Source organism: Calonectris borealis, chromosome 2, assembly GCF_964195595.1.
Source record: "Calonectris borealis chromosome 2, bCalBor7.hap1.2, whole genome shotgun sequence".
Classification (NCBI taxonomy): Eukaryota; Metazoa; Chordata; class Aves; order Procellariiformes; family Procellariidae; genus Calonectris; species Calonectris borealis.
This window is the reverse complement of record NC_134313.1, coordinates 15,533,750-15,605,838: the sequence shown is the minus strand read 5'-3', so window position 1 is coordinate 15,605,838 and position 72,089 is coordinate 15,533,750. Positions and strand designations below refer to the sequence as shown.

The window sequence follows — 72,089 nt, the reverse complement described above, 5'->3', positions numbered from 1 at the left end:
AATTTTAAAATATGCCCTTGTTTTTGTTAAGTGTTGCCTAGTCATTTAAGAAGCAGTCAGTGTTTCCATTACAAACTCCTCTTTCAGGGATTTATCATTGCAATAAAAACATATTCTTATGGCAGAAATATACTCTCTGCACAAATCCTCTGGTGAAGGAAGGTGAGTTTAAGTGTCAAGAATTGCTATACCAGAGCAGGACACAAGGAAAAGGACTAAGGACTTGATTATGAAAAGAATGTAAAATGCTTGGTTTTAAGCATCTGAGGAATTTCATTGTGTTCCAGAGCTTTGTTTACATTTTTAGTAAGCAAGCACAGTGACCAGAGTAATTAATAGTTGTTAAAAACAATTCATAAACAAAATAAATAAACAGACACTATACATATGCCTAGCATTCTTGCAAGTAAGAGCCACATCTGCCCATAGAAGAAAGGACGAAGATCACAATCCTAATACAGAAAATAGTGCCATCTCAGTTGTGTAATGAATTTCAGGTGTGCTTTGTACCCTCGGCTCTTGTTCAATTTAACTTTAAGAAACTTAAGCTGTTAAGAAAGAGGCTTGTCTCCTACCCTCTGAAGGAGATGGGTTTGATAATGCAATAAGTCTTATGCATCTTCCTTCTACCTGCTCACAATATTTATCTTACATAGATACAATAGGAAAAATTAATATATATTACAGTTATTGGAAGAAGATTGTTGTGTGACAGAGAGAAACTGAATGATGTTTCTGTAGATAACCAATTCTTCTGCTGAGGCTAGAACTCTAATCCAGCATTTCAGCAGTAGAAATTGTTCCTTCTCTCATTAACATGCTCACAAAATGGTATCTCTTTTGTCAGAAGTATTTCCCTACACAAATCTAACAGAACCGTATCTGCACGGTCCTGTGATGCAGGTAGAGGCAATCTTAAAATAAAGCCTGAAACTATTGTCTTCTGATACACAGAGCTACTTACTAGCACAAATTTTACTGTAGATATAATATGTTAAAGGAAGAGCTGAAATTCTTACTTATTAAGAGGATAATTGCAATCCTAATTATATCTCTAATGGATATAATAAAATATTGATTTTGTCTACTGTAGCTACAAAAATTGTATAAGACATACTACAAAAATTTAAGCAGAACAGATGCACAATATTACTTCAAGATGAAACTAAGAGATGGAAAACAGAACAGATGATAGTGAAAAAATATTTCCTGAATTTTAACATTATAACTATAGACCTTGCAAGAAGTAGAGATCAAGAGAAACTGATAGAAAAGCGAAGGGAAGCCAATGAAGAAAGAAAGCTCCATAGACATTTTGAACATATTTGTAGAGTTTATGCTTCTTAATTAAATTCTCTACTGCAGTTACCACAAACCCACATCAAAAATTCAATGAAACTGCCATACCCAACAGATTTAGTGAGCTGTAGGCCAAAAGCACATGCCTGTGGAAATCAAAGAAAAAGGTTTTTGACAAGCAAGTGTACCAACATTTTATCATCTCCTCTCCTATTGAATTGAGCTGTAAGTACTGATAAACAATAGCGATCATATCTAAAACAAAAATCACACTTTCAACAGCATCCATTAAACCACATTTTGACAATGATTTTTTTTTCTGTGCAGTCCATCTTATCTATAGAAATATCAGAATAAGAACACCCCTAGCATATTAAAATACTACATCACACTTTAATTACCCATTCAGGTGGTTTTAATATTTACTTCCTGAGTGAAATGAGGTGAAGTGACTGCAGACAGACCTGCTCCTTTCAGCCCTCCTCATAAAGCTGCATCTATCAGCTCTCATGCTTCAATCTCATTCCATGAATTATTTTTAAAATGCTCATTTTTAGTGTAAAATCACTATATAATGTGGCAAAACTGTTCCATAATATGGCATGCTGAAACTTACCTTTCTTTTCTTTTTTTTTTTCCAAGAGAGATGATCCAGTTCTTTATATACTGGAATGGCAGCCTTCTGGGAAAAGTACAGAGTTTTCTCCAACTCAGCTCCTGACCAAACTGCTCTACAATTCAATTTTAGCAGGCTTTGATCAAACTTACGGAGACCTTACTGAAACAATCTTTTTCATATGTTTGGCCTGCAAGGTTTGAATTACCACAAAAGTCAGTCGTAGTAGTTACTGGCAAATAATTTTGAATAAACTTACCAAAAAAAAAGAAAATAAAAGAATATGCTGCAAATAACAGAGGTAGCTCCACAGGTAAAACTGTTGGGGACAGAATATTGAAGAAGCTGGCCGGGCACACAGACTATGGTGCTGTGTTTTAACTGTATCAGGATTGATTCATATTTTTTGTTTAATACATAGGCTTGAGAGGCTGAAGAGTATAAAATTGAAAACAAATTTGTCTAAATCTGCTCTTGTTTCCTATCAGACTCCTAGTTCACTGGACAGTCTACTAGAGGTGTTCAGGGAAGTGAGAGTCACCTGAGAAATTTTTATAGGAGCTCTCCAAGATAGAAAGAGACACCTTAATAACTAATTAATTTTTTCATCTCATCTTCTTTTTAGCTAAGGGAAAACTGAAAGTAAGAGCAAAACAGAAAATACAGCTGACAAGGAAGGGTTGTTCAAGGCTGAACACATCAACCCATCCTTGACAGTCTGTGAAATCAGCCAGCTGTGATACCGGACTGACGATTAAAGGGGTTTATTTCCCTCAATTAGGTAGAATAAAAGTGTCGCAGGCTTTCCACTTGCACTTCCTACAGGGATTTCACTTCAGAGCCAACTTCACTTTAAATGCTGGCTTAGTAAAAGTCACGCAGAGGTTTTATGCATGTAGTACCTATTACATGCATTGGAAGCAGTGCTACCTCTCTTGCCGTGGTATATGTTTCTCCAAGTAAGGAAACTACCTACTTTCATCTTGTACCAAACATGCCTGCTGAAGGGACTAAAGACACAATTTGTAAGAGTTGCTTTGAAGCATACGGCAAGAATCTGGGTAAAGCCTCATCCCTTTTGCACAGCAAAAGTGCAATAGCCTGAGTGCTTTGTGCATGTTCTGCACCCAGACCCAGGAGTGGATGTATCCCCAAAATAACACAGGGGTGCACTGATTTTGCTGAAATAACAAATAAACCAGCTGCAGATACTCTGGTGAACAAAAATCTCCTAACAATTTTCCCTATGGAGATACTAAGCTGTTTCTTTAATACTCAAATATATCAAAATGTGCTTAGGCACATTTAGTCTGAAAACGTTGTCAAGGCCATGCTGCTTCAGACGAAGACATATTTTACAGTAGTATCTTCTCAAAACTCAAGTCACTTTTAACCAGTAGTTTATAGTTACAAACAACAGGAACTCACATTGGACACTTGTGTCAAAAAGCTTTTACTGAGAAGGGGTCAACACACTCAGACCCAGCAAAGCACTGCTGATGCAGAAAACTTTGTTATTTTAGTCAGCGTGTTACAATGAACAAGAGCCATTTGGGAAGGGCTTCTTCTTAACAATTCAACTACACCTCGGGGAAGGGCTCTGTCTTAACAGTTCAGCTGCATCTATTTGCCTCCACTGGCACCACAATACACAAAACATCAGAAAAAGATTCTTTGTGGAAAAGGAAAATAAATTAGGGCTGAAAACTGGTAATATATTGCTATTATTAGATTAATCTTAGGGGTAGACATCCACATGAAAGAAAATTCATAGGAAAGGGAAAATCTCCCATAAAAGCCTACTTGGTAAACAAGCAAAACACTGAATGTCTGGGTCTGCTTGTGTTATGCAGCAGGTCAGTGACAAAACCAAAAACAAGGTGTAGGTTTGCCAAGCCTCAGCTCAGCAGCCTGATGTAAGACACAAAATAAAAAAAGTGTCTATGATATTTCTTTTTGGCTGAAGTTGTTTTTTAAAACTTCTTCATAATTTGTTTTGGGGGCTGGAGAGGTTATATTCCTCTGATTTTAAAATATCTGCCAGTTCTCTTACAATTCTTCTCTACTGTTAAGTACAAAGGCTGAATTTCTGCTTACAGCCCACACATTATTTGTTTTTCTCTTTCCTGTGCCTTGGAGTTTATACTAGCCTTTGATTTAGGTACTTGAAAAGTGACAGATATATATGAATGGGTGAATTAATCCATTAAGTGCAGTAAAGCTGTATTGGTAGCTCACAGTCCATTCACATCACTGATCCTTTCAGGTTACTGGATTCAATGGGAGTTTTTCTACACTGTTTATTACTTACCAAAGAAAGAGCATTAAGAGATTGCAACATTGGCAAAATCAAACTTGTAGAAGTGAGGAAATAACACATTTGCCTTTGCCCAGATAGCCTTAATTTTGACACTTTGTGTTCAACCTAGGAATAAAATGGAGAAGGGCAGGCGTGCAAAGTTGCAGAATGAAGGATACTTGGGAAACCCCAGGTTTGGTACTTCCTAATTTCAAAGTGTTGATTTTGAAACCATGCTGAACTTCATATGAATCAGGGCCCTGGGGAAGAAAGAGTCCATGACGAAGGCAACTGATGATCGTAGCAGAACACACAAACACGAGGCTAAATTTGGGTTGGCCAGACAGAAAAATACCTGGCATTTCCCAACTTCAGAGGGCTTGATTTTCCACCTAAAAAAAGAAGTGTGAGTTTCAAGTGTGCATTGCTAGTTTATTTTTTAAAGAAAGCCTACTCTGTTCACATGCAGCCACCTCTTCATCATCAATGGGACATCAATGCTGACTGCTTATGATAGCTACGCAGAAGCCAGCTGCTGGAGAAACCAGATGAACACTCTCAGCTACCAGCCACAACACCTTATTGCCAGTGGACAGAACTAGTGGAAGAGGGGGTGGAGAGGGCTCCTGAGTGGGGCAAAGGAGGGAGCCTCTCCCAGCCCCCCTTTCCCCAGAGAGCAGCTCCAGCATCCCTGTAACCTCTCCTGCTGTGCTGGCTGCCGTGGAGCTACGGGCACAGTGTTGGCTTGTGGTGCTGGCAAGCTGCCACAACTTCCTGAGCTCTGGTAGGGAGAGGTGGGAAACATCTCTGGAAAAGCAATTTTGCAAGACAAAAGAAATGTATTTTTTTCTACACTAAAAGCTCCCTCCTTTTTGTCCTGCCACATATGTATGTGCACACTCCTCACGTAGTCATATTTCAAAGCCCTGTTGGAAGCACCAAAGATGTTAAAACTTCTGAGGATGAATTAACAAGGGCAATGAAGCTGGTGAAGGGCCTGGAGCACAAGTCTTATGAGGAGCGGCTGAGGGAACTGGGGTTGTTTAGTCTGGAGAAGAGGAGGCTGAGGGGAGACCTCATCGCGCTCTACAACTACCTGAAAGGAGGTTGTAGCGAGGTGGGTGTTGGTCTCTTCTCCCAGGTAGCAAGCGATAGGACGAGACGAAATGGCCTCAAGTTGCGCCAAGGGAGGTTTAGACTGGACATTAGGAGAAATTTCTTTACTGAAAGAGTGGTCAGGCCTTGGAACAGGCTGCCCAGGTAAGTGGTGGAGTCACCATCCCTGGAAGTATTTAAAAGAAGTGTAGATGAGGCACTTAGGGACATGGTGTAGTGGGCACGGTGGTGTTGGGTTGACAGTTGGACTCGATGATCTTAGAGGTCTTTTCCAACCTTAATGATTCTATGATTCTATGATTCTATGAACAAGAACCTTTTATGCTGAAATGGGTCAGGGCTCCCAGGCATGCAGCTAGGCCAGCTGCCACCCCGATGATTAAAGCAATATAAGATACAGCCTACCACAGTGCATCAGGTTGGAAAGAAATTTCCTCCTGCATTTCCTCCTTTCCTCCAGTGCATACCCACGTATGGGGTGCCCGTTGCTGGTGCAGATTATCCCAACAAAAGTGCTACCACTGACTTCAGGATGAGAGGAATCCTCAGCAGGTTTCTTATCTGGTCTCCCTGAATGAATCAGAATTTTAAATGTGCAAAGCAAATGCTGAGTGTCTGCCACAGCTGTTACAGGAAGAAAAAAAGAATAATGTCACGTAATAGCACATTTCTCTCTTAAGAAGCTTTGATGTCAGGAAACAAAATACCCAAGTACAACTATTTTTCTAGCTTGTTCATCTTTGGGAGTTGCCAGAGGAAGGTCTTTTTTGCTCCCAGACCACCACAAAGTTGAGACACAGAGAACAAGTGATCATCCACATGACTCTTCTGTGAAAGTTCTGGATTTTCCAAATGGCCGTTTACAGTTACATGTTTATTCATTTTTCCAGTCAGTGAGCATTACAAAAATAAAGGACAGAAAAACAGAGGTTATGCTAATAGTTCCCAAGTGACTATCAAGAGCATGCAGTTTCAGTCTCTGATGCAGATGACAGCAGATTTTCTCAGGAAGCTAAGGGAAGACATAGCCCGGCTTTATGAAATTGTGTAGAAGATAATAATTTGTAAAATTTGTATCTATAAAGCCATATCAACAATTGATTTTTAGGTGATTCTTTGAATTATTGGAAACATTCATCACATTCTCCGACAGACACCAACTGTACTAGTTGTGGTGAGGTAGTGAGGAATTTTCCATCAGAGCTGAAAAGCCCTTAGGTGAGCAAATACATCGATGACTTAAAAAAAATTTTCAGTTGAAAAAACAGTACCGAATTTCTGATCTTCTGACACTCAGACATATTCTGTAGTTAAGATCTGGCATTTAGACTGTTTTTCTTTTTTATTAGATTTTCTGTCTTAAGAAAAAATCAAGTCAAATTGGTAAAATTCTGTGTACTTGACTAAATACTGAGAATGATGGCCCATTTTACTGCTCTCCAGCATGATTCACTGAATAATCCAATATGTAGCCTTGCTCCAGGAGTGATGGAATAAATTATACCTTGCTTCCTCGTTGGGATGTTGGTAATAGATAAGCTGTTCATCAACATTAAATGTAACAACCCTTCTTTGTGATTTCTCCTTTTTGCAAACCTCAGAAACTTCTGAACCAAACTTAATACAGACTGATGAGCCATGTCAAAATGAAAGCACTCGTGGACACAAAATTGTATTGTTGGGCAAAAGCACAGAATTTCCTTCAATAGAAACCCTTCTGCATAAGTCTCACTATCTTTACCATATTATTTGTCATGTGAATTCACCCTGTGTTTTTTCTGCTTTCCAAAGTAAGTGAAAAACAATCACTTGGAATGGAAGGACCTTTGATATGTCCATTCTTATGTTCTTCTACATATACCTGTTCCCACTGTGAGTTTATGTCATTCTGTTGACGTGAACCTGGTGAAGAGGTGGACTGGGCTCTTGATATTTAAACACTTGATTTTCCATGCTATATAATTCACAAAGGATTTGGTACAAAACTCAGGGAAGTTAATGTGAGTTTTTCTATTTCTCCACCACAGATCTTTAACTCTTCATCATCTTTCTGAATGTTCATCAGCAAAACTGCTTCCTTGGAGTCATGCTTTTTCATTCATTTGCATTAAAGACCCACTGGAGAAGCTCAATCCAGTCCCGTAGCTTCCCTATATTTTTCTCGTTATCCTATTTCCTCCTTTCCACAGAAAGGTAGCTTGGGATATTCTCTGTTGCTCCCATCTCTTTCCCAATTGCATCATGCACCCTGCCAAACTCTTGCCACATGCCTCTCTGGTATTACAAGGTGGGACTCAAAGAGCTACCTGGCTTTCTTGTTCTCATTCATGGTGGAATTTGTTTCCTCCACATATAGTTACAAAGTCAAATGCTTTGCGGAAATCTATTAGAATCAACTCTCCAGAGTTATGAGATACCACAGCCAAGGGAAAAATACAGGCACAACTCCTTCTGGACTTGAACTGTTCTTAGGAACAACTGCATAAGCAATACTGTGGCATTGTGCCTGAACTCCTCAGTTTTGCCGGGCCCAAACTGACTCACACAGGATCACCTTAGCTCTCTCTGTAACCATGCACTGGTTGATCTGCAAACCATGCATGATGGAGAGATGACTCTTTGCTTTACCAAGCAAATTGGCTGTCTCATCTAAAAGGTTATTCAGGCAAAAAGTTGAGGTTTTGTTGCAAATATCTGAACTCAGTTTCTTCTCAAGAGGGACATTAAGGAGCATCAAATGACAACAATCAAGGTCACTAAGGACAGCCAGGCAACATCTCAGCCACCTCCCTACATGAAAGACAGTGGTGAGACTCAAGCCTCCAACTTACATAGCTGTGGAGTTTGTCAAGAACACTATATGCTGCAACAAGCTAAACACAGGGGACCTCAGGACTGTTATCTAATGGAAAGCAAACCAAGAAACATGTATTGCTGTGTGCCGAAAAATTTCACCGGTAAGAAATGTAACACTTCAGGATGAAAGACACTCTCTAACTGCAATACACTGTGTCATAAATCAGCTTTTAGGATATAGGATGTCCTAAACATCCTATATCCTAACATTTGGGCCCAAAAATAATAAAAAGTTATAAATACTTGACGAGGGTAACTAGCCACTGGAACGGGGTAGTTGTTGTGTTAAGTTGTTGAAGTAGTTAAATAGAGATGATACGTCTTCCCATCACTAGCAGCTATGAGCAGGAATTGTTCAGTGAAATTCTAAGGCTTATGTTACGTAGGAGGCCAACCGGGATCATTGTAATGATCCCTTCTGGTTTTAAAAGCTCTGAATACTATATGTAATCCCTGTAATTAATCTAGCTCCATAGGCTTCTGTTTACGAGACAGTTATTTTGGTTGTCTGTATCAGGAGAAATAACTAGTTGCAGCCAGTCAGGGTTTATTGAAAGTAGGGAATTACTATTTGGAGTGAAGTCTGTTTCTAAAAAGCCTGCTGTATAAGCCTATCCTCTTTGGAAACACCGAAGTTGATCTCTATGACACATCCTATTTGCCGAAAGTTTACGGTAGATTGACTCATGCAGTTTTATGTTGTGCCCTGTTTAAAATACTGTTTTTTTTTGGTTGAGTGGTAGCTGTTTCAGTGGTTACCTTTCGGTTTGATGGTTTGTTTTTATAGGGCAGAGAAAGTTTACCCAAATTACGAGCAGTTGCCAGTACTGCCTGAAGAAAAATGTCATCCTGACATTGATTTCTTTGGGGAATGAATCATGCAGCTATATAACTTTTAGCAGTGCTGTCTGTCTAGATTTGTGATCTTTTTTCTTTCTTTTAGTACAAAGTTTGTCACTTGAAACAATGTGTGATGTCTCGTCTTAAGCATATTTATAGTTTTCCCCCTGTTTACTAACAGTACTGTTCCGTGTGTCACTCGTGTCTGGCATATGCATCATCAGTAGTTCCACTTCAGTATAGAAACCCATAATTTTACTTTATATTTTGTCCATATGCATCATTTTTGTGGCTATGTTTTATCCATGATGGGGCATTACAAGGAGGCCTTCTTAATGATAGAAACCATAATGTGTCCCAAATATAGCACTGTATGGATAACTGTAGACAGGAGTTTAGGGGTATTTTTGGTTTTGACAATTAATGACTGCCTGCATGAAAGTTCTAATGCATTGCATCACATAAAAAACCACCAACAGAAAACCAATGGCACATTCCTTCAGAGAGTTCCCTTGAGCTCAGCTAATCCAAAGAAAATCAAAACGGTCAAATCTTTAAATCAGCACAAACAGAAAACCTAAGTAATGAATACACAGCTTTATGGATTTCTTCAGGCCAGATCCTGCTCACTTGAAACATTCCACTTAGGAGGAAAGGGCTGAGGGATCCCAGGAGCAGCAAAATCAAAGCAGCAGATGCTTCTCGTCTGGTTCTAATCCCATGTAATTAGAACAACAGATAAAACATAACTTCTCATTTTCACATCCCTGCTTTCTTTTTAAGATTGCTCAATTCCTTTGTTGCCTTGCTCTATTACTGTGTGTCCCTGTTACTCACTATTTATTAAGTGCTGGCTGATGCAAATCTTTGGAGGTATAAAGCCATCATGCCTTTGCCCCTTTGTTTAGGGGCTCTAATCAATAAATCAACAGCTCTTGCCTGTTGTCTCCTTGAAAAAGGGCAGCTCAGCATTCAGTTTGTGCCTCCATCACCCTCCCCACCACAGCACGGAGGGACACTCGCTGAACATGCGCCTGTCCATATAGCATAGCATGACGGTGGGTACGGTCATCACATCTGAGGGAGTCGGCACTAAGGACACACTGGCATCCACACACAGAGAAAGACTCGTAGTTATTGACTCATTCCCTGCCACAGATCCTCCTCAAAGGAAAACATGTGAATCTCTTCCTAGTGCTAACAGGCAGTAATTCATTTCCAGATCGATTAAGTCTAGAAATTAAAAAAAAAAAAGTTATCATTGAAAAGACGCCAGTTCCAGGGAGGGAACTGGCATAGGCAGCATCGAGCAGGATGCCAGTCTAAATCCACTTCCAGTGCTCATCTGTACCCTTTTGAAATTGGCTTCCCACGTCTGTGAGCAGGCACCGTGCCATCCTACTGCATGGGTACTAGGGTGGGCAGCCAAGCGATCATGCGCACGCACTGACTGCAGGCAAGAAGGGGACGAATCTAAGCCCAGGAATCCAAGCCCATCCAAGCTCCAGTATGGCTGGAACCTCTGCACAGATTCAACAGTTAATGGACCGTGTCAACAGCATGAAGCTGGAATCACCTCCGAGATCAGCCAAACAGCTTCCTCCACTGTGTGAAGTCATTTTTGTCACCAAGGGATCAGGACATAAATTGCACAAGAAAAGAAGAGAGAGGAGAGGAAGAAGAAGAGCAATTGGAGATTTCTTAATGATGGGTTGGGCATTCAAGTTCTGCCTGCCCTTTGCATAGTCCTTATTCTTTTGATTAAAGAAAACATCTGACCTGTGATGCAGCACTGTGGATGCTTTGCATGGCAAATCTCTTCTGTGCTATAAAGCCAAGGACCAGTTAATATTAGAGGTAATCTCTTACCATTAACCCAGCTCCTCACAAGTTCAGGTTTATTCTTAACTGCTTCTGGCTGGTTATGGCCCAAGGGGTAAGACCTCTCCACACAGTGAAGGACAAAAACCTGCCAGGATCTACAGTTTCCTCCCAGCACATGCTGCTCTGACCAAACTGCAAGCAACTATCAAATTGTGGCAATTTCCTGTCCCTTAGACTGAAAATGACTGTGAATCCCATAATAAAGTTGGAATCTCCAAAACCCTTGGAGAAATGACAATGCTACATAACATTTTACTGACAGTGTTGGACATAGTCCGACGCTGTCCTTGGAACTGATTTAATCTTACTTCTAAACTCATAAATTTTTTTGAACACTGTCATAAAAGCCTACACATTAAACAAAACCATGCACCAATTTTTGGTGATGAAAAATACTGTGCTGATTTACGAGTCTTTCGTCTATATCTATACTTATATTGCTGCAGCCAAAGAGCAGGTAGATTAAAAAGCAAAGCACCCAAGTAGGTGTCACTTCCTATGTGGGGACGAGACAAACAAAAGCTTGCAGTTTGGAGGAATCCTGTCTTGAGGAAAAATGCTGAAAACTCAGTGGTTCCCAACAATTCCCATCAATGGCGAAATAATTACTATTCAGAAATCTTTTTATAAGCCCAGTAGCTCAACTTTTTCCTTGCCAGGGGTGGCTCAGCAGTTCCAAGTGATGTGAATTACTCCAAATGGTAGAAGTCACAGCAGTCCTTTTATCCAGCCTGTGCTAGTGCTGTACTTTATATGTTAAACTACTGTTAATCTAAAACCCAGCCACAATGACACCACATTGTATACCTAAGCAAGTATCCACAATTCCGAGACATGCATATGAAGTGGGGACTGGAATCCAGCCTTCCAGTTTCCAAATCACAGGTCAAAGCTCCAGAGGTACTAGCAATAATCAGAATTGAGCAGAAAAATACCTTCATTTTTTTACTATCTTCATTACACAAAACTTGAAGTTGTAAAAAGTCTAATTCATTAGCAGGTTAAAAACCACCAAAACAAACAGCTTTCTGAGTATGGACTGAGTGAAGGGGTTTTTTTCCTCTGGTTTTGTTAGGCTGTCAAGCAGAAAATATGCCACCACCATCACCCTCCCTCTCCTTCACTAGCAAACAGTCTGGTAGACAGTAACTAGGAAGGTGGGAGAATGAGGTTCAAAGCTTTCTTTTTCTTGCCAGAAAGACACCCACACAGACATGAAACCAACATTACGATACACATTACACAACACTGCGTCCCCAAACACCAGGGAAGTAAATCAGGAGGTAAGAGAGAGTTCACTGAGCAGATATCTTGAGACACATTTGGTAGCAGGGTTCAGGCAATGACCAAGGCCAGGAGCTCTGAGAGTGGCCAGACAGCCCCTTCGAAGCAGTGAGCAGCCACTGTCACCACTGATGGTGTTCAACAACACAGCAAAAAAAAAAAAAAAGTCTGGAATGCCTGTTTTAGACCATGCACATATTATCACATACTTATGGGCTGGGAGGGAGGCCTTCAAGCTTCCTCTGGTTTCCTGTGGACCCTTCCTTGTTCATTGTGTTTCCTTCTCTCTCATCTTCCTTGCACCCTTGCCTTCCCTTTTTACTGGATGAGCTCATAAATCTTCCAGAGTAGGTAGCTGCCTCCTGGTTTTCTGGGGTTTCTTTTGCAAAGTGCTGAAGAAAGCGCTAAAAGCTGTTTGGCTCCATCTCTGTTTGGAAAGTGTGCAGCAGAGTTTGAACTGAAAAAGAAGAAAAAAAGAGAAACTAAATAGTTATAACTCTATATAATCTATAAATACGCGTGTTCAACAAGAAGGTCAAATGGGTAATGCAAGGCACCGCAGCTGAATGCTAGGACCAGGAGACTAAGATCTGACAGAGACTAAGGACTGACAAAGCTTGTGCTTTGAAGTTTTGTGATTGCTCTGCACAAGAAACAGGTTTCGTATAAAATCCACAGGTCAGCACATCACCTAGGTACCCCTTACTCATTTGCATGTTTTATCCTGGGCACAAGCTTAGCATCTGCCATCTCTTGTGACTATGTCTTCCACCCATCACACTGTGTGGGAGCACCCCACACAGTTCACCACTTCATGGAAGGGTTGTGAGCGTGTTGGCAAGCAAAGCTCAGCTTTGCATTAATTCAAGGCTTCGTACAAGGCTCTGTCAGTCTGTACTTCAAGGTTAGTGACTTTTCTGTTCTCCTAAAAAATGTTAAAGAGAACAGGATCAACCTTTTTTGGTTTGTTGTGGTGGGGAGTATACCTGTTCTCTTGGGGCAACTTGTGCACAACTTTGCTGCTAATCCCTACTATAAACTTAGAAAGCAAACTCAAAAGACTGCACGCCAGTTCTATTTCAGTTCACAGCAGCGTGTTTAGGTCTGTTTCTAAATATAAATACTTTCATTAGCCATGCAATCCTCTCTTTAATTGCTTACATGATTTTTTTTTTTTTTTTTTTAAAAGAGAAGCCTTAAACCAGAATGGAAAGGGCATAACTGGGCAGGAGAGAAGTGTGATTCCAGGCAGAGCATTACCTTTGGTCCCTATTTCTGCAGCCCAGAATAACAACTCTCCAAAAAGCATCGGGGATGTTCAAATTCCAGAGCCAGAACTAAGCTCCGTGGCTCAAGACATGATGCGATCTCTAGGAGAAGAGTGAAGGAGAACTCTAAAAGACAGAAATGCCTGAGATAAGAATGTAAAATCCGAGGTTGGGTACATGCCCATAATCTCTCATGTGTAAACAAACAGTTAAATTTGTGTCAGGGAGCAGCATGTTCAGTTTTCTGAAGAAGACATGTTTCCCAGAAGGAATTACATAAATATTTATGAAAATGAAGCAGGAAATATTTTCCCAGGGTAGGACACTGTTCAGCACGGCATCAGGTCAGCAGAAGCCGGGGTTTGTTTTGTCAGTCTTCCCCTGGAACTGAATCATTGCCTTCTTGTTTGCAAAAATCTGTTCTGACACAGGAAGAGGCTGCACTTAGATAAACACAGTTACAAACCACACTGAGTATTTCACTTTCTATCACATCTATGAATGCATATGTCAATGCCTTACTTTTTTGCACAGCTTCTCCAACTCCTTGCATGGAACACAATAGCCACAAGTGTCTGTCTCAGGCCTCTCAGGAAGGCTGATGCCATATGAGTAAAGTCAAAGGCATCTTCAGTAGAATTGAAAGCCTGCAGGCTAACTGTCAGAGAAGTATTCTCCATGTGTGCTCACAATAAAAGTGCTTGTAACACATTCACTGTGAGCCAGTAAATTCTTGCAAAGTGCAAAAGTTAGAAATGCAAAGTTGTAATGCAGTGCTACCTGAGTGAGCAGAAGTTACGCACAATTGAGGTCTGTTTAAAAAACAAGGTACGGGGTTCAGTACTGCACCTCATAAAGTGTCTGAATCTGTGGTCTGCAACGCAAGCTCCTTCTGAGATTTCGGTGCTGACCAGCCATTCTGCTCCCTGAGTACCAGCTGTCTCCAAATCCCTCCTGCCTCGCAGCAGACACTTCCAGCTGGACTCTGGGTCACCTTTCTGTTTAAGGGCTAAAAGTTGAGGGGGATAGAAGTGGGAAAGGAGAGGTAGGAGTATCCCAAGAAGGGGTTGTAAGCTCTAAAGCAGACCTAAGGCTCTCCTAGAGCTCCATCCCTCTGTCAGACCAGGGAACGCTCACACCCATTCCTCAAGGTATCCAACTCAACAAGAGAGTCAAACTCACTAGCAGGAAACCAAGGAGATCATAGTTGATAGGGGAACATATATTTCTACACTGCTGAGGTTGATTAAACCACTCAAATATCCAACAAGAATTACCTAAAATCATTAGAGTCCTACAAGCTCTGTTTACTGAACATAGAAGCAAGGACATTTTGGAGAATTTTGTCCTTAGTTTGGTTCTTTTTGACAGTTATTGGCAGGCATATCAAGGTCTAATCATTGTTTGTTATCTTACTGGTGAAGGCTGTTTTTACAGGCTCCAGCAGTCACTGAGTGGTGTCAAAACCAAAAATGATGTTTTACAAAATAGCCCTAGGATTACTTTCCTCCCTACACTTGGCAAACCACGTTACTGCTTCTCCTCTTCCATTCTCTCTAAGTTTTGCCACCATAATTGATGTATCCAGTACGACAGGCTGAAACACTCCAAACCATCATGACCTCTGACACCAGGAGAACTGAAACCACCTAGGATCCCAAAGCAGAGAAATATTGTACTTTTTTTTTTCTTTTACTTCAGATGCCCCCAGGTTTATTCAGTATAGTAAGGAACAGAACAGGGAAGTTCTCCTTAATACTAAATTTGGGTTAGAAAAGATGTCAGTGGACTCTCAGCACTTGTGGCTGAATCTGGGACTCTACAAATTATTAAAATTGGCTGTAGATCTGGCCACCTTTTGATGAGCACTATTTCAGGATGTTGTCTGTACTCCTTATAGTCTATTGACATTTAACTACTAACAGCTGAAGAATAAGCAAGTGAAGGTAATACAAATTACCAAGCAACTATTTGGACTCCAAGGAGGCAATGCACTACACAAAGGTTACCTGAGTACTGCTCAACTCAAAGCAACAGAATCTTTCAGGATTTTCTTTTGTGTCCTCTCAGGGTTTCCTTGTAATGCCCTAGGAAATGTTTGCTTTATGTCTTTTATGTCTGGACAACACTGCTTAGTTTGTTTTTCTCTCTTGCTTACAGATATTTCTCTAAGCCTGATTTAAAAAGAATTAATATGCACAATAGGCAATGTGCCTCATTAAATCTCCATTACCAATGAAGCTGTTTCAATGATTTTTCAATGAAACTGGTTTGATAAATACCAATTTGCCAAACCCCAAGCTTTTTGTACTAGTATATCAGTTTTGATGGATTGCCTGTTAAGGCATGTTTCCTAGCTCCAGGACAGGATTTCTGGTCCAACATACAGGAACACATAACTGATTAGCAAACAGCCTTGTAATAAGGCAATATAACCTTAAGGCTCTAGTGCAAACACTGGTTTGAATTAGGCAGAGAAGAATTTAAATCTGGATCTCCTACATTTTAAGTTAAGTGCCTTCATTACCAAGCTCTTGGATATATTAAGCTTCATTTCTTACAGTGTGTTTAGGGGGTTTGTGCCTTTCATGGAGGAAAAGAAAAAGTAGGGTCTTGATTCCTTTTCTAATGTGGAACGAGAACATTTGAAAATTATCAAAGCAATTGTAGTATCAGAAAAATGTTCCCTGCTTAGTCCTGGCCAGTGACTGAACTGGTTAAACAAATGGTTTCCTCTCTCACTTACACTTACCCCTCTTTATCCCTGATAAATAACAAAGAAGTCACTGTAAGTCTCTCAGTTCTGTGGAACAGATAGCATCATTCAGTTTGGCAACATTTCCCAAAATGCCTCCTCCAAAGCTAAGTACGCTAGCTTCCCACTCCTACGCTCTCTATTCTTGCTCTTACATTGACCTTCTGCTCACAAAATGGAAAGTGAAGAGAAGAAAAAGATAAATAAAACAGATTTACAGTGTACAAGTCAGAGGCACAGTGCCCAACGCAAATCACAGAGGAACAAGTTTATTCCTGGTACAACTCTATCCATCTATAATCCCGGCTTTCTCTTTCCTCCCCCTCTAGCTGTGGTGTATCTGTTATTAAGGCCACATTTGAGGGTGTTAGTTAGATGACATTCTTTAGGACAGAGACCACTATTTATTTCTGAAAAGTACTGCACACAGTTTAACAAAAAAGAAAAGTGTTTTGAAAACTGGGACAGTCTGTGACCAGGATAGAAAGACAGAGGGAGAGGAGTGTCTTGACCCCTCTTGGGACTTTGGCCAACATTTCATCCTACATGAAAGCTTGACATTAAAGCCTTCCTTCAGCCTTTAAGAAAAGGTATTCACTTTTACATCAGTGTTGCTACTTTTTCTGTCTACCAAAAGCCTAAAATGTTGTAGGGCTAAGGAACTAATACTCTCTTAAATAACGAGGAAAGCATCTCAAAAGCTATTATCATAGGAAGTACATTTTTTGCCTAGAATGGAAAGCAAACATGCGCTCTCACACACTAGGCAGTTTAAAAGCATAGTTCAGCTTTTTGAGTAGCTGTCGTCTTCGTTGTGTAAGAAACCAGAAGTTAACGAAATTCCTGGAAAGATTACAAACACTCATCTCCCCTTTCTTTGCCTCCAGGCTACCTCGAACAGTCTGCTGTCCCTGGCTACAGTGTTCTCCCTAAAAGAAAGCTAGTTTTTTTTCTAGGAAGGGATTGCACATGGACAGATATCTGTCACAGCTCCATCCAAGAGGATATATAGCGGTTTTGCTATCTGTTCCCCCATTCAGGAGGCCTCCTACACCTGGTTTCAAAGTCCCAACACCCAACTGAAAATCTGACAGCTACCTCATGTGGATTTGAACCAGCAGCAGCTTCCTGGACAACCCAAAGATGTCGTTCTGCTGGGACCTATGCTGTAGTACTGTCCTGCTGTATGGTCTCTCCCAGTTAACAAGTAGAGGAGAAAGGTGGTATGGAAGGAGGTACTGGAGTCATTCAAGCTCATCCTACTCTGTAGCTTCAATCCTGAAGTCTGTCCTTCTCTACTGTCTACCAAAATAACCTGGGCTTGGAGCAACCATTGTGGAGCAATCTGTAAGCATAAAACCATCATTTGTGGGTTTCTGGCTCAAACACCCATTGGTAACATCAATTTTTCATTTGCTACTCTGTGGGCTATGGGTACATGGCACCCAAAAGGTGTGAAATAGCACAAGTGACTTCCACCCACAGCAGACTGGCAGCTTGTCCATTGTCACTAACGGTCTCCTTGGAGGAAAGCTTTTGTGGAAAAGTCTCTCCATATGTTACATGGAGTCTGCATTACTCTTCCAGCACAAAACCAGCCACAAGTATCATATAACCAATTAGTACTCACTTGCATACAATACCAAAGCCTTTTGTGTCTTGAGTAAGTGAAAAGTTGGGCATGAAGAGTCAGTGCCAAAAGGGAAAAAAAATGACAAAAGAGATATCCCCGTATATTGAAGAAATTTTCCATGGCAAAAGCAGCTAAACATCTCACAGATAAGAGATAAATTGAAATAAACAGCTGTCAGTGTTAAATAAATATCCTGGATAATGTGCAGGACAGAAATAACTACAGCATCGTCAAACTCCTTTCTTCACTTTATTTAGCTGTTCTTGCATGTAGCTCCCAATCTTTGCACTGCTTCAGTTAGTGGAGCATTTATTTTTGAATCAGCTGCATTTGTTAAGACTGTAACAACGAAAGGCATTTCCTGAGAAGCTCTAAGGATGAGCAGCAAGAAAGAACAACAGCTAAGGAAATACGGGACCCTAGTAGTGCTTTTTATCTTCCAAGTTCAGATTTTTGGTTTTGATGTTGACAATCGACCTACAACAGATGTCTGCTCGACACACACAATTTTACCTGGACCAAAAGGTGAGGAATATCAGGTTGCTAATGCTGAGACCAGTACTGATAAAGGCTGATTTTTAAAAATAGAGACATGGAGGGCTTGTGGCATGGGCTGGGGATGAAAGATGTGAATTATTGCGGACTGTACAAGCATCTAGAAAAGTGGAACTGTGATGGGGGAAAGTGATGAAGCAAGGAGATTTGAATTTGCTTTTTAGTTTCAGGAACAGTGCCACATAGTCTCATATAAGTTAGAGGTGTCCTTTTGCATCTTTCTCCAGCCACATAAATCTTCTTTTACTTCTTGTATTCATCACACAACCAGTACAGCTAGCAGCCATAAATTGAGTGACTTTGTCTAAAAGTAGGCACCTATTGTGAACTGTTAATGGTTCACTTTGCACCTATAAGTAGGGAGAGAGATGCAATATTTAAAATGACTGAACTGTCATTATTTCCAAATGCTTACTTGTAAACACAGCTCTGCTGCATTCATCAGATCTGATTCAGCAGCTCCTGTTGAATTAAACAGGACTTTCGCTACAGATTTCAACAAGAACTAGATCAGCTCTGGCATGTGCAGTTCTTTTATCTTCAAAACACTTTGCAAATACCTGAAACCAAATTTTCTATATTAACTTACTTTTTGTGTAACACAACTAATGTCAATGGAATTGCTGGAGGGTATCTCAGACAAAAATTAGGTCCATGATGTACAAACCTATCTTAGGGTGACAGATCTAAAATATATATTCCACACCATGGCTATTGCAGTTTGAACTATTGCTTTCTTTTTAGCAATTCATTGTATTTTTCTATAGGCTACAGACTGAGAGAAAAAAATGCAACTGATTTAAATTTCAAAAAAGATTATCAAGTCAAAAGCACTGCTACAAACTCATTTGTTTTTATGATGGATTATTCAAATGCATGTTGCTTAAAGGACCATTTTTAATCAGCAAGTTAATTTCTTTATGATTACAATCCAAGCTTAAATTTTTGCTGCCACAGCATAAATGCAGAGAGATGTAATGATCCCCAAGGGAGCTAGTGGGAGTTTGTTTAGTTAGTATCTGAATAATGGCAGGCTGGAGAACAAAATTTGACAGAATTGTGTTTAACAAGTCAGAAGGCTAATGAGGTGGTCTGGTAACAACATGAGAGTAGCTGGGACTCCAGCTGGTTTCTGTGGTCTAGCTTGTATAGGGAGCATTTAAAGGTTAGATATTATGGTTCTTTGCAAGTGTGATACTGAGAAAGTCAGGATTTAGTCATTACCAGTCCTACTGCCTCCTGGCTGACACCAAGACACAAGAGGAGCCAAACAATATATTGGCACGGTCCTCACTACTACTTTAAAATTAGATTACCATGCCCAAGATCCATGATTGGTAAAAGGAATATAGAGTAAATCGCCTCCAAATTACTCGCTCACATCCATTGCAGGTTATCAAATACATTTTGCAGTCTTTGTGGTATGATCCTATAGACTAATTTCAGTTCCTACCAGATCTGAGCTCATCCAGGATAGTCACAAGTGGCTCTCAATGGCACTGGTTGTTTTGACTGCCAGTCAGCTGGGCAATTAAATACTGAGCAGGCTGGGTGTGTGAACTACCCTGTTACTCCTCAGGCATTCCTTGTAGTCAGGATGAAGCATGCTGACCTAATATGGCAGAAGAAAGTCTGCCCTGCTGCCAGTTTTCCTCTATCCATCTTATGTGTATGGACTCAGAGCACATGATCCTCAGCCTAAGACCACACCACAGCCACAGGCAACACTTTGCTGCTCAAACTTTAACCCGGACAATGGACAAGCCTCTGCCTTTTGTTGCTGCAAGTTTCATTCTCTGTACTACATCTGTTGTGCCCCTTTGTCCGCCATTCTCCTGAAAATGGGTTTTAACCCACCTTGCACAAGTTTCACCTCCTCACCCCCATCTGCTCAGCATCTTTGGCTACGGTCGAACACAGTGGTGCTCCCACAAGACGGCACAGTACGTTGGCCAGCTTTTTCTACCACCACAGGCCAGATTCCTGTTGTGGCAACTTCCTCCTTCCATATGAACATGGGAGTGTCTAATGGGCCAAAGCACCTAGAAGTGCAAGGAATGAAAAGGTATTCAATAGCTGTAAGACTTCCTGCACTGTCCCACCTCACCTACCCCAGTGCAAGGCACAAATTGTCTTGTAGGTTAGATCCAGTCTGTGGGCTACAAGTGGGATGGTCCTTGGTGCTATGCAGTAGCAATACTGCTGTTCCCATCACACAGCACAATGGAGAGGAGAAAGCTGAGGAAGAAGTGAGGTTGTCTGGAAAGGTTCAGAACTTATAACCCTTTATTTCTTGCATTGTTGGACGTTGCATTACTCATTTCATTAACTAGGCATTCACAGTTGCTACAGGAGCAAGCACCTGACCTCTCCACATGCTTGCCCTGAAAATCACCTGTTCAAAAAGGGTCATTAGTGTTGTGAAAATTGTCCACTTCCTGTACAAGCCACATGTAACTTGTCCAAGTTAATCTGTGCAGGCCAAATTCTCCCTCCGCAAAAATATACTCTTTGTTACCCTCATACATGAGATGTCACAAGAGAAGTATGATATGAGTGATGGGATGAAAAGAAAGGGTAATTCCAGGCTGATTATCAGGAAAGTCTTCAAACCAGTGGTGACAGTCCCATCAGCTCCCAAAAAGCATGAGGCAAAACCAGAGGCCTTTGTGTATAACACAAAGAGCTAGAAAATACTCTGGAAAAATGCCGCCTCCCAGGAATGGAAGGAATGCAGTAAATGTCCTGTAAGCCTTTTGCACTTTCTGTTGCAATGGTAGAAGTCAGTCTGAATTAAACTGCTCAGCATTAGAAACGAACAGGAGTTCAAGTCTGACCTCTGGTGGTTCTGCGTGATGCAAACCAGGTGCCTTGCAATCCCCTCCATCTATCTGCTGCTTTTCCATCGCTGGTGCAAGCAAATGAAAGTTGAAGTCTGTTTGTAAAGAATTATGCAAAGAAATTTTCTAAATAGGCACTCCAGAAAAAGGGAAAAAAAGAAGAAGAGAAAAGCAAAAGCTGGCACTCCTCTCCCAGTCTCCTTTTCTAGGCAATGCTCACGTCTCTTCTCAAAAAGAGTGGATTCTTTTTAATGAACATAGTCCTAGTGCAAGGGCTGTCTTGTTCTGCCTTCCTGAAAATGCTTTTGAGGTACACAGTAAGCTGGCTTATATAGCAGTTAAAAATAGAAACGTGTGAGGCATTTTCTAGGACCCTTATTGAAATACCCTAGGAAACCAAAAGAGAAAAAAGTACGTGCTTTGGATGAAAACAGATTTTCAGTATTCGTAACTAGTGATTTTTGGTGTTTGACCTGAGTTATTTAGGAACAACTTGGTCTTAGCTGGACTGCTTTGGCACAGGACCTCTGAAAACTTACATTAGGTAACGCTGAACCACAGCTGAGTAACTAGGGCAATAAAGGCCAAGTTCTGTACTCCATCGACTTCTTGGGTCCAAACAGAATCAGATCAAGCATAAACAAAACAATGAATTTCCCAGAGCAGCCAAGTGCTTGGCCTAGCAAAATTAGTCATGGCCCTGTTGTCTACTTTCCACCCTTCCAAGCCTGGAAGCAGGCTGGCTGTTGCTGCTGCTGAGGGAGGAACTGGGTCTGTGGGGAGGCAGCAGCTAGTGCGGTGAGAGCAAAAGAACCAGTTGTTGGTCCATGCCGTGGCAGCAACAGGAACACCACGCTCTGCTCCCCTGGGCTTTGCCTTCGACCAGTGTCCTAGCTCTGTCCTTTCTTCTAGCTTGTCTTCACCTGGAGACTGCGAGCTCAGTTTTGTCTAACCTGCAAAGGAAGTTTTAAGTGGGCTGTTGACACAGATGAGATGGGATCTGACCTGGTCTGAGTAAATCAATAAGCAAAAACATGAGGGCAGAAGTAAGCAGAGGGCCCAAAACTTTGCCTCCTAAACTCCCATTAAAAGCATAAGCACAGGGAGAAGATGACTGGGGCGGGGGCTGGCTCTGCAGAAGCTTATTTCACGTGGATTCGTGGGAGCTCAGTGTTTTGGAAGACTGGCTCTAGATCTTGCTATCTGTCCCAGGTCTCAGCTCATTTCCTTTGAAATCCAGACACAAGAACTTCAAAGGTCTTGAATCAGATCCAGGTTGAGAAACTGGAATGAGATGAAATCTGAAGAATATGGGGATTTTCCCATAGCAATTTAGCTGTAAAGCATTTCCTTATTATAATTTCTGACAAATGATGCTTACAAACTCTATGACATTGGCTGGCGCTTCAAAATAGCATTTACTGTGGTCTCCAGTTTAGCTGTCCATCTCTCAGCTTTCATTGTGCTTATGCAATTCCACTCCTGGAAAATCTCAAACCCTCTCAGAAACCAGATACGCTGCTACCCACATTTCCTTCCGAAAATATAAAATGCCTTACCACATCCTATAGGCTGTTCAAACCTGTAACCAAACTTCCCTCTTAGCGCCTCACATTTGATCTGAAGAGCCCTTTAATTTCAACACATAATTCTGTTTTTCATGTCTTTTAGACTTCCTCATTTTAGGGTACATTAAGTTCCTGAAGTTTATCAGCCTGAGCTACAAACCATGTATGTGGGGACTTAAGATACAAAAATTCAAAAGATATTTGGTCTGTATTTCTTACCAATGTCCATTTGATTCCTCACTGAAGCCACCTCAATCCATGGGTCTCTGAGATCATGTCAGAATGGCAGAGGAACAGGCTGGGAAAATTAAATTCGGCAGACCAAGTGAAAAGAGAATTGAGAATAATTTAAATTACTTCTGGGTTATTAAAAAAATAACGTATGTCCCAGTCATGCACAAAGGCCCGCACTTTCAAATAATACAAGTCAGCAGAGCTTCACTGAGCCTGCTGAAGGCTTGGGTCTGACTCATGCAGTGCAATAGAAGAGGGTATTTCTACTGAAGTCAATGGACGTTTGTAAGTGGAAAGTGGAAAAGTGAGGAGAGAATCCAGTTTATTCGTGAAGATTCTTTCCATTTTACCAGGGAAGGTGACTGGGCCCCTGTTGCCTAATTTGGAGCTGGGTGAAAAAAGACAATGTGTCCAAGAAGTTGTGAGCAAAATGTTTTATTTCTCACAGTACAAACTGTGGATTCCTGCATGTTCCTGCAGGACACCTGGGAGAGTGGCTATGGGTGCAGTTGCACACTACAGCTGCACTCGTCTGTCAGGTTTTTTGCCAAAAGGGGAGGCCCAACATCTTTTTCATGTCCTACTCTGACCATGTGGTCCTACCTTCACCTTGTACTGGCTCAGCTGTTTCCTCACCAGACTTTTCACTGAGCTGATTCAGCTCACTCACTAAAAATGTGTATTATTTGCCTTATTGATATTCCTCTGTTTAGCAAGTTGAATTCCTTCAACACAGGGTCAGAAGAGTGCTCAGGCAGAGGGGAAGGAGGTGTGCGGGTCAGCGCTGGGGGCTGAAGGGAGGAGGAAGGACAGGGAAGAGGACATCGTGTCAGGTAGGCAGATGATGTCAAGAAATCCTGTCCTCACTAGCCATATATAGCTTGAAAGCAAGAATCCCCACTGCTATGGGAAATTTGCTAAGGATCTAAAAGACACTGAATTTGAAATTAGAGGAAATCTTGAGGCTTTCCATTGACGTAGTTGTGACGTGCTCACACACTAGAAAGATAAACTGGGCTGTATTTGCTTATTTCTTGGAGTCTGCGACTCCCTCTGGTGACAAAACCTCTCAATAGAGACTGTGCATGCGCAAGTGCTGCAAAGGTTCACCATGCTCAGGGGCACTCAGTGTCCGTAGGCTGCAGAGCTAATCCTGTGGCTATCTCCAAGGCTCTTCCAGGAGGGCAAGGCATTCAGTTGCTGCTGGAGGAGTCTCAAAGCTTCAGAATTATGCACGTGTCCTTATCCCTTTAGTTTAACACCCAGGACAGGCAGAATCACCTGTACTCTTCACACTGTCTGTGGAGGTGGGGAGGCTCCCGATGCCACCTCAGGTGGAACTAAGAGCATGAAACATGGAGCTCGGCAGAACTGTGTCGTGCATGATCAGAGGGTAAAACCGCATAACAGATTCCGTACAAAGCCTTTGTGGTGGGACATTGGCTATGCCTAAGAATGCTAAATGCATCCAAGGCGAGCAGTGCAAAGCATCCGTGTGCATACTAATGAAGATTAACTATCCTTCTCCCCCCCTCACAGCAAATTAGTCATGCCCCCCGGACTTCTCAAGGACTTTTTGGCTGGTGGTGGGCTTTTTTCAATTCAGAGTATCTGATGTAGGAGGACAACTGTGTTGTAGCCCAGCATAAGTGGTGTTTCTGTCATTTGAAAGGGTGGGTATGCCCTGGAGTGCGGAGAAAGGTATATGGGACTGTGGTGTATGTTAAGTCCACAGGGGTACGGGTAAAGTACAGAGTACAGGGAGCTAAACTTGTGACAGTCCCACCCATACTGTCTGTTGGGAAGGGTCTTTGCCCTTCTGTTGCTTCAGATGAAACAATTTACTTGATTCACTGCAAAATAGAGGCTTAGAGAGCATTAACATTTCTGCAGTATTTTTGGTCAGGAGACAGGAATTGGGGCTGACCTGAGGCCATGACTTGCCAGCACACCTGGTGAAGTGTCTCAGTAAAACCCTGTGTGGACCCAGGGAGTCTCTCAGCAGAGCCCCGAGTGAAAAGGCTGGACGCTGCGTGCTCCCAGAGAAACACATGCATAAGCCCAGCTAGGAGTCTCATCCCAGCTTTAGCCTTTAGGCATCCTGCAGACATCCTCTAACCCTGATGCAGGGCTGCCTCTATAGGTAAGTGCGGGCTCCGTAACCCCCGGGGATTACACCCTGATTCTCCAAGAACCAGAGTCAGCCCTTGATCACCAGACTTGGAGAGTCACTAAACATATGTGAACAATTTAACCTGAAAACTTCCTCCATTCATGAATACAAACCAGATAAATTGCCTAGAAAAGATTCAGCAGGGATATCTAAGTCACTTGAAGGTCAGTAAATTCTTACTAATTAAATTCTTACCAAATGTAACCTCTCAATATTGTGTTATTTAGTGAAACTCCTAAGGAGGCAGAGCCCCTTTCAACTGCTTAAAAATCCTGCTGATTATTAGACCTTCAGCATTTTCCTGAGCTTGTTTATAGGAGAAGGAAGGACTGGGGTTCCCTCTCAATTACAATTAAAATTTTCTAATGGCTGCAAAAGTCATTTACTGCTTATGGCTTCTGCTTTCCTTCTGTCTCACACAGTCCCAAGCATGAAGAATCTAGTAATTTATTGCTCCATGTGTTCACTTTAATAGTCTGGTATTTTAGATCTGTGACACAGAAGTGGTGAATCAGCTTGAGGGAATACTAACAAGGTTGAGAAATGGTCTTGCTTCAGCTGCTGGCTCCGTGCTTCACCCATGCTTCAAATGCCAGTGCAGTGCATTATCTGACATCCTTGCAACCACAGTTTTAAGGTGACAATCTGCTAATTAGGATAAAACTCAACCTGACACTTCCCCAAGTGTAAAGCAGCACAAAGGAGAGGTTAACCTCCAGGTATAGACTACAAGCATATGAGGTCAGGGATCAGAGGGGTTTTTGTTCTGTAAGAAAACTCATGTTGCACAGAGCACAGTAGTAAAAGATTCAAAAACCCAGTCTAGAGTACTGGCAGGGTTTAGATTTTTTTTTCTAGCAGATTACAAAAAAGTGGCTAATACAGTGGGATGGCCTGCCCATATGAAGTCCCAGAGGAAAGGGAGGGATACTTACTATAAATTAGAGACAAAGCCAACTCAATCCCTGCCCAAAACAAAGTCAACCAACCTCTCACAATCCCTCCTACCTGGTTGCAAATTATAGCGAGACCACAAGGGGGGAGCATAACCCAACAGTTCACGTTTCTTGCCAAAACTTGCGATCACTGCACACAACAACTAAAGGGGGACACAATGCATTTATAATTATAGCACCATATTATGAAGCACTGAGCTTAATCCAGTCTTAAATTAACAATGAGGTCGTACCACTAATTAATACTGTTTGCTTCTACCCTTGCTTTGTAATGACCTACCCATTCTCAGATGCAATATAGGGAGCAAAGCAGGATTTCTCTCCTTTACAGACAGGCAAATTATTATTCTTCCAATTTTCCTACGTAGGGAAACTAAGGCAGAGTGTGGTAGGCTGCTTTACGCCAAGATGAAACAGGTGATAGACCTTACTTCCCTCTCCCTTAGGCTTTTAGAGGGCTTGAGCAAAAATTGGGACTACACAAGGTGTTAGCAATAAAAGTTGAGACGCTTCCTAATCTCTCAAAATCTCCAGAACAAACTTTCCCACACCTTCCACCCCTTTCATCTGTCGGCTCTCAGTCTGATGGCCCATACAGGGCAACCTAGCTTCACCTCCAGCAGCCCCATGTGGGAAAAGCTTCTTACAAAGTCTCTCAGAAAAAAACATCGCAGCTTTTAGTGGCTCCAAATGTTGAAACTGAGATTGGAATAAAACACCTTCAGAAAGTAATCACAGCTTCTCCACTGGTATATTGACTTTCTTTCCTGGGCTCTATTTCTAAGATTAACTGTGTAAGCAATGTTTCTTACCAAAAAACCCCCATCTTTCTTGCACAGAGGTCTTCCTTCTGCAGCAAACAACAGTCTCTCTAGAGCCTTTAACCCAACAGAGCAGTCTGCAAGCCACAGGGAATGTAACTGGCTGGCCTGAGAGAGGTGATGAGGACTGCCAGGGTGACAAGCCCTGGTTTGGAAGGTCAGCAGGAATCTGGCTTGCTCTCCTGCGTGACACAGGCCAAAGAAACTCCCTCAGCAGTTTCTACACCAGACCCAGAGTTACAGCATATCTTACACAAAGGAATTCATTGCACTGGGAAAGCCTGGACATGAAAAGCCTCCCACGTCTCCCTCCCCTGCCGAAGAGTGCAGTCCATTTGTTAAATATCCCCATGTTGCATTTCTAGTCAGGACTCCTCCAGCTTTTCCAGCCTTTGAATCACACCCTGCTTCCTTTCTATTATCACACATTTCTCCCCTGTACGGGTTTGCAGACCGTGATCAGATCAGCTCTTAACCTCCTCCCAGAATTTCATTTCACAAGCCCTTTGTGAGCCTCTGGGAATCTTCTCTGAATTTGTGAACTACTAAGCAGTGACTTCTACACTTTTCTCACCGGTTTCATAGATGGGTTTGGAAAGGACAATTTCTTGGTTTCTCTGTTGTAAATGTTGTTAGCACTGAGGTCAACAGCAAAATTAAACTGTACATTCTCTGGCTCTGCTGTTTGATGATCAGTAGACAAGAACACAGTACAAGCAGGCATCCTTCCATCTGCTCCAGGCTCAGATCCACAGCTTCAGCTGGATACTTAAGGAGCTTGGCTTTTGGAAATATACACTGACTTTTCCAATATTTTTAAGAACCAGTGAAAATAGAGATGTTTAAAATTTCTATTGCTGACTGCTTATAGCCTTTTCCCTTCTTACTTTATCCTGTAGCAGCTGGTGTTAAAAACAAAGCGCCCGAGTGAGCCAGCACACACACCACGTCATGTTTCCTCCTTGTTCCATCCCTCTAGCAAATGCTTCCTCCCTCCAACATGGAGTGAATGATACATACAGGCATACAGGGACAGACTCAGCCCAGTCCACACAACTGACATGGAAAGGAGCCAAACAGCTAATACTACATTTTATATGCTGGAATTAATATGCACCACTTCTCATCTGTCATCACCCTATAGAACAACCCACGATATGCTACCTATGGCTACAGAAGTAGGAGAAGGTAAATCAGGAATGAGTGGGCAGTATTTTTCAGAAAGTAAGAATGAGATCCAATGAAACAATCAGTCTGAAAGCAACCATGGGAAGCTACTTTCTCCCTCAGCACATAATTAAATCATTGACCTCTTTGCCACAGGATATTATAGTGGCCAAAAATATAAATAGGTTTGAGAGGCACAGGACTAATCTGTGCAAGGAAGAATCACTAGTGGCTGTTCACGAGTGGGCTGGATGCAGTGCTTGGCTCAGGCAAGCCCTTTAAACCACTGCTCATGGGAGGCTGGAAGTGGCTGCCTGGGTCGTAGTCACCCTCAGCACACCCAGTTCCCTGAACACCTTCTGCCAGGGCTGGAGGCACCATCCTCAGTGAGACAGGTTATTGGTCTTGTCACATAGCGCTGTTCTGTCCTCACTTCTCTTTTGCTGACACCCAGACAGGCTTCCCTCCCTTGGGTACTCCGTATGCTGCACTGCAGCCTCTTCTCCCCGTCTGGGCTGCAGGCACAGATACAACTGGCTGCCACACAAACGTGAGATCCTGGCTTGGCCAAGACACTGTGGCATTGCTTCCCACCGCTCGGCAAGGCTTATTGCAGACAAGGGTAAGGGACAGGGCGAGAGACTTTGGAAGGCTGTATTCAGTGCTGGTCGTTTGGTGCAAAGGGGTGCAGGGGTTGTCCCCCCTTAGCATTTGTACAAAAAAAAAAAGAGGAAAGATGTTCTTGGGATTTGGCTCAAAACTAAGAAGTAGAAGATAAGAAAATCAACTCCAGTTGTGCCTCCAATTTCCTGCATAATGTGAAGCGAAATTGTATGCTACCTAAGGAGGGAGATAACATTTCTTTCCTGCTAACTGCTCTCTTGCTCCTTTAGACTGTAAGCTGCTCAGTGACAACTGTCTCTCACAATAGTAAGAGTACTTACACAGTACTATACAGGAACCTATGTAATAGGGTCTTGAGCTCATTTGGAGAAATCTCTGCACTATGGTAGTAAATGCAATGATTTTACCTCTTACAGATACTCTGTGTATGACATTTTCAAAATAAAGCATTGGAGTTATTGCAAAACATGTTTGTCATATCAACATATAAATGACACCTGTCAAAAACCGAAGGCAAGACTTCTGCCATACTAAGTGCTAAGGGCTATGTTAAGATCTATTTCAACATATTTACATTCCTCTCATTCCAAAAGCATCTGCATACCTTCAACACAGAGTCACTACAAACAGTCACTAGGAACAATTAATAAATTCCTATTGCCTCCCCTGGCAGTTCTTCCGTGTGTGTACAGGTTGCCCAACAGAGAAAGATTGGCTTGTTTATCTGCTTTATAGCTAACAGGGCTTAAAGAGTAGGACTAGAAATTGGTGTTGTATAATTCTCATGTTGGAATAGCCTCCTCAAAAGGGAAAGTTTTTAGCTTTTCCTAATGATGGTCAGATTCATCAGCTCTTCTCTGGAAATTTATCCCACGGCTACTGTGCCTTCAATGTGAAATAAAAAGAAATTAGTAGAAAAAAAATCTGTGAACTTTACTTTCTGAGGATGTATAGTTGCACTTACGGCACTGAGAGAAATGTACCATGATGCTTTATTTTCTGTTCTTTTGGAAGGGGATGAAGGTGAAAAAGGAGATAAAGGAGAAGTGGGCAAACAAGGAAAGGTTGGACCAAAAGGACCAAAAGGTATTTATGTTTGTTGGCTATTTCTGGTATATGAATATCATTATACACAACTGTACTGGTGCCTATGATCAGTGATGTTTAATGCTTTTCATTCCTGTTTTACCAGTGGATTTCATAATCCTGTCAAACATTAATCCGTGAACCTAACAATACTCTGAGAGCTTCGTGCAATTCCTACCGATATGTAAGATAGCTATATATGGCAACAAATCTAAAGAGTCATGTAATAAACCAGTACATTTACTGCTGCTCTCCCAGGTGGCTGTCATGAGTGCGATCCAGAAGACCCAGATCATATGTATAATCATTACCCAGATCATATGTATAACCAGAAAGATTATTGTTCTCTTACTGAAATGATCCTTTAGTTGAAACTGAATTTTGAGCGTTATTTCCTAGTAATACATCAGGATGCTCAACAAAATTCGGTCTCATTTGTCCCTATTTTGCAGAAAAGCAAACGGAGTCATATACTGAGAAACAAAGTTCCTCTGATCAAACAGCATCTGAGCTGAGAACAAGGAGTCGCAAATGTCTCAGGACTCAGATCTATTAAACATATCCCATATCCACAGTGTGAGCTGGGCAGAGCATTCGGAGGCACCAGATGTGATGGTGTCAGCCTTGTTTGCATACTCTAATTCGAAAGCTTAATTTATCATTAGAGTTTAATGATAATGCATATCCACGGTCTTTCTTCCTTGACAGTGGTTTAAGACTAATCAGGGAAGTTTTTACTTTTATAGAAACTTTAAAATCACCCTGTTATTATTGTTATAATAAAAAAAACTTCTCTATTTTTAAATGCATTCATATGACTTTGCTTCTTATGAAGATCAGGTAAAATACAAGGGAATCAGGTAACCAACCATTTACAAAGCATCTTAGTGAGGTTAAATTCAGTGTGCAAACTGAGATTCCCTAAATTAGGCTGTCATCATTAGCCAGATATTTTAGAACTTAAACTATTAATCAATTAAAAAGGCATCTGTTATTTTGGTGCTCTAAGACTGGGAAAGCACATACAGCAAAACTAGTAGCTCCCTATTTGCAGTCCTGCTTTGGGAAGGATTCCCAGCAAAGCTGCAAGAACTTTACCTCAAGGAAGAAGGAAATGGTTTTGTCTGGAGTGGCAAAAAAGAAATCCCAAATAAAACCTGCTGTTGGCCTGGTTTGGCTGTGAAGTAAAAATCAATATTTGAATACTCATTAGCAGTTTTAGTCTGTATTTTCTGTAAGAAAACATGACGTTTCTGGGCATTTGAACAGGCAGTTCTACTAACGGGCCTTGCAATGTCCTACTGTTGTATCCTACGGTAGCAGAGATCTGCGCTGTCCTCCTCCAGCCATCCTCGGGGCTCCACTCATTTTGACTTTGCCAGACATGCGGACTGGCCACCAGGAAAAATAGTAGAGACCTAAATAGTGCCTTGGGAAAGAAATGACAGAAACCATCCATACTCTTTTCCTCTTTATTTCTTCTCCTAGGAAACAAAGGACCTGTGGGGGATGTTGGTGACCAGGGAATGCTTGGGAAAATCGGTCCAATTGGTGGAAAGGGTAAGCTCTGGTCTGGGAATTTTCTTGTTTTTTCCCTCAAGGTAAATATGTGTTTTGTCAGAGTTCCAGGTATGGAGTAATATCAAATAACGGCTGTGACCAATGCTCTCCAAATAAAGTTATGCATAAAGATTGGTGATGAGAGCTAACTGAGATATTCTTGTTTTATTTCCCATGTGCAATACATCCGACTTACTTGGCTAAAATAATTTGCTTTATGAGTTAAGACATCAATCCTTTTTGATGGTAAAAGAGGAAGGGAGAAATCCGGCCCTTGTGAAGTAAATCCTCTGAACGCTCTAAAAGAGAAAACCAAATTTTTGCCTCTGCTTTGGACGCTGAAGGCCTACGTCGATATTCTGCTGCTGCTCAGGATGCCACACCTTGTCACCTGCACTGCTGTGGGACACGTGAGCAAACAATGCACAGGACAGCTCAGTAAGGAAAGGATTTTAGGAGTTTTAAGAAAGCACTCACGTAACCAGGGACGACAACTACTTGCAAATCAAGGTAGACTCAAAGTCTACCTGGACAATAATTTCATGAAATTATACTCTAGTCGTCTGAGAAGAGGCTCAGGCATTCCTTTCTGGTATTCCTAAAGAACTACTTTAGAAGGAATATTACTTCTGCCACAAGGAGACCTGCCTTGAAAGCTGAGTAGAGACTCCACCATCCCCAGGAGAACTCTGTGGTCTCTAACCAGCGCATCAACCCAGGCACGCGGGTGAGTGGGTGGAACAATCTCTCTGGGGAGCTTCTCAAGCCAGTGTTTTTAATAAACCTTTGATGGCTTCTAGCCAGCCTCAGTATCAGAGGGGAACAAAAGAATTTGACCTGAGGGACTAATTTTCAGAAGTACCTAGACAACTGAAAACACAGATAGTTATCTCCTAAGATGTCTTCAATTACCAAAAGAGACTAGAATTTAAGAATCCCACAAATTACTTATCTTTACCTGTAAGTATACCAATGCTCTGAGCCTTTAAATCAAGCTCCCTCTCAACCTGAATGTACAATTTATTGTCCCCTTCTAGTTTTTTTCTCATTTTCTTTCTTTATTTGCAGAAGCAAAGGTCACTAAGTCGCTGTTTAAATCTACCATTAAACATTCAAGTTCTTAATGAAGCAACACTGAAGCTTCAGCTTGTAAGTGTTCATTGTCAAGCAATGCTAATTAAAATGAGAGCCAACTCCTAATTTCTTCAAAAAACAACAACCATAGAAAGGAAAAAGCACACCAAAACAAGCACATATCAACAAGGCACAGCAAGCATTAGTATTTTTTGACCTCTGAAGGTTTTAGTTCATAAAAGAGGAGCTGACATGCATTTCAGGTAAAGTCCAGCTGTTCCTGATGCAAATTACAGCTGAGATTTTTTTAAAAGCTAGTCACCTCCATTTATATAGTAGCACAGCATTTGGAGAAACATTTCTATCATTTTTATGATTTACAGAAGAAGAGGAAAGCAGTTGGATGAAAATAAATCACATTTCCATGAACTATATCTGAAATGAAAGACTGCTCCTTACTGACCTCATTTCGTGCAGGGGCTAACTGCTGCCCGCACACGTCAGCTGTTGCACACATTAATTCAGTGGCTTAGTGCACATCAGCCTCATCTGGTGCCTCATCCCATCATGGAGCTACTGCACCCAGGGAAGGGCTCTGTCCTGCAAGGCAGCGAGAGAACCCAGGTCTCACCTCTCGCAGATTTCTTGAGTGCTTTCAGCCTCTCAGGATCATTTTGCAGTTTATATTTAAAGTAAGCGGTACCAGGAACCAGCAGCACACAAGATGCCTGTGTTATCAGTGAGTTAGCTATTAAAGGGTTCTCCTTATTTCCATACACCAGAATTAATCATGGTTTGTTTGACTTGGCACATCTGCCAGTACAGTACATCAGGGCTTCCTATCAGAAGCACACCGTTAATATATTATTAAAGAGGTTTTCCAAATACACTGTCCTGACATGTGCACTGTCTGACATCTGAGAATATATTTTCCTCTTTGTTCAGGTGACAAAGGAGCCAAAGGCTTATCGGGGGTTTCTGGAAAAAAGGGAAAAGCAGGTATGCTATGCATCCTTCTCTGCAGAATGGTCAAGTCTGCTGGGTCTTTGATTTCAGGGTTGGTTTGTCTGGAGTTTCATAACATTTTAAGGCAAAAAAACTTGAGGAATAAAAAAAAAAAAACTTGGGAAAAAAAAAAAACTTGGAAAATAAAAAAAAAAACTTGGAAAAACTTGAGGATAGATGAAATGAACAGGATGAGACTGAAGAAGTTTTTAGCAAAATGAAGGCTTGGGTAGGGACATGACTGATGCCTACGAATATACCAACATACACAAAATATGGAGAAGAGTTATGTAAATTAATGGGCAATGTTTGATATCATAAAAACTAACGCATAGACAGGCCAGCAGTACATTTATACTGGAAACTAGAAGAAAGTTTCTGAATACCAAAGGAATGAAGTCCTTTAAGAGTTTCCTAATAGAAGCATGGGGATGAAAAAATAAGTGATTTTAGATAGAGCATAATCTGTTGTCAAAGGAATGCAATGCATTTGCTTACAGGAGGAGAATTTGGATCTGATGACCCAGAAGTTCTTCTCAGTCCTAATAAGCCTGAATGTTTTCCCACCTTGAATGTACAGTTGTGTTCATTTTTAAGACATTTCATATGCAATGCCAGTTTGGTTCTTAATGGGAAACTATCAGCAACTTATTTTCTTCCTGAGAATAACAGGGGAACAAACAAAACCTATACCAAGCCAAATTTCAGTTTACTAACAAAAATATAACTGAGACTTCAGTGCTTGAAAGTTATTGATTATTTGAGTTGGTATCGACTATTACTGCTGCATGCAGCAGCAGCATACCACAGCTGCATGCAGCAATTCACTAACATAGTCTTACCAAAGTTTTGCCAATCCCACCTCTATGCATACTCACAAAACTCCTTCACTGAGAAAGCAGAAGTTCCCCATTTCATGGATGCTGTTGTTTCTCTTAGAAGGCCAGGGAACCTGTGCTGTTTACAGATACAAAGGTAGACCCTTGGCATTCAGATATAACGCTGTAGTGATCACCATGACAAGCCACATCTCTGCAGCTAGATGAAATCAATAATGAGAGGGGCAGAGGATGTGTAAATCCCACACTGGTATGGGTGGAAAGAAGATGCAAACTCTTCTATCCATGTTTTTAAAAGTAGGGATTCTTAAGCCAGTTAGCAAGAGAGTGTACAGAGCCAAAATATTAAGCACTTTGATGAACAGAAGTATGGCTAGTGCGATAGGGTGAGACTGGCTCTCCACAAGTGAAGGCCAACCCTTCAGAAGGCTTGGAAGTGGGCTACAGACGACCCTCCACGCACACACACAAATGCTTCTAAACAGAGAAATCCTCTATCCTTTGTATTGCATCAGGCACGGTCTGTGACTGTGGAAGATACCGCAGAGTTGTTGGACAACTGAATATCAATGTTGCTCGTCTTAACACATCCATCAAGTTTGTAAAGAATGGTAAGGACCCTTATGTATTTGATGTGATTTATTTGGCTCCTATAACATTTACCATTGCTATTCTTCTACCATTGCTGCTCTATGGCAGCATCCATAGATGACTCAGAGAGAGGGTCCCACTGTGTGAGGCTCTCTGAAAATATACAGAGAAAGAGACAGTCTTACAGCTGTAAGGATATAAGCAGCAGATGACTAAAAGCAAAAGCAATACAGAAATTATCAACAGCACAACTGAAAGAATCATGAAGAGCACAAAGCATGGCTCGCTAACCGCCTCTGCACTGTCAGTCTGCTCAGGCTCAGTGGCCACTCAGGCAATGAAAGGAAAAAGTTTGTGCCAATCTGCTCCAGAGGCAGGAAAAGCAATAGGAACCTCTTCATCTTTCTGCTGCACAGGAAGACTGCAGACATGGTACTCCTAGTGCAGACATGGTACTCCTAGTGCTTCCCTCAGTGTAAGCATCATTTTCTTGTAACAAGGGACCAACACTCAAAAACATGGGTTTTAAGAAGGCACGTTTGCAGGCAGCACTGTCAGGTGGACAGTGCAAACTGCCCCCACTGAAAGGAGAGAAGAGCATTTCCTGGCATAGCAGAGATTTTGAGAAGGTTCCACCACTGCTTCTAGGACTAGGTCTGTGTCAGTAAATTAAATGTGTTTCAGACTGTTCTCTGGCACTGTGGGCAACCAGCACAGCACAGCACTCATCTATGAATGCCATATTATCAGGAGTGTCCCTCTACTAACTCCTAAACTCTGCCTGGGGTAACTTCTGAATTGTTTGGGAAAGTTTTAGTTGCCCCAGGTCAAAGCTCTGCTCAGGACCATTCCAGCAATCCATCAGCAGGGACAATCAACTTCCAGCTGCCCAGGCATGCTCCTTGGCACTGTTTAATTCACTAGGATATACGCTGGTTGAGAAGTTTGCCTTTTAAAGCTACTGAGCAGCCACAGTTTTCTTCCTAGCCAATGCCACTTAGGGGCTACAGCAGCTCTGAATATCAGGCTGTATTTAAAATGTCTTATTTTAGCAGTCACATTGATTTTCCTCTGCATGGAAAGGCCCTGAAAAACTATCTATACCCCCGTGTTTCTATCACAGAGCAATGGGGGTGATCCAGAGCTACATTGCTATTTGACCATTTAGCATGCCTTAATGTGATTAGTACTAGATATCCGTGAAGTAAAACTTAAGTGTCACAGGAGACACAGGCCAATCAGGACTGAATAGTTCTTGTCTTAACATGTGCAAGGTGCTTGTCAGTCCCATTAGTACCATCAGTCTCTGATCACGTCCTCATCGTCTATCACAAATTCAGTGGTGGGAATACTTTTCCTCCCTCCCTTTTATTAATTCTAATCTAAAAATCATCTCATTGTCATATTGGAACAGAAGCACCTTCAATATCTGTTGACATGCCATTAAGCAATTTTTTTTCCCCTTTAAAGTTATAGCAGGTATCAGGGAGACAGACGAGAAATTCTATTACATCGTGAAAGAAGAGAAGAATTACAGAGAAGCCTTGATCCACTGCAGGAACAGAGGAGGAACACTGGCCATGCCTAAAGATGAGGCAACCAACACCTTGATTGCTGACTACATCTCCAACAGCGGCTTCTTCCGAGCCTTCATTGGGCTGAACGACATGGAAAAAGAAGGACAGTTTGTGTATGCAGACAATAGCCCCCTGCAGAACTACAGTAACTGGAAGGAAGGGGAGCCTCACGACCCAGCTGGCCGCGAGGACTGTGTGGAAATGCTCAGCACGGGAGAGTGGAACGACTCCGAGTGCCAACTCACCATCTACTTCGTCTGTGAATTCCTCAAGAAGAAGAAATAAAAGTGCCGCAGAATGTGCCTGGCACCTGCTGTATATACAATAACCCCTCTTCATTCATCCACTGTAGGGAGAGCAGACAACCAGGGATAGGGCTCAATCTAGCCTTCACCTCACTGAGTTAAACAAGAGCAAGTACTGCTAAGATGGCAGTAACCATAAAGTCATAGAATCATAGAATCATTAAGGTTGGAAAAGACCTCTAAGATCATCGAGTCCAACCGTCAACCCAACACCACCATGACCACTACACCATAGAATCATAGAATCATAGAATCATAGAATCATAGAATCATACAGGTTGGAAAAGACCTCTAAGATCATCGTGTCCAACCGTCAGCCCAACACCACCATGCCCACTACACCATGTCCCTAAGCGCCTCATCTACACGTCTTTTAAATACTTCCAGGGATGGTGACTCAACCACTTCCCTGGGCAGCCTGTTCCAAGGCCTGACCACTCTTTCAATAAAGAAATTTTTCCTAATGTCCAATCTAAACCTCCCTTGGCGCAACTTGAGGCCATTTCCTCTCGTCCTATCGCTTGTTACTTGGGAGAAGAGACCAACACCCACCTCGCTACAACCTCCCTTCAGGTAGTTGTAGAGCGTGATGAGGTCTCCCCTCAGCCTCCTCTTCTCCAGGCTAAACAACCCCAGTTCCCTCAGCCGCTCCTCATAAGGCTTGTGCTCCAGGCCCTTCACCAGCTTCGTTGCCCTCCTCTGGACGCGCTCCAGCACCTCCATGTCCTTCTTGTAGTGAGGGGCCCAAAACTGAACACAGTATTCGAGGTGCGGCCTCACCAGTGCCGAGTACAGGGGCACGATCACCTCCCTGCTCCTGCTGGCCACACTATTTCTGATACAGGCCAGGATGCCGTTGGCCTTCTTGGCCACCTGAGCACACTGCCGGCTCATGTTCAGCCGGCTGTCAACCAGCACCCCCAGGTCCTTTTCCTCTGGGCAGCTTTCCAGCCACTCTTCCCCAAGCCTGTAGCGTTGCCTGGGGTCGTTGTGCCCCAAGTGCAGGACCCGGCACTTGGCCTTGTTGAACCTCATACAGTTGGCCTCGGCCCATCGATCCAGCCTGTCCAGGTCCCTCTGCAGCACCTTCCTAACCTCGAGCAGATCAACACTCCCGCCCAGCTTGGTGTCTTCTGCAAACTGACTGAGGGAGCCCTCAATCCCCTCATCCAGATCATTGATAAAGATATTGAAGAGGACCAGCCCCAAAACTGAGCCCCGGGGAACACCGCTCGTGACCGGTCGACAGCTGGATTTAACTCCGTTCACCACAAGTCAACACAGGTCTGCAGGGGGCATGCAGCCAGTTGTGAATTTTTATTTCATTTCTATGTGCAATTTAGGCTGGGCATTTCTAGGTGTAATTTAGGGGCAAATTTAGAGCACGCAGAGGTGAATATGATTTCACTAATGCCAGAAATAGTAAACTCACTGGTATATTAATTACTGATGTGCTTGCAAAGTCCGCAGATGGGAAGAGTGTGATCTTTACTCATCTTTGACCTGCACTGGAAGTCCCAGTAATTTCCCTGGTGACTTCAGAGCTGGGAGAACAGATTTTCAGTTTCTCTTGAAAAAATCCTTCTTTTGTTAGAGTCACAGAGTAATTTATTTTGGAAGGGATCTCTAGAGGTCATCTGGTTGAATCTTCCATGCAAAGCAGGGCCAACTTCAAACTTAGATTAGAAGTTGTTATACTCCCTTAATTTGGCTGTGCAATTATATTGCCTGATATGCAGGGGAGGACCCTCTTATCTCTGCTTCAACCCTATCATCCATCAGGCTGGTCTGAGGTGTGAGGAATTAACTTAGCAATGGCACTTCTGCATGCAACCATGCACAGCTTCGAGGCAACCTGAGAATAGGTGAAGCAGTTCTAGCCTCTGATGTCCCCCAAAATCTGTGAAAAACATAGAGAAGTCTAGCACAAAGAGAACAGTGCAAAGGAAGCAACACCATTGCTGTGGGCTGTAAACAGGCACATGTAGCATCAGCTATACCAACGTACATTGCTGGTTTAACAAGTGTTTCTAGGAACGTATTAACTCCCTAACTCAGTAGCCAGTGATGTTTGATGTCTAATGCTAAAATCACCCGTGCCTGTGCAACACAGGAAGCAGCTATAGAACAGGCTTTACCCCCTAAGAACCCAGATTCAGGTGTGGTTGAGCAATTTAGTCATGCACGTCAGTGGGACTCTCCACAAATGATGAGCAGTAAGTGTGAAGGCTTTGCTGTCAGTGCCCGGCTACTCAGATCTCCACGTCAGTATGCCCACAATGGATCACATTTTCATATCTTTGACAATACTGAAGGAGCTCCTTTCTTCAGACACAGCAGCCATTTTGCCTTCAGAAGTGAGCCTGTTCTTAGCTGTGGTTCACCTTTCCTCACAGCAGGAAATGTCAAGAGAAACCCCAGGGGCCCCTGCAATGAAGGTCTATAGATTCTCTTTCCCATTTGACACTAAAAATGAAGGAACAGTATCTGGAGGCTGAAGAGAATGCTAGATACTAGGCACAGTGCAGCAATGTACCCTGCAGGTCACTCTGAGCACCGGTTGCACATAGTCTTCCTCTGAGTATATGAAGAGCTGGACATGCCATCAGCTAGTAATGCAGAAGGTCAGCTCCAAGACTCCCTTCTACTTCTGTGTACAGCACTGCAAAGGCAACTAGACAACAGTCATACTTCCTCAACCTCATCCTCAACAGGAAAATCCTCCAAACCATTTAGCTGGTTGTTAGTTTGACTCCAAGCTCATCTCTGAGCAATGACCAATGAAGGAGCAGCCCAGGAGACTCTGTGACTCAGAACCACTCTTGTAATCCAGTTTCTCTGCCACTTGTTCTTCCAGAAAACCACCTGTTGCTACCAGCAGTAAATTATCTGTGTTGCTACACACCCTCCAGGAAACTATTCAGATCCACGAATGAAGCGGTGGGACCACATTGCTTTTCATTGCTCCCCTACTGTCCTATAAGAGTATTTGGGCAAACAGGTTCACTTAGCACAACATAATCATCCTGAATTGTTCCCTTACTGGGAATTGATATTCCCCAAAATTAAGCAGAATTACACTTTTTAGGATCTATAGTAATAAACTCATTAAGATAAACACTTTGAGTTTAGAATCATTAATGGGTAATGCTAAAGAATTAATGACTAATTCAAGGCAAGTTTCAAGAAAAAGTAACGCCTTTTAGAAATTCAAGCCCAGAGCTGCTAGCCTCACTCACAGCAGGTCAGTTCTTACTAGTCATGCAGAAGTGGCATAGTAACATCCCTGTGGGTAGGTACAATTACACTGATACCCTCTCCACACCTCATCTTTACTTCTGACCCAAAAAGTCACCAAAACATGCTTGACAGTCTGAGGGTCCAAATTCTGGAACCCTCTGGCCATATTGAGACCACTGGCTGGCAAAATCCAGAGGTGTCCTTAATGCTACAATCATCATGAACAGGCCGTTTTCCTGTTCTTTATGAGGAAACTCAGAGCTGGGAGAAGGTGAAAGAGGAACGATACTTTGCTGCAGGATCAAGCTCTGCCTGAGATTGGACCAGGCATTCTCCTTCACGTACAAAATCAGGGAATACATGTCTAAATTGAAACTCTGGCCTTTTTTAGGAGACCGTGAGTTATAAGTAATCCCGGAGCATGCTCCATGAATGGGAAGGAATGACTGTCGCAGTCTCTGGCTGCATGGCTGAGGGAAGCAAGTGAGGAACTTGTGCTGGGTTTCTGCAATGGAAAGGCTGGAACTACCCAGTTCCTCCATCCTCCTCCTCCTCTCCTACCACACCTGCTTCATCCTTTCTTAAATAGAAAAAGTAAACAAAACCAACCCTTTTACCCTCTATGTATTCATGTAACATTGGGCAAGGCTATACCAGTTGAAACAAGTAGACCTGGAGCGGCCGTTCCTTTGCTAACTACAGAAGAGGGACAGTAGAGGAATGCAGCACAGATGTTCAAGCTAGCCAGGCATAAGTGTGATCAGCTGCTTGTGCAACCCATTCCCGCAGCACTAGGCCCCAGTTAATCAGGTTGCCAAGAAGCTTAACTCATAGGCCAAGCCAACTAGAAAAGGCTATCCCACACGGGAAACCTGGCAGGTAGGTCCATACAGCTCTGCACCATGCCATGCGGACACAAGCTTGAACCTGCACTAACTCAAATATTATAGCTGTGTTTTGCAGAAAAAACATTCTTGTTATAATTAAGAATTTGGGCTATATCACAGGTTTCACTGCTAGCCAATAGAAACTCACTGTGGTGGGTAAAGTACCTTAGGTTTCTACATGAAGCAGATGGAGCCAGGAGCACAGGAAATGGTGTCTGACTATTCAGGATTTATGTATGGTCTGTTAGAGCTCGGCACCTGAACCATTTTACCCAATCCCAATATTATGGTTTTCCCATGTTTTTCTTTTCATTATTCCCAGTCTGAACCTTTCTTGTTTCAATTTATCCCCGCTGTTTCTTGTCCACCCACCTATCATCACTGTGAAGAGCCTGGCTTCATCTTCTTGAAGACCCCCTCATAGGTCCTGGCAGGCTGCTATGAGGTCCACCTGAAGCCAGCTCTTCTCCAGGCTGAACAAATTGGGTTCCCTTAGCTCCTCCTCACGGCTCCAGCTCCAACCATCTTGGGGGCCCTCAGCTGAACTTGGCTCCAATTTTTCAATGCCTTTCCTGTACTGGGAGGCTCAAAAGGACACAGTGTCTAGATGTGGTCTAACAGGTGCTGAGCGGGAGGATAATCCCTTCCCTCAAGCTCCTGGCTGCGCTCCCTCCAGCACAGTCAGGATGCTGTTAGCCGCCTTTGCTGCCAGGGCACACTCCTGACGCACAGGCAGCGTGCTGTCTGCCAGGACTCCCCAGGGCCTTCTCAGTAAAGCCAGTCAGCTCCAGCCTGTATCTGTGCAAGGACTTGGCATTCCCAGACAAAGGAAACTTCGCATTTGTCCTTGCTGAATTTCATAAGGTTCCTGTTGGCCCATTCCTCCAGCCTGCCTAGGTCCCTCTGTGTGGCAGCCCTGCCCACCAGCGTATCCACTGTTCCCTCCAATTTGGTGTCATCTGCAAACTTGATGAAAGTGGACTTCATCACCTCCTCCAGGTAATTGATAAAGATGTTAAACTGGACAGTCCCAGTATATAGACCCCTGTAGCACTCTGTTTGTCCCCCGGATAGAGTACAACCCATCAACAACTCTCCTCTGAGCCCAATCACCCAACTGATTTTTACCCATCTGGTTGTCGACCCATCCAGACCATAACATCCTAAATCAGATGCAAGAATATTGCTGGAGACAGTGTCAAAAGCCTTGCTAAAGTTCAGATAAGTGACATCCACTGCTCTCCCCTCATCCACAAATCCAGTCATTTTATCATAGAACACAATCAGGCTGGTCAGGTATGACTTACCCATGGTAGATACATGCTGATCATTCCCAATCAGCTTCTCCTCCTTCATATGCCCAGAAATGTGCTCTGAGAGGACTGGCATCATTAAGTTCCATGGGGACCAAAGTGATGCTGATCAGCTTATAGTTCCCTAGATTGTCTTTCTGACCTTTTTGAAGGCTGTTATTCCTATTTCCAGTCATTAGGAACCTTCCATGATCTCCATAACCTTTCAAAGGTGATAGAGTGGCCTTGCAGAGACATCAACCAGTTCTCTCAGCACCTTGGATGTGGTCTGTCTGGTCCCATGGAGCTTTCCAGTCAAACTCTCTCAAGTAATCCCTGACTCAACCCTTGGCTACTGCTGGTAGTTCTCTTTGAATTCTTGCCCTAAGCACAGAGAAATGGGATAGCTTGTTGTTGAAGAAGACAAAGAAACCATTGAATACCTCAGCTTTATCTGTGTCTGCTGTCACTACATCACCTCCTCCATTCAGCAGTGGTCCCACATTTTCCTTGCACAGTGTTTTTATACTAAGATACCAGTGAATGCTCTTCTTGTTACACTTCCCGTGCAAGTCTCAACTGCATTTAAGCTTTGGATTTCCTGAGGCTACCCCTACATACTCAGGCAGTGTTTCTAAATTCGTCCACTGTAGCCTGCCCCTGCTTCCATCTCCTCTATACTGCCTTTTTGCACTGGAGCTCCACCAAGCTCCCTGTTTAGCCACACCAGTCTACTGACGTATCTGCTTGTAGATGTACCGTGAACGCAAGACAGCTGCCTAAGATCTTGCTACTTCATAGCAGGAATGCTACAGTGTTCTTCCTGCTCTTGGAGAGCCAGGATTTTATGATCTTCTACATTCTGTCATTGCACTCAGTGCAAGCATTAACTCCTGCTCTCCTCAGGTCCAGAATGCACATAAGATACAGATATCCATGGTAAACATAACATTTTTAAAACTAATTCTAACAAAAATGATCACAGAATTAACATATCCCCTTAAGAATATATTTTCCTCAAACTTTTCAAACAATCTCACATGGGCATTAAGCAGATCCACTTCTTTCACTGCCTTTAATCTGTTCAATCACTTTAAAAAAAATAAAATTAGCACCTAGAGCAATGGAGTGCCACATTCTTGACCACAGCCACAAGAATATACAGGCATCTCTATATAGTTTCACATACAGTCTTAAATAGTACATTGTAGTTGTAGTTCAACTGGCTGAAATGGTTATTAAGAGATGTAATTTGACACTGTGTATGATGATATAAATAGTAAATGTGTCACAGAAAGAGGGATTAACTTATGGTTCTTTGGAAAGCATTGCTCTAGATTGTCTTGCTTGAATATGTCTGCACAGGTACAAAAGCCATGAATTGCCATCTCTTTTTTTCCTCCCTCTTTTCTTATTTATTAAAGTCATACGTAACCTACTCAATATGTGTAACAAAGAATGAGCAAGATCAAAGCAATAGCTTAATCTGGGTTGCTTTTATGCTTGTGTGGTAAGGGAGAACAGCAAATGGTAGAAGAATTCTCTGCCTACCTGCTGCATGCAGCGCGCCCGACTGCAGCCCCGGGGCTCCACCCGCTCCTGGCCTGGAAAGGTTTCTCCGTACAGATGTTTCAACACAGGGAGGAAAAGTTTCACTTGATTTTCATTAGGTGGGTGGGACCAGGAACTTGCATCGCCCTGTTGTGCACACAGCAGTAGCAGCCTACCGAAGCATAGGTGCTAACTACACAAAAATCTCCGTGTCTGGGAAGCGTGTGTGGTCATGTGCATTTCCAAGTTCTGAATCCCTAAGACCCTTAACATCCTCAGTATACTTATGCTTAAATCCCATGGAAGTCCTGTTCCTAATCAAGTGCAGATCTACAGATGTTTGGGCAATAACGAGGGCTGTAGCTCCTTGTTGGTATGATGCAGTACAGCATGGGCGCATCTGCAGAGCCACGACCTTCTCATACGATGCAATTTCATTATGCATCTTCCCTTTGCACCCAGATAAGAGCTGCATTTGTCTTCGCTTATGTGTTTTACAAAACAGGCATAACTTTTAAAAAGTAGCCAGATGCCAATTATTACTTTGGTCTTATTGTTTCAGACATAGTTCAATCCTTAAGAGTACAACAAATACAAGTAATGTCTTTTTGGAAACAGATTTCAGTTATGAATCCCCTATTCATTTTTTCCCCTTGCTAGATGTTTCAAGCCTTTGCTATCTTATTAACCTCTCAGCAGTGAATTGTCTAGCAAGAGATGCTAATTTTCCCAACTTCATATAATAGAATTCTTTCTATCAGTTGCCCCACAACATTCCCTGAGCACGTGGGGTACTCTACCATGTGGAGGGTGGAAGGAGCAACAATGATGATCAGTCTGTCAGTAGAAGATTAAGCAAAACTGTGCAGAAAAATGCGAATACAGAGTTGGCGGATGCTTAGCATGTGAACTGAGGAATTTATTTCCCACTGTGAGCCAGTTTCTAGGTCTTGAAAATGATTTAAAGCTTGACAGAGGAAATCTAAAAGGTTGTCAGTAGATCCAAAAAGAAATCTCAGTTCAATAGCTCAGGAACCCCAGAGCTTTCTGTAAATTCACATACGCAAGAGAGAGAGTTTTCTCAGGACCTGAAGAAGTCGAAATACATTTTCTGCAAAACCAAGGACAATTACAAGCCTTTCCTTGTGAAAGGCACACTTTTGCCATTCCTACTTTCTCAGATATGAACATTTTCCAGTGTAGGCACATATCAGTGGACTCATTAAAGTTTAAGCAAGAAACGTATATGACTGCACTGCACTGTTTTCTCCTTGGAAGGACAGTGTGTGAAGATGGTAGTGACCGTGGATGCCATGCCACTAAAAGACTCTCATAAAAGAGAAAATAAGAGCATAATAATAATAATAATAATAATAATAATTGCAGAAGAACTCTACATCAAAACTATCCAAGTAGCCATGAGCATTTGGGAAGCAGAGGAGGGAGGTTGTGGAATAAAGACAGGTATCCTTGCTTATCCCCCCAGTTGTTCTAATTACATATACTCATTAACTTCTGAGGATTCAGACCGCGGTTCCTCCCAACACACAAGGATCTGGTTCGTATCTCAAAGATGTCACACTGCATATTCTACCACCAGTCCCTATATTCATCCCCTTTTGGTCGTTGCAGACAAGTAATTTTGTCTGTGTATGGAGAACAGTATTAGGCAGTTCCTATTCCAATGGAGGTGAGGCTTACTAGAAAAGCTGGAAAGGAGGGCCAGCTGCTTGTATTGGTCAGAAAAAAATGGAAAGCAGAGGAGAGATTTGGAAAAGGTTGGAGAGAGCACCTCAGAAGCACAACCCTGCATTGGTCCATCCAGAAGACCAATTCTGGGGGAAGGAACTGGAGAAAGCCTTGCAGGAACACAACACAATCCTACGCTGAGAAAGATGTTTTCATGTTTTTGCTAATACGGTTAGCAAAAACCTGACAATAAAGATTTTCTAGAGAAGAGCCAGACTGGGACATGCAAAGATGTCCCTGGAAGGAAAGAGGTTGTTTAGGTTTGAGGTAAAGTGTGCCATTCAGTATGGGGCACCCAAAATGTGGGTAGATGTGGATTCCACTGATCCCCCAAACAACTGCTTCCGTGGGGCTGGAAGGACTCTCAGCAGAAGACAATCAGTTTAGTGTGGGGGAGGCTGGAGAGAGCTTTGTGTCAAGAAGGAAGGCCTTGTATTTGCTTTGTGTTTACCTTACCACAGACCACATGAGACTGTGACTCAGTATCTTGGTTTCGGCTGGGATAGAGTTAAATTTCCTCCTAGTGCTGTGTTTTGGATTTAGGATGAGAAGAATGTTGATAACACACTGATGTTTTTAGTTGTTGCTAAGTACCCTGCCTAGCAGGGCTAGTCAAGGACATTCAGCTTCCATGCGCTGGAAGAGGCTGGGAGGGAGCATAGCCGGGACAGCTGGCCCAGCTGGCCAACGGTGTATTCCCTACCACGTGACGTCATGCTCAGTATATGAAGGGTAGGCATGATCCAGGAAGTAGCGATCGCTACTTGGTTATTGGTCAGCACGGGTGGTGAGCAATTGCATTGTGCATCACTCATTCTGTATATTCTATCTTTATCATTATCATTATTATTATTATTATCTTCCCTTTTCTGTTCTATTAAACTGTCTTTATCTCAACCCACGAGTTTTTCTCACTCTTACCCTTCCGATTCTCTCCCCGTCCCACTGCAGGGGGGGAGTGAGCGAGTGGCTGCGTGGTGTTTGGCTGCCTGCCAGGTTAAACCACAACACTCAGCTTCAGAGATACCACCCATACTACTGACCGGCACAAGCTCAGAAGTCTCTGGAAGGAAGCTAGCGCAGGCTCATACAGCTTCAAGCCTGGATGGATTTGCTCTAGGAATGGATCCTGCTAGGCTTTGATGGAAAGAAAAACATAGGGCAGAGGGCAAAGAAAAAGAGCGTAACAACATTTTCCTTTCACTATGTCAAACATGCTTGGAACCAAGCACATATGTATATGGCATACACAGTCTCTTCAAGTTACATTGAGTCAGTCCCTTCAATCAACCAGCCCAGACTGTTATTTGACTCATTTTAAGCAGCCTTTATATTTACTTCCAAATCACTGCAGAAAACACTGAACTAGTCTGGCCCAGGGATTCCTCTCACCTAACTTCAGTTATCTGCAAGGTAGATGTCCACATCAGGCCCAGCCACTATAAACTTCCTTTGCAGTTGAGAAGCAGACACAAGTGATTCATATGATCTATTTTCAGATACCTACTTTAATATGAAACAAACTGTTCCTCAAATGTGGCTATTTCTTTCCTGTTTGTAGTGGGGGTTCTAACTAGGTAGCTCAGAGATACACATAGGCACTTGGTCAGCTGACTCTCACCCTGGTTTCTTTCACCGTGCACCAGAAACCCAAAAGGACTTCATGGAAGGTTAATTACTTCTTTCCGAGTATAGTAGATGTAGAAGTATATGAACAAAACATTAGTCCTGCACAACAAATTACATCTTCAAAGTACCATATAAACACTAACTACACAGCAATTAGATGATCCTATTAGTAAAATAATGCACAGAATACTGACCTATTTATTCTTTTGCTATTATGTAAAATTAATGAGCTGTGTTTTTTTGACCACTGATTCATCCTTCTTCCAAATACCTGTGGATTAAAATTTTAGCTACTTAAATAGCTCCACAAAATTATTGGTAGGCAGAAAATGGCAAGGCAAGTATTTGAAATGCACTGCTACATACTGTAAACACTCAGAAGGATACGTGAACATAAGGTCCCATCCCAAATCAGATTCCAGAGTAGAAGAATAATTTTGTTTAAAAGCGCAGGGAGGCTGCTGTTTTAAGTTCGTTTGGTTTTATTTTTTAATTACTGCCTTGTAAAAAAACTACAAAATTTTCCTGGTAGCTAATGCATTATCCCTTTCCCTCCCCTCATCCAGCACCTCTGAGAACAATGTGCAAATCCACTGTGAGGAGTTATTTTCTGTAGAGGATGAAAACACTCACTATATAAGAGGAGTGGAAAGATGCCAGGAAACAAAGCACAAAGTCAGACACTAATGAACACAAGAAACTATTAGCAGCTGTGAGTGAATTAAAATACTCATTAACATTATCTGTGTGAGTAAATTCTGTGGTTGTCACATTGAAAATCATAAAGGGAAAGTGAAATAGTTGGTCTTTAACTTATTTTTCATAGTCTAAACCACATCTTAGCAGAGTGCCTCAGTGTGAGGACAGCACGAACCACTTCACCTTCCTTAACGATTTGTAAGTTAAAGGATGTTAGTAGAACCACAGATTGTTTTCTATCCAGAAATTGCGTACATACTGCATGTAATACTTATTTCTTCACGAAGGATGCCAGGCTAACAGGAATGCAGTTTGACTGGTTTAGGATTTATGAAAGAAAGGAAAAAAAACTCAAGTCTGTTTGCTTTCCTATGAATCAAAACCTACTTGATCAAATGCTTAAACTTACCAAAACATTGTGAAAGAACCTGAGGCTTGGTTCAGTAGGAATTGAGTAGTTGAGATAGGCCTGAAGAAATATATTCACAGTAATTCTCTGTTTATAAATGCTTGTCAGTTCATTGCATTTGCAGCTGAGATTCCTCCAGCCTCTTCCCCAAAATGGGAATCCCTTATGCAGGTGGGAGTAACCACAGATTTTCCCAAACTCACGGTCTTTTGAAATAAAGATCTTGTTCTCACGTGTTATACTAACTTCTGATGTTGCTTCAGCACTTGGTAAATCAGAAAGAGTTACTATTTGGAACTTGCCATCAGTATCACAGCTGGTTTCCAGAGGATGTAAGCACATCAGGGGGCAGCATTTCTCAATCTGACATCAGAAAATTATGCATTAGAAATAGGGTTCGTGTTCTGTAAGGGGCATCCAGCTCCTGCAAACACCTGAGTGCCCTATGGGAGTTTATCATTACAGAGGACACACAAGCTCATAATCTAAAGTTCAAGGTTACAGAACATGTGCTTACTCTAAGTCACAAAAAATGAGACAAATGCTGATGTATTGTGATCCATTCATCTCTGTTGAGACCCTTAGAGTCTGCCAGGATGTAAAACACTGTAAACTTGACTCAATAAAATATATTCTAGATACTAATTTCCCTAAAATCACCTATACATAAGAACATTGAAATACCTCTTTATGAACAACTTGAATTTCATAATGAAATCAATATTCTTTCAGTATAAACAAATCACTGTAATGATCTGATTTTTCCCTTTACTTAATATGGGAATAGCAGCACACAGTGTCTGGAGGTGCAGAAGCATGGCTCAGACCATGTGAAGGCTTCTAGAAGCTGCATCAGCATTTCTTCTCTAAAAGAAAAATCATAATAATGGTTTTCCATCTATCATCTTAAAAGAAAAACAAAGTCCATGTACTGTACATTCCATAAAGCAGATAGAATATGACAGTTTATCTGGCTCATAAGTTTTGTGTTTATTTTTAAATTGATCTGTTAGTGCTGAATACTAATTAATTTCAGCACAAGCCTAATCAAACAAAGAAAAAAAAGGAACAGTTTTGCCCTTGTCTGACCCACTCTGCGCCGTCACTTTTACTAGCTCTGATGCAAAGGAGGCAGAAGGAAACCACGGCTGGTGGAACAGGATCACTTCATTTGGCAGCAGCTCAGTTACACTGGCTTATGTGCAGCTTGAACTACCACGAGAAAGTTCATAAACACCAGAGGCATAGGATTCTTGGAGGCCGGGGTCAAAGACAGTTTTGAGATGAAGCATAGTCAGTAAAAGGATTGCAGGTTTGCCAGTGATTCAGTTGTTGAAGAGCTCCCTCTCAGCCTTATAACTCCAGTAGTTTGTGTAAGTGTGTAAGTTTGTGTTTGTGTAAGTACTCTGCAACAGATGCCAGCAGAGTAAGACCCTGCTATTTTAAGCAAACTGAAACTAACTACAAATATAGAGGTTACTTATGATTCACTTAATGATGCCCATACTGACATTCAAATAGCTCTTTACCATCCTAGTAATAGTCATCAGATAAGGCCTAATTATGTGTATATGTTCTAACACTAAGATAAATCCTTTTTATTTACAACTGAATAAACTCAGAGTGCTTTGAAATCTATAGGTTCACTCCTTTTACGGCAGTGTTTTTATGCTATTTCAAAACATTACAGAGCTTTTTTATACAAGCATATTTTAATATGTCTCCTGCTTCTCCTTCCTGAATTCATTCATCACAAAATGAAGCCACTGTTGTCTTTTGCTTAATTATCCTTTGCCTTCTATTGAATTTCTAACCAGGAATTCGCTCAATAAAACAAACAGTCCCCCAAAAGCAAACAAACTGCAACTGAGGAAAAAAGTGAGTCCCTCTCAGCACTGATAGTTCATCAAAACACTAGATACATACTCTTGACCAGCGAGAGATAAGATCGGAGGCCAATGCGTTATGATTAAAGATTAGTATGTCAAACCCTGACTGATGACAAAGTGAGAAGAGCCCCATGCTACCAGCAGCCATAATGACACGGCGCTGTGCTGCATCCTGCACTGGCAGCACTTAGATGGCATGTCCTCCTGCCTGTGCTGCTGAATATGGGTTCCTCTGCAACCAGCTGAACTGTTCCTCTTTTACACCATGGAGCAGGAGGGGACAGGGCAGAAAAAACAATAAGTATTCCTGCTGTGCAGACATCTACCCGTTTCCCTGGGCAATTCTGTCTTAAACAACCAGTGCCACTTACTCATTCCTCATCTATAAGAATGTTATGCTCTAGTCTGTACTTTCGAGACTTTCACGTTCCTTGCTGGGGACGATACATGAAACTCATTTTCCCTGCTGCCTCACCTATGGCAAGAGCAGCACATTGACTTCTTGCAACATGGTAACTTTGCTGTGCTCTGTCACGTTCCTCCTTACCCACCCAGCTCCCGCACCATGTGAGTTCAGGATCCTCCTCTCTGCTATGACGAGATTTTGTGTCTAAGAGGAATTTCTCAGTGTAAATGAAAGGACAATTGGCCCTTTGACTGCACGTTATACTATACTGCTAGAGAACAGCAGTGCCACCAAGTCAAACAAATTAGGTTTTGGAATCCTTAGGAACATGGAAACGATGTTATCGGAACAGGTCAGAGACGTCATTCTGGTCTCAGTAACACCAGCCTACTCCGACAAGGAGGGCCTCTGGCTCGACGCCAGCCTCTCAGCTGCGTGGTGCCTGTGTGAAAGGACCCTCAAGCTCCCTTACCAGCCAGCTAAGGATTCCCTGCTTTAAAAGGCATCCTGGCACCATGGAGAGCCACAGCAGCCAGGTCAACCTTTCCTCTCACAGCTCTGGGCACAGAAGACACTTCTGCGGGAAGAGGCCATAGCCAGAGTACCACCGCAGCCCTACGCGCCAGCCAGAAATCACTCCTTAGAGCAGCTCTGAGACCGCTTTAAGCTGCTCTGGGGACTGATTTGGTAACCAGCCATCCCTGGGACTGGTGGATCAAACAGGTGGCATATTTACCTTCATCTCCTCTTTCCAGTAGGCATCCCAAGCTCAGTTTAATTGGATCAAGCGAGTGATTTCAACAGTTATTTTTCCCTTAGTTTGATGATGTGAAAAGGGGTAGCATGCAATCAAAAGCCTGGCCCTGCCTGTTAAAATAAGAACTGTCACACTGCCTCCTGAGAAACCTCAACAATGTGATGGTATTTGCACACTACTTCATAATATGCACTGGTCAAACCATGGCACTAAAGTTCTGTTACCACTGAGTAAATACACTATACAAATAACGCTAAAGGGTTTCCTTATCATTCCTCTTATGCAAACCAGTTTTATGCCTATTTAATTTCACTGGCTAAAGTGGAATGACTCCTGAGTTTGCACCAGTATGAGATCAGAATCCTGCATGCAATTTCCAGGAACATGTTAAATTAATTCATCCATAAACAAAACAGTCTGTGTGTTATACAATCAGCTTCGGCCCTTCTATTTTTGATACATAATTAACTATGGGATTAAGAGAGTCTGTGTTCTTTCTTAAGAAACAGCAGCTTTGCAAATCTAAAAGAAACACAGAGGGCTTTTGGGGGCAACTTCCTCCAGATCAAGAAAGTAACTGGAAGAAAGAAGCAGATCCTGATACTATCCGAAAAACCTTGCTCAGCTCTGCTTTGGCTTAGGGAGATCTGTTTGTGCAGATCTGCTTGTGGGTAAATAGAGCCACATAGGTAGGGAATAAGGTTACTGTCATTTATTGTTTTTAAACTCTCCACCAGTTTGGCCATTTTGGCAAACCACCCTTGTGCACACTGGAACACGAGACATGAGATTAGCTGAGTTACATCTGCTTCCAGAGGGGCTTCTGATAACGCAGTCAGATAAGGTGTTTAGGACCATGAATTCTTATATTGACATTACTTTCACCTTTACTCTAGTATCCTTAAAAATATTCAGCTCTTCCAGAAGTGTTTTGCCATATATCACAAAAGGTAGTCTGAATCTTGCTACATAGGACCACTGTATATGTAATTTTTATATCCAGCATGATGTATGTCTGTACTTTTTCAAAATACTAATTTATCTCTTCTAATCCCTAGAGCTTATATGTGATGGTTAATAGCTGACTACAGCTTTTCATAATTTAATGCATTTTTCTAATGATTGATCACTTGGGGGAAGGGGAGAATTCAGAACTACGTATTTTAATTTCAATATATATTAAAGATATGCACATAATATATCACTATACTTGGAAGTTAAATAATCAATAATTTTTATCATCTAAAAATGATAGCAACTGTTTTTGCAGTTCTGTGACAATGTCAATTTTATGTTAGGCTGCCATAAGCGTAAGAACACGAAGGGGAAAAAGTTTGAACTTTATATAACAGTTACTTAAGAGGAGTTTTTAGTCCTTTTGGTTTTATAGACAGACCTTCCTATGGACAGTAAATCAATATGCTTCTGTCTTCTTGTTGACTCTGGTGGACTTGAAGCAGCATCATTAGTTTACCCTGTAACATGCCAAGATGCAATTATTTACATAAAAATGCTATTAAAAAGCAGTCCAACACAAACATGTTCTTTTGCCATGGAAACTTAAAAATGCAATCCTGATACTAATCTCTTAAAGAATCCAGATTTTTAAAGATTCAAACAGTATATGAATCAGTATATGAAGAATCCCACATGGCATTGAAGCGAATCCTACCAGTAAAAATAATTTAAACAGCTACTTTCATTTAAATCATTAGGATGTAGGGAAAAAAGTATTGCCATAAATCTACTTTAAGGCTATTTGCGTGTATGTACATCTAACAGTGAAACTTAGGTTTCACTGTGAAAACCTCCTAAAATTCAAGAAAATCAGTGTTAAAAGGAATGTACAGGTTAAAATGAATGGTATTTATAAGGAAGAAAAAATGACTGCACATGGTATGTAATAATCCACTGCTGCTGGAGTTCACACAGATTAATTGTGAGGCTGGATAATAAAACTGGAAATGTTTATGACCAAATGTTTATTTGTACTTCCTCTGTGTCAGATAAGGTTAATCACATTTCTTGTTCCGAATCATAAACTGATCAACCCAGATTTCCACCCACTCAGATTTCTCCCTCTGCAGGGCAGTCTCAACAGATTTAGGGCCAGACTGTGAAGTTAATTGGACATACGGTCTCCAGAATGCAACCCCAAGAATGAACCGCCTACACCTAATCACTTAGGCACAAGTCTGAATCCCATTCCCTTCCAAAACACACCTAAGTCAGGACCTGTAGACAGGCGCCTCCCAAGCCTGGAGCCCTTCCCTGAAGATAAATGGATGGGACACAAGGTTCACTTTTAAAATAGGTCTAGAGGAGGAATAAGAGGTATCCATCTTCTTATCTGACAACCGATGGGCTAAAGCACTCAGAAAAGAGAGGAGCCCAGGCTCAGTGTCTTCCTTAGCCTAATGGGGATTCAATCCCACATCTCCCACTTCTTAAGAGTGCAAGAGCAATCCAGCTACAAGGGGCATAGGGATAAGGAGAGAGCACAAGAAAAAATACAAACTGTTGCTTCTTCCTCCTTTAGCAGCCATGATTTCAAAGCTAAGCGGCTATTACTGCATTTTAGAAGTGTCCCAAACCTATTTATGTACTAGGTATGCTGGACATATGAGTTGTGTTTAGAGGAGCCGACTGCTCCCCACCCAGAGCTTGGATTGGGGTGGGGAAGACAGGCATCTCAGGCTGAGGCATTTCTTGTCGTCACAAAAGCACAACTGAGAAACATCACGCATCTAAAAATACAGGAATACAGTGTTAACGCCCTAGCTGGTTCAACCTCTGGAGCAGATGCATGCACTTGTATGAAACCTTCTTAAAATGTTATCTTTAAAATCGCAACCGTATATGTTGAGGATAAACACCCAGAAACTGCATGGGGTAACACTGACTGAAACAGTGCTTAGTCATCCCAGCGACAGGACAACCCCATCCTAAGCCACACAGGGAGAAGTAACAAAACTGCTGGATCCTTCATCTGGGGAAGATATTTATACTAAGCAGCATGAGAAGATAAGTGGTCTGATGAACATGTACCATTCTAGACCCTCACCTACCCAAAACTTTTACATTAAACAAACGTTTTCTATTACTTTTAAGTAGTTGCGCACAGTTGAGTCAGACTGACAGAAAGCAGGTACACAGGAAATGTTTTTAGTATTTTGAATGGGTAACCTAGTTGGCGTCTTATAAAAAAAAAAAGGTGCAACCTCATAATTTTGAAGCCTGAAATATCTGTAACCAGAAGGTAAATAACAACCTTTTGCAAACTGGCATTGGGAAATAACGCTGTAAGTCTGGCTGGATCTGACTCAGGAGTTGAGAACGAGGAGCTCTGCGCTCCGGTGCAAACACCCACAGCGCTCCCGGGGAAGCCGAAAGCCACCGGCAACTCACGGCACGGCTCCTCGGGGGAGCCGGGAGGCGGGGGCCGGGGTGCAGCGCCCTCCAGCCCGCCCCACCACCGGGCACAGCGCTCGGCCGGGAGAAACTGCCCCTGCCCGCCCGCACCGCCGCGGCCTCCGCCCAGGGCGGCCCGGGGGCCCGGCCGGGCGTGGTGAAGCCGGGCAGGTCTGGTCCCTAGCACCCCGGGGACGTCCGCCCAGGCCCGGGCGAGGCGAGGCGAGGCGGCGGGGCGGGCCCAGCGCTGGGGCGGGCAGGAGGGAGGCGGCCGGGGCGGCGCGCACAGGCTCTCCCGCACCTGCTCCCTCCTTCGCCTCCTCCTCCTCGCCCACCTGGCCGCGGCTCGGCCGTCCCCGCCGCGCTCGGCAGCAGCAGCCGCCGCCACAGCAACATGCTGCCCAGGGGAACCTCGTCCATGCCGCCGCCTCCCAACCCCGCTGCCTACTTCCCGCCCCCCCGGGTCACTTTGCCCTCCGGCCTGGAGATCCTGCGCACCTACTCGGGAGCCGTCATCTTCCTGGAGATCGTGAGTGCGGGGGGGGACCCGCCACCGGCCTTCCCGCGCTTTTCCCTCCCCTCAGCGCCCCGGCACGGCTCCGCGCCCCCCCGCCTGCTGACCGCTGCCCGGTGCCCGTCTCCTTCCCGTGTAGGCGGTGGTGCCCGGAGCCGAGGAGGACGTGCCTCCGCCCGGGGACGGCCGAGCAGCAGCCCCGCGTCGCCCGCGCTCCTCACCTGCCATTTTGTGAGTGGGAAAGGTGCGGGCGGCCGAGGCTGCGGCAGGGGGGAGCCCCCGGGCTGCCCCGCTCCGGCTCCGGGGCCGGTGTCTGGGACGCGGGGTTATGCCGGGAAGGGCAGCGGGACCCGTCCCCGCTCCCTCCGGCCTGCCTCGGCGTGTTTGTTCACCTCGGGCCGGGCGACGGCGGCGCGGCGCTTCCCCCCGCCCTGGCCGGGCGGCACCGGGAGGCCCGTAGAGGTGGGAAGAGCCACACGGAGCCCCGGACCCAAAAATCCACCCTGGAGAGTTACACTGGTTTTTGTGTGCATGTGTGACGGGTCCTATGCGAACTCCTACGAGTATGTTTAATTTCACGTGCGTGTAAGACCTTACTGGTGTACACAGGGCTGAGGACCTTTGAGCTAAGGCCGAGTATGAGGCTCGGCAGAGCTGTGGCGCTAATTTAGTAGGAGAAGAAAAAAAAAAACAAAAAACAAACAAACAAAAAACCAACTTGGCCGAACTCATTGATTTTATTAATATTTTTTTTTTTTGGGGTCAGAGCTGAGTACTGCTTGGGTCCCAGTCTGTGAGATGGATCCCACACTGCAAGCTGTAAAACTCCACCGGAGCAAAGAGCTCTGAGCACAAGTCCAGGCGCTAAATCAGCCGAGCTGAAGTGGACAGGTGTAGTATGAGGGAAACGGCATGACAGTGGGCGCTGAGATTAGCAGTCTCTACAGTAGATTTCTGAATTTATTTTTAAAGAAGCCTGCAAGATTGCACATTCAAAATACTGAAAACACCTCATGTGTCTCTGCTTTTTGTTTAACAGACATTTTCTCCTATTCCTTCTGCTTCCTCACTGCCCATCACTATCTGGTCTCTGAGTAACAGACTTGCACCTGCAGTCTTGTGAAACTAGAGAAAGTTTGGTTCTTCACAGCAGCTAAAAAAGGAACCCTAGAGAACAACTTGAAGGCTAATACATAAACCCTTGGGAGTTTTGAACTGAGACTAGCAATGCATCTTTACATATATGCTGCTGCAATGTAACACGAGAGAGGAACCAACTAATTTTATATCAGGCATCTTTTGAAAGGTCTCTCTCATCCAACCTCGATTCAAAAGAAAGTTCTCTGAATCTGAAAATGTAGCCTCTGACTTTGTTGTAAATCTGTAGGATTTAAACAGGAAGGTAGTAACTTGCTTGGAAATTGATTGTAGCTGTCACTACACATCAGGTTCGATTATGAATTTAAATCTTTCCATAATAAATGAACATATTTCAGATGGCAATTACAATTTTCTCCAGTTATCCTTTTTTATAAAGAAGCAGGATTTGCAGGGAGAGATAGTACCCTTTGTTAGGCCAAGAGTTGATTAAACCAGGCAAGCCTCAGAGTACATCATTTGCTGTGATCCGTATGCTGAAAAGAAAATGGGTGGTGCTGAACTCTTCCCCGGGTTATGATAATTCTGGGAAGCTGTATGTTTTTCTAGTCATTATGACATAATTTACAACTCGCCTTATTCTGTATTCTATTTTTCTCTTTTACTTTACTTTACTGTGTTCTCTTTCAGCATTTTATTACAAATGCACTGAAAAGAGAATGCAGTTTCATCTCTTTTCTGTATCTCCTCTGATTAGGATTACAAAACTAAACACTATGAGATTGAATCCAAATCTGATATACATCCCTGTCATGATAACTTTAGTATATATAGAGAGAGATTTGTATATGTGTGAACCATGTTTTCACATTTCTTATATTTCCCTCAAAATGAGAGTAAGGGTAAAATTTTCAGCAGTAGCATGCAAGTCACCTGGATTTGTAAATCCCATTTTCAAGACTATTTTAAGAGCTTCTAAGAATTTCAGAGTGGCTTTGTCTTACTGCCATTTAGTGCCTATCATTTCTGAGAATGGCACTTGGGCTCTCTGAGTACTGTTGAAGTGTTTCCTCTTGATTCCTGAAAGTAATCTGAGGACATGTTAATGTGTGATATTAGTTCTTAGGCAGAAAGGACTGAATAAAAGTTATCTCTCAAGTTCATCGTCTGTATTCCTTTCCTTGTAGCTGTTTGGAACGATAGTCTGGATTTTGGTAGCTTCTACCCGAGTTCCACTGCCACTCCTGCAGGGATGGGTAATGTTTGTAGCGGTGACTGCGTGGTTCCTGTCCATTGTGTTCCTGTGTGTGTTCCTCTTCGGTTATGCAAATAGAATTGCTGTCAACTGGAACCAGACGGTAAGATTTTTTTCTTTATTTAAGGATTCCCTTTGGTTTATAAACTGAAAATCATTTCATGAGAAGTACTGATCCTAAGTCTTAACGCCTGGCCTTCTGTTTTAGCAGAAAGTTTTTCAAAACAGAGGAATTCAAAACTGTAAAAAGAAAGAGTAGGGCTACAAGGATGACGGAGGAAATACAGGACCTGTTTTAAGATGGAGGCTAAAAGAGCCCGGCTTTTGAAACTGATTGAAGGAGTATACTTGTCCTCTATGAGTACATAAAATGCATAAGCAGCAGGAAGAGGACTAGTTTAACAAGGCATGACAACAAATTGGTTTAAATGGCCAGAAATAATTGAGGACTGGAAATCGGAAAATATTTCCTGACTATTAGAGAAGTGGTAGTAACACCCTGTGAATAATGGGGGGTAGAAAAATACATCTAATATTGTAAAGGAAGTGATACATTTGTGAAGACATTGTGTGATGTGGTTGTCTGAGATAGCACGGACTGGACTAAAGCACCTCCAGTTCCTAAGACTGCTGACTTTTGGGGCAATTCCTTAAAGCTAGGGCAGCATTGGTGAGTGGCTGTTAGACCTTAGGTAGTCAAACTCAGCATAACCTGCAGTATGATACAGCTTAACACCTTTTTAGGAGACTTAACATTTCTCTTTCTTAGAGGAAGCCTGATGAGACTACCATTATATTCTGCTCAGCTTTTCTTCGTTGTGAAGACAAGACTTGATTCTTGCTGTAATGGATTGTTATGGCTTGTGCCAGTAGTTCTCACAGACTGTACCTTCCTATTAAAAAAGGAAAGCTGTTGGCTCCAGTTTTTACCAACCACATGGATACCTCAGGTTATTGACTGCTAATTTATGTACTCCTTTGTTGTCATTAACTGTTTTCTACTTTGAGTTTTTAGTGCTTAGGTAGTTGAGCACGAGATGGTATCACTCACTCTTATATTACTGGAAGTGAATAATAAGAAGTGGCAAAACTGGGATCAGAATGGGCATTTCCAAAAAATCTTCCAAAAGGACCAGAACTTCTAAAACATTGAAGTATGGCTGTTTGTAACTGCTGATCACCTTCACCTTCCTCCTATGTGGCTTAGTTTTCCTATTGACACTTTTCTTGATCGTAGCTGGAATTACGTGCTTCAGTATCAACATCTGTGGTTATTTATCTATTCAAGTTATTCATGGACAGTCCCTTAAAACAAAAGGTCTTTAAAGCAAATCATAGAGCTTCATGAATTTGGGGCTCTAACTGATAACTTCAAAGCCCATCAGTGGTAACAGACTGGATTCTATTAAAACAAACTTTAGCACTTTGATAGCGAATACACATACATATAGTGTCAGCTTTCCAGCACAATACAGACACTAATTAGAGTAATAATGAGTTACAATTACAGAGACCTTTACAGGGATTTATGCTGCGACATCTTCACAAGTTATGATGCAACAAAGCCCTTGAGCATGTGCATAACTTAAGTAAATTAATAGTGTCCTGGGTTTCATTGAAACTGTTTGCCAATTTACAGTCATGCATCTATTTAAGAGTTGCTGGGTGAGGGCATAGCCTTTTATAGGTTGAAAATGCTATACAAATGTTCATCTTATAACAATTGTGTGTGTCTTACACATTGGCTGCCTGATGATTTGTGATTTGTTGTACTGTTGTACTGTTAATTTTGTCCTCTTGTATATGATAAACTACTGAAAAACTTTCTATGCCAGGAAATTGCTACATGACTTGTATAAAAGCTGCATCTGTGAGGCTCTGTAACTTAATCTAAAAAGCTGTCATAACTAAGTCAACATCTTAAATAAATGCAGATTGAATCATTTTATCTCTAAGATAGTGGCTGAAATCCAGCCCCTTCCAGCTGGATAACACTAAGTAGATCATTTGACCACTATTTTCAGGAATCCAAATGTTCTGTAACTTGTTGGCATTAAACTCTTTAGCAGCACTTCACAAGGATTTTTTAATCTTCTGCTGCAAATAATTAATTACTAGAAACACTAAAACTATTACTATAAAATAAAAAGGTGCACCTGTTTGTTTTAGGTTGGCATGTATTTAGATAAATACATGGGTTTTGCTATTTAGTAAATTAAATTGAGAATAGAACTCGGAAGCTACAGGCCATTAGATGAGGTAAAAAATGGGAAGAGTCATGGCTTAGTTATATTGGAGTACTGTAGCTTCACGTAGAGATTCATGAACAAATGTGGTTTAAGACTCCAGGAGTTTAAATGCAACTTTTAAAAATAGCATGGGATTCTGACAGCCCTGCATTGAGTAATACCTTATGTCATAAATAGCTCCATTGATACTAATACAGATACTTAAAAAATAAAATAGTACACAGTGAAAAGATGGGGGAAAATATAGACCGTATTGGAGGTACGTCACTTTGTACATCACTCTGTTAAACCAGATGGTATGACAAATACTGTCCTTTACAGCCTGACTCACAACACACTCGTTTACAAAATTAGATGTGAACTAACATATCATGCAGATCTGGTAGTGTTTTACATACCCTTTGTATGAGGTTTCAATAATTATACAAGTGTGGAGGCAAGGGAGAGTTAGGCACCATGTTAACAATTACTAAAAAACAAAAAACCCTCCCTCATAAGGTCTTGGGTTTTTTGGTCACAGAAACCATAACCATACAAACGTGAAACTTTACTGATGCTACATAGCTTCACTGTAATTGCTGCCAGGAGAATGAAGGAGATTAAAGAGTTTGTCTTCTGAAAATACCTCTCCTGTATGCAGTCAGAACTCTCTTCCTCATGGAGTTATTTGTGCTCCTTCATGTGCAGTGGTGCCAAAAACGTACAGCTGGTAGCACTGACATAGTTGCATGCTAGGTATTTAGCAGCCCAAGAATAATGGATGTCCTTGATTACCGGGGGACTTGTGCAGACCTTTCAGGTTGCCGGAATCCTATGCTATGAAATGGGTACGTCAGGCCATGATACGGGGTCCACACAGTGAACACACACTGCGTGCAGTCTGACATGGTGCGCGTAGGCGGTAGCATGAGGGATGTGCGTGTCTCTCTGCCAGCTCGAGTGAGTGGGGGGAAGCCACAACAGTAAGCGTCTGGTGGGGAGAAGTGCCTCCCCCAGCTGCAGCAGAGCACTGCAGCTTCTCCGATGCTTCAGCATTCTCATGCTGGAGGAGGTCCCTACTATTTTTTTCTATGAGGTACAGACGTTATAGCAGAGCTGGAGACTGAGGGAATGTGTCTTATGCACAAAGCTTGAGATCTGGCAAGCCTAGCACATAAAGGCTATCCAGCTAGGTCAGGAGGCCACCCTCTGCCCTCTTACCTTCTCAGTTCTGTTGATGTCAGTGGGGCCTCCTGGTGATACTCCAAGAGGAAGTAACTTTTTAAAAAATGGAAAAAAAAACCCAACAACCCAGCCAGGATGGAAAACCAGAAGTTGGGAATTACGGCAACTGTTTTGCCAAAACTTGGATTCCCAGTAATTAGAAGTCATTAAGAAAAACAGTACACTCTATGACCTAACCTCAAATGATCAAATGATTCTTAATTAAGAGAAAATTATTTCCTGATCTAAGTGGAACGGGAAACTGTAGTAGCAGTTTATATCATAACTTATCAAAACTGACTAGGGTGTGATTTAAGTAGCTTTAGCTGCTATCAAATATGGAACAACTGATGAGTTTGAAAAGAAAATTCTTTCAATAAAAAGAAAATCTCACATCTACGAAGAAACAATTCTCTAAACAGGGAAATGCAGCACATTCTCACTTTGATATCAGACAGTCAGTAGGTAAGGATGTTGCACGGTAATTTCTAGCGCATGTGAATGCTGTCTGCTGTTGTGATGGACTCGTACATGGTGTACCCTGGGTTCTCACTCTTGGCATACTGGTAGTCCATTGCACTCAAGTGAATTAAAAGTGCATAAAGAATCCATTAATGCTGGAGATAGACTATATAACGTGGATATCATCAAAAAGCATTCCTATACTTGTGTATAATTTTAAAAATTGTGTCTATGGCTTTTGCAGACCTGTATTGGTATAGGCACAAAGTATACCTTTTATGGACTCAGGAACTGAGTGCAATGTAAATGTCAGCTGTGCAGGCTCAACAACAGAAGAAGATGTTGGAAGAATAATTTAGACATTTTAAAACTGTACTGGAACATGTCTTGGATCTTGCTGCGTGGAACACTGGACTCTGAAATACAACCCAGAAAGAGATTTAGGCACCCGAGCTGCTTTTTCATGTGCTCCAGTGATAGAATCCAGAAATGAGAGTTAGATGTTTAAACCTTGTGTTCAGCTAGCATTCACCACAGAGGAGGGAATCACCTAGAGAAGGCCAGGAGAGAAGCATATTTAAACTAAATCCTAACTCCTGTCCTCTCAAGTCTCAGGCATTTTATTCCACAGTATTTTCATGAATTACTGTATTTTGGGTAGAGCTAAGTCAGAGAGAGTTGAGGAAATGCCTCAGTTCTTGGATTCTGATTGTATCGGGAAGTAAAGTTCAGCTGGGTCAAGGCTGAGGTGTTTCTGGGCATTTACAGAAGCAAAATTTAAGCATGGAGGGGGGACTTTTGGAGCTTAGGTTACAGCTGAGAAGGGATTTGGGGGACTGCAAGCTTGTGTTGTACTACTTAAATTGTGATAAAGTTGGCCTGTATGTCCCTTCTTTTTTTATCTAAGCCATATGAAGGGAGAGTTCTGTAAGTTCTAATAGCTTTAAAGTGATCTAAAAGGTCAGCGTATGGAACAGGCTGCCCAGGGAAGTGGTGGAGTCACCATCCCTGGAGGTATTTAAAAGACGTGTAGATGAGGCCCTTAGGGCCATGGTGTAGTGGGCATGGTGGTGTTGGGTTGACGGTTGGACACGATGATCTTAGAGGTCTTTTCCAACCTGTATGATTCTATTCTATTCTATTCTATTCTATATAGATGAGCACGTGCCTCTTAATTTGAAAGAATATAGGGTTTGGTGAGAGGGAGCGTTGCCCTTTATCACTAATTATGTTAGTGAGTTGCTTATAATTGCAAGCAGCTGTGAAAACATGTCCAGGTTAAGCTCTCGGATGGATTTAACATTGCTTATCTAAAGTTACTGTTATCAGTGCTCGTTTCATGCTTCAGTGTTGGGTTTCATTTGTACTGAGACTAGAAGAATTAGATATGTATTGCAAGCCAGACCGATTCTGTTATTTGCTTTTCAGGATTTTCTTTTCCATGGGGCTACTTTTGTCTTTTATTTTGGAGCTTTTCTACTGCAAGCAGCAACTACATCTCTGCATCACTTTCCCCGCAAATTCAATTCCACCACACAAGAGAAGATTCTAGCTGATCATGAATATAACATAAGCATAGCAGCCTCGGTATGTATTTCTTATATTTGTATCCGGGGAACAGAATTCTATTGTAAGCCCTTGTAGCCAACCATTCAACTTGGGAACTTAACAGTAAGCTGGAATAGAAGGAGGAGCTGTGAGAGAAAGGATTGTCTTTGAGAGCAGCAAATAGTGTCTAACAGTGACATGCAAAAAATACTGGAATAAGCTAATGCTAATGTGATAGGTGCTCAGTTGCTGCTCTTCACTATAGTGTTTTAAATATATGATCACTACAGCTTATAATTTTTAGATGAGATATATTGTAAAAGCAATGTTGGTTATTAGAATAGAAGAAAAAGATAACAACTGAGCCTTCATCCAAGCATCAGCATGAATTTCATGCTTGTGCTCAAACTTTCAGTTGCCTTTTTTATACCATTTAGATAGTCCTGAATATGTCATGGGGACAAAACCTAGCTCCTTGTGAAGCTCCAGATATGTGCTTACTACATCAGGCATAAAAGTTATCTGTAAGGGCCCTGCTGTCTCTTATGGCAAGGATTAGAGTGCTTTTATTGATAGCCTAAACTCAGACTGCATTTTTCTCCCTGTAATTGCATCATCACTGAATCATTGTATCTGGTGATGTGGGTGTGCGTAGGTGAGTCAGAGAATATACCAGGCTCTAGCTTTCTCCCTGGCTGGACTCCTGAAGGGCAAGTAGAGGTGTGCCAGTAGGCTTAACTTAAAGAACTGAAACTACTGCTCTTATTTTTTTGTACCATCCAGAGGGTCTTGTGTACCTCAGGGAACTATATATATTTATTAAGCTTCTAAAACCCTCTGTGGGTAGCTGTTGTCCTTGAAACTAAATACACTATAAATTTTGCACAGTAAACACCTTCAGTTCACCTTAAGATAAAAACAGATGAACGTAAGGTGTAAGGTTCACATTGTCTCTGCAAGAGGAGAATAAAAAGGAAAGGCCTTTGGCAAGCCAGTCTCTGAAGGGGTGAGGTGGGCATGTCAGTCTCCAAGTCCAGAGTGCCTCACCATTACCCACTTGCCAGTAACACACTCGAGGACATCGGATCCCTGTATGGCCATATGGCACAAGGACAGGGGTGGTGTCTCATAGCTGTGCCTGAACGAAGGGAGGGCTTTATACTAAAAAAGTGTCTCAAATTCTACCCTTAAGTGTAGCTCTTCAGTCCTTGTTCAGTATGTTCAGATGCCACTGAATATATGGTCACTGCAGTCATTTTGTCTGACAACAGGGTACTGGGGACTCCAAGAGACCCTTCCCCCCTTCCATACTATTTTTCTAAGGAAGAATTCAGTTCTTCAAGCCCCTCAGATCCCTGTCAAGATAGGGGAGGAAGAGACTCTCTGTAACTTGCCTCAATATTTTTAATTAAGAGATGCTGGGAAATGGTGAATCAGATAACTGTAGTCTTTAGTCTTTGCATTTTTTCCAAAAGTATATAATTAGAAAGCCAGAACATACAGAAAAAAAATGTAATCCTTTGAAATGCTTCATTAAAACAGTCCTGTGATCTACATGAAAAAAAATAAAAGGTTGCTAACATCTTGTCTTTTAAAATTACTTTTGTATACTGTGATTAAAAATATACGTATTCATTTTATATGGGTGATAGTTCAACGGTGTAGCATCTATTCAAAACTTTGTCAAATTAACACTTGTATGGAAAGCAAGGAATAGGTTGTTATGACATGATTGAATTCATATGTTCTGAGAGACAGAATCCATCGTTAGCATTGGGCAGTATGAGAAACTATTTTTTTCAGCAATTCAGTTTCCCATTTCTTCCTTCTGGTTTACATTATATATTCAAGTTTGCTGTGGCATGACCTTCAGTTCAAATCTATTCAGTTCAGTTCTTGAACAATAGCAGCTTCCTGCCCTTTCTCAGGAAGTTGTTCTAATGGCTGGTTATCTGGTCAACGAGGTCAGATTTGAAGCTGTTTCTGTATTTCTGCAAGTAAGAAAGTTCTGCTGTTTAGAGGGATGTATTCTTAGTTGTTTGCTGGTAAAGGCATTCACTTGGAAACAAATCTGAGATTAATGTTTGATCAGTCTAGATACGAGAAAACTGAAATACATGGTGAACATACACACATGATTACTTTGTACCATAACTTATGCAGACATTCTGTTTTATATTCTATTTCAAAATGTCTTCGGAAGCAAGCAAGTAAGTTAAAAGCAATAACATGGGGTTATAACAGACAGGTTCATGAGAAAACTTCAGAGGATCCCAAACTGATCTTTACCTTAAGCATTTTGGCTAGGGGAGGTAACTTTTGAATCATTTGTGTTCCTGTATTCATTTAGAATAGAAAAAAAAAAGTAGAACAATATAATGTATGATTCACTTTTTTCTTTTTTCTTCTTTTTTTCCCTGCTCCTCCTCTAGATTTTTGCCTTTGCAACAGCTGTTTGTTATGGTTGCAGCACAGCCCTGGCGTTAAGGAGATGGAGGCTATAGCAGTTGAAGAGAGGTTAATGCCTGAGTGTACCACTTCAGATCAAATTAAGTGCTACTTGTCTGTTTTACTGTACTCTAATTCCAAAAAGACTTTTTTTTCTTAAAATCTGTTTTAAAGTGCTGAAATGCAAATAACCCCTAATCAGGATTTCCTTAACAGAAAACAAGTTTCCGTCTCTTCCCTTTCTAATTTTTACTTTTATTGTGTCCTCATTAGAAGCATACTCATTGCATGGTATTATAGAGTTCAGGGATAAACAGATGTATCGTTACCAGAAAACAGAATTCTAGTGCTAAATCAGAAGAGGAAGAAAATGGAAACTAAACCAACATGTAAACTGCACAGGCAGCTAAAAAGCTCCCCCTTTGTTAAGTCCTGGGATTGGGCCTTAAGTGTTTTGCAGCGTTACAGTGCATTCCACAGAGGTAGAGCCTTGAGGCTCCTTGTAGAGTCATGGGTTTTCTGTGTGCTGCTCCTTGCATGATCAGAGCCCAAGCTGACTTTGTGATACTGACTTAGTATATGTATTATTAACTTTGATGTACAGAGAATATATTTTAAATATCCATCCAGTGAAATCTTTTGATACTCTTTTATAGCTATATTCAGCTATGGTCATCTGATCCTTAAAGCTTACTGTATTCCTTAGTAGAGGGAAACTGTTTGAGACTGTCAGTCAGTAGTTCATTAGTTTTAGGAATTTAGCTTAATCAGATCTATTTATATTGCAAAACAAAACAGTGCATTTGTGTTGTGTGTGTATATACATGGTATATTTTTGTTTAACAGGAATATTTGCACTGTTTTACTTTGTTGGAGTACAGCTTTGTTTTTATTACTTCAAGTGCTGCATTTGTTACTTATTATGTGAGTCAATATCATTTGAATGGAATGTTACCAAATGGTGAATAATGTCTGACCTCAATTCTTGCAGTGTGTTATTTGTTGTATTCTAAACCTGCAGTGTTGTAAAGGTGTTTCCATTTGGACAGATGCCTATGCAACATCTTACTGAAAGCAGTGGAATGCAAAGCGGTCCGCCCACTATGGAGTTTGCTTCTGACACAAACGAAGTTTAATTGAGCCTCTCATGAATATCCCTGTTGTATAATGACATGCGATATTATATATAGAAAATTAATTTAACAAACTAAACGATAGCATTATGCTCTGCTCCCTAACACTCATGGCATTCTGCAGATGGTGAAACTTTTTTTTAATAATGCTAGTGAATAATTCTCGTGAATAGTGCCAAATTGATAACGTGGGAGACTAAAGGCTCCCTGTCGTTCATAAGACAACTTGCTCACCACATCTTGCCAGTGCACCTGAATCTTCTGCAGAGACCAGCAGTGGTTGTGTAAGGGAAGACAGGACTTTATTCATTCCCAGGCCTACTCGTTCTCCTTGAGCCAACAAGGGTGTCTGCTGTGAAGGTTACTTTATCAAACATGTCAGGTACAAGGATCTCTGAGAACCAGCCACCTCAGTAGTGCCCTTCAGTCCCTGCTGACCCCGGACAGGTTCTTAAGGATGACATAGCAGCCAGTGGCAGCCCTTCTGACTACTGGAACCACTTGGTCATCCTGAATTACTGCAGTGGGGTGTTTTCGTATATCTTGTTTTCTGAAATTTTTATCTTCCAAAGATTTTGTACTCTGGCTGATTTTTTTTCTAATTCTCTGCTTGCATTGAAACTTGTTTTTTGAACATTTTATCTAGAGCCATATACTTTTTAAAATACTTCATATTGTATAAAATACATTTACACTGGAGTATATGGATGAAAATATATAACAAAGACTTATGCTAAGCAGCATTAAAGTTACTTAATATATTTATGGCAGTAGTCTGGTTATTAATTCTTTCTTTGGAAAGTATCAAAAAACTACCTTGCAACTTTGACTGACCTTATGCTAGACATAAAATCAGGGCTAAGATTTCTTGAGAAGGCACAATTACATTGGTGCTAGTTTTGTATAGCGGTTTGCCGCGTGACGCAGCATGAACATTAGTGAGGAGAAGAGTAAGGTCAGCTACAACAACATCGCAAATGGGCGCTGATCTTTGGTGTGGTTTCTCCTTCATCCTGCAACCTGGATGTGCACTGCAAACCACAGACTATGCATGCCGCAGCGACACTCTCTGCAGCCAGCTGGGATGATGGGGGAAAGATCTTAACTTTTTGCCTATTTAAACCTACAAAGTATGAATCCCACACATGGTGTCAATTAAAAACCTGTCCAAGTTTAGCTGGCATTTGTATCTAACCTTTGAGTTCAAACTCGAGGTGTAAAGATCATGATTGATGGGTGCTATTCAAGTCTCTTAAGCTACTTGTAGAAGTCCAGATAGCAGAATGTGGTTAGCGTAGCATGGAAACTGTATAGTGAGGAAAGGCTGCACTTTCCCTCTTAAGTATCAAAGAGAAACAAAGAGCAGAGAAGAGATAAAGGTCAAAACTACAGTAATAAAGAACGGCTTTCATAGCTAAAAAGGAGTGAAAAAATGGAAATTTTCTGTTAGTATGCAAGGAGTTTTACTGTACTTTGAGGAAGATCTAAGGAAGGACACACCAGAACAAGCAGTTACATTCTTTCAAAAAAAAAAAAAAAAAAGGAAAAGGAAAAAAAGCCGGTAGTTAATTTCGTATTACTTTATACAGGGAACTAAAAAGATAGGTGTGACTCAGAAATGGTATGTGCATGCTGGGATGTCTGTATGCAAATACTGATACAGGTATAACACGTAATCCTTGTGATAGGTATTATACGTGATATATGCAAGCTGGTTTTAATGAATCTAACTCTTCCTGTACAAAAATTTCCCCAAGCCTATGACCTTGAAGAACACAAGCTTAGACTTCTCCAAAGAATGGAAGGAGTAGGGGTGGACATAGGGAGATAATTTATCTCAATGAATTTAAGGTGAAAGGAATAAGATGCACAGATGCCAAATAGTGTTTTCATCAAACATCTCTATTTGACGTGAAGCTGCAGTGCAGAAATATCTAAGATACCATGCAAGTCCCTACTCTTAGAATCAGAAAATATTTCATGGTATTTTGGATACCACTGTGTAGTAGCTGCTGGTAAATAAGCTCTCTCTAAGGAGACTTTCCTTCAAAGGTTACAGAGAGAAGCAACAGTTTGTTGCTTATTGCTAAAGAGAAATGAAAGTGCACGTTTCAGAAAGCTAAAACTGTGTTAGAACTTGCTCAGAAAATACGCACAGCAACTGCTTCACCAAAGTCCTGACTCTGCTTCTGTCTCACAGAATGCCTGGAAATAACCCAAAGTGACACAGGTCCTGCAGTGATTATTGATATGTACAGGATCAGTCTGTTCAGATTCTCATTATTTCTCTGGCTGTGTACATCAGTTATAACTCCTGATGTGAGTAAAGTTATGCTGCTGTGAAATGCTGCTTTAAAATGTAGCTGTAAAAGGTGGGAGAGGCAGAACCAGTGATATCACAAATCTGTGCCCTTCATAGAAAGTTAAAGAAAAAGCACTGGAAAATCACTAGACCACTGACCAAGTCTTTAGCTTCCAAAACCAGATAACAATGCTGACTCCCGTTGCACTTCCTCTAACCATTGTATTCTTGCATTTGCTTTATAACTTTAAAAAATGTTGATGTTCATCATTTTCCCATCTGAATTTGAAAAAATAATGTTAAGGGCGCTTAAAACTCTGATAGCTTGTTTGTTCCATTTTTATCTGTATACTGTGAAATTGGTCTCTGAACACTAGTGTCCTGATGCATTTCACGCTCCATTGCCAGGCTGTCCAAGTTGTACAGAAAGGTCTTGTCTGTGGAGAACAGTGAACCACGAGTTCTCAAACTGAGATGCAAATAGGACATTGCTCTTTTTAATCTTACAAAAAGAAAAACTTGAAAGTGAGAGCATGCTGTATTTCTTTCTTAGCTGTATTTTGCACATTGTATTTTGTATTTGACACATTGGTCTTTGCTGACACACAAAGAAACCCATCAGAAGAAAAAGCAAATCTGATGTATTAAAATCAGTAAACAGCAATGGAAAGTATTTAAATTTTTTTTAGAAGTTGAGTTCAGCATGACTTTTCCCCTTTCTCCCACTGGGTTAAGTTTCTTTTGGTCCATGATGGTGCTTATCTAAACCCCCTTCTAACCTGAGCAGCTCAGAATTTACTATATTTATCCTCAAGGTGCTCCTGGAAAGAGGAGAAGTGCTATTCTCATTTCACAGGTGGGAAACTCAGATACAGAGGCACTAAGCAACTTGTTTGCCAAAGGCCTCGCATGGGAGATCTGTGGAGGAGCAGGAAAAGGAAACCTGGTTTCTCAAGTGAGAGGTCAGTACCCTGCCCAGCAGCCCATACTGCTGCCCGCCGTGGGCAGGAAGGAAGCAGTAGAGCAGGGATGGTGTGTGACCTGTCCCAATTCTGCCTCTGTCGTGGTGGTATTGCTCTGGCAATCAGTTACATGGGGTTAAAAGGTAGAATGACTGTGAAGGATTATGAGTCAAAGGGAGGTTTAACGTGCCAAACTGGCATTCCTAGATCAAACATTGTAGTTTCTGGGAGTTCTGACCTTAAATTTTGGTTATCTAATAGGCTTCATAGAGTTCCTGTTTGAGGTGTTGATCTACCTCCTGCACCTTAAGAGAGGAAACAAGTCCTCAGGAATCTGCAGGTTTCAGCTGCTTCCTCCTATACAACATGTTTGAGCCCTAAATTCTTGGCGTTAGCAAAATATTACCTGCCTTAAGCCTGCCAGGACACAGCACCTTTCAGTTCAGAAACCTGAGCTAAGTTTTGGCAACTAACTTGTCAAGCTACCTTTCAAGGGAACACAATGATCAAGTCAGATTATGTCTAGGTGTGGTTTTAACACCTTTGTTGCTGTGAGATTATTGCAAATCTCTACAAGGATTCTGGAGATTGTGGACAAAATATTCATACGCTTGTGTCCAGCACATCCAGCGTCAGACCTCTTGTGCCTGGCTCGAGAGGCTCTTGTGCAAGGACTGAGCCCTGTGGATCCATGCGTGATTGCAGCATTACTAGTAATCTTAAAAGAATTACTGGAGATTTTAATCTCATCCAAACACCTTTTCCTGGTCATCTCAGCGAGCTGTGGCCTATGTCACTGGACCAGTGGTGTGGCACAATAAACAGCAGATCAGAACACGCCCAGAGGGGTTCTTTACACAGAAAAGGATCCTTCTGCACTCCTCTGGCTGCAGAGCTGAGACCTCACTCAGCCCCGTTGCCCTGTACAAAGGTGCTGGGGCTTCCTAGTGATCTGATTACACGCTTGGGCAGTTCTACTCGCAGTGCCCACGAATGGTTGGCTTTTAGGTGTTGTTTTAGGTTCAATAAGTGTTACGAGACAAGTGTTTTCTATAAACACTTTGCTGCCTCTTTTTTGTCCCACACAAGGACCATAGCCATTTTTCTTTGTGATTACTTTTCAAGTGGAAAACATACATTAGCATAAATTAGTAATTTAATTAATGATACCATAGGTCTTACTCCCAAATTGCATGACCTGGAAGTATTTCCAGACTCCCGGGTCCAGGTGAACACCCCAGCTAGGTCACAGCTCTATGCCACGGTAAGACCTGAACCCTCTTCCCTGTTTTTGGAAAGAACACAGGGAGCTGCAGCATGATCTGGACAGGCTGGACAGCCCAGAAACCAATGTGGTGTATTGGGATATGATTCACTGTTCAGTAGCACTAAAGGGCACAGATGGTCTCAAGGTGGTTCCACCTAGATAACATACAAAGTTATGGCAAATGGGGAAATGGATTGGGAGGCCTACTGGTTAGAAAAGGAGATTAAGACCTTAGTACTTGGCTACATTTGTCCCCTGTATAAAAACTGGCATTGAATCCAGCACTTGAGTCCTCAATATACCCGTTTTTCAAACTGTAAATACCTTGGCCTGGGATCTGAAGCCCTGGGGAACCTGTAGGGACAGCTTAGAGCCTTGGGCTGTTGGAATAAGAGACAAGGTGAATCATCACCAGTTGCTTTAACTCAAAATTCAGGAACAGAGGAGAAGCGGAAATGTTCTCCAGTTCCCAGGTCCACTTCTCAATTTGCTACCAGCTCTAAGAGTTGGAAGAAGGGAGGAGCCGTTCTCCTCTTCCTCTCCATTCCCTGGCTCCAATCTCCATGGGCTCTGGACGAGCTGGGGGACAGAAAGGAGGAGGACTTGGACAGAGGTGTCATCTGCGTTCTAAGACATGCCTGACCTACCCATAGCAGTGACAGCTGTTCCTGGGCCAAGTCCAAGGTTCAGTCCCTGACCTAAAATAAAAAGTAAATATATCCAATAATGAAATTGTCAAAAAACAAGCCTGAGTCTTAGCTGGAGCAAAAGTTCTCAGAAAAAGAGCTACCTCAGAGAGAAATTTCATGATGAACGAGGCCAAATTTTTCGTTTAGTTATATAAATGCAACTTCTTTTGAGGTCCAGTCGCCAGTGATGAATTTCACTAATGGAAGTAAGAACA

At 42.1% G+C, this 72,089-nt stretch overlaps 2 protein-coding genes across 2 annotated transcripts; both read left to right on the top strand.

Moving 5' to 3' along the window:
* Positions 1 to 18,126: 18,126 nt before the first annotated feature.
* Positions 18,127 to 39,940, top strand: COLEC10 (collectin subfamily member 10). The gene is made up of 6 exons (XM_075144569.1): positions 18,127 to 18,375; positions 29,803 to 29,874; positions 31,363 to 31,434; positions 33,454 to 33,507; positions 34,868 to 34,963; positions 36,414 to 39,940. The coding sequence occupies exons 1-6, from the start codon at positions 18,228 to 18,230 to the stop codon at positions 36,803 to 36,805; spliced, it is 834 nt and encodes a 277-aa protein (XP_075000670.1). The 5' UTR covers positions 18,127 to 18,227; the 3' UTR covers positions 36,806 to 39,940.
* Positions 39,941 to 55,131: 15,191 nt separating this feature from the next.
* On the top strand, positions 55,132 to 67,419 carry MAL2 (mal, T cell differentiation protein 2). Its single transcript, XM_075141247.1, has 4 exons — positions 55,132 to 55,273; positions 57,544 to 57,714; positions 62,954 to 63,112; positions 65,506 to 67,419. Exons 1-4 carry the CDS (start codon positions 55,139 to 55,141, stop codon positions 65,575 to 65,577), a joined length of 537 nt encoding a protein of 178 aa, XP_074997348.1. The 5' UTR covers positions 55,132 to 55,138; the 3' UTR covers positions 65,578 to 67,419.
* The last annotated feature ends 4,670 nt before the right edge of the window (positions 67,420 to 72,089 follow it).

Coding starts and splice junctions, on each gene's coding strand:
- COLEC10 (XM_075144569.1), top strand. CDS start 18,228: ATGAGCAGCAAGAAAGAACAACAGCTAAGGAAATACGGGACCCTAGTA. Junction 31,435..33,453: donor CGGTCCAATTGGTGGAAAGG/GTAAGCTCTGGT, acceptor CTCTTTGTTCAG/GTGACAAAGGAGCCAAAGGC. Junction 33,508..34,867: donor TGGAAAAAAGGGAAAAGCAG/GTATGCTATGCA, acceptor GTATTGCATCAG/GCACGGTCTGTGACTGTGGA.
- MAL2 (XM_075141247.1), top strand. CDS start 55,139: ATGCTGCCCAGGGGAACCTCGTCCATGCCGCCGCCTCCCAACCCCGCT. Junction 57,715..62,953: donor CTGTCAACTGGAACCAGACG/GTAAGATTTTTT, acceptor TTTGCTTTTCAG/GATTTTCTTTTCCATGGGGC. Junction 63,113..65,505: donor ACATAAGCATAGCAGCCTCG/GTATGTATTTCT, acceptor CTCCTCCTCTAG/ATTTTTGCCTTTGCAACAGC.